The 72089-nt window shown below is 40.5% G+C and overlaps 2 protein-coding genes across 2 annotated transcripts; both read left to right on the forward strand.

Annotated features, from left to right (window-relative positions):
• Window positions 1–9176: 9176 nt before the first annotated feature.
• DPPA4 (developmental pluripotency associated 4) lies at window positions 9177–16728 on the forward strand. Its single transcript, XM_047098681.1, is given in 7 exon segments — window positions 9177–9234; window positions 9237–9413; window positions 10736–10884; window positions 10971–11021; window positions 11301–11613; window positions 13864–14059; window positions 16698–16728. Coding segments are annotated over 7 exon segments (975 nt in total).
• A 17447-nt stretch (window positions 16729–34175) lies between these two features.
• On the forward strand, window positions 34176–44616 carry DPPA2 (developmental pluripotency associated 2). The gene is made up of 7 exons (XM_047100443.1): window positions 34176–34208; window positions 36576–36723; window positions 38599–38762; window positions 38851–38904; window positions 39834–40095; window positions 41646–41841; window positions 44508–44616. Exons 1-7 carry the CDS (start codon window positions 34176–34178, stop codon window positions 44614–44616), a joined length of 966 nt encoding a protein of 321 aa, XP_046956399.1.
• The last annotated feature ends 27473 nt before the right edge of the window (window positions 44617–72089 follow it).

Consider the following 72089-nt stretch of genomic DNA (forward strand, 5'->3'; position numbering starts at 1 on the left):
AAAAGCCACCCTATTTCAGAGTCGGGTAAAATTTAAAGCCACAAGAAAGTGAATTATATCTGACAAGAGTTAAGGCTTCTGAACAAAAATGCATACATGCTGCAGAATTAAATTAAGCCTGCTTTTATAAACTCTCACTCCTAAATTCCCCGGGATGGTTATCTATGTAAAAAAGCCTCATGTACTCAAGGCTGCTGTTCCGAGTCATTGGGATGTAAGAGCTGAGAGAACTCCGGAAGGTGGAACTTGCATCATCCCCATGTCCCCTGGAGGCCATCTGCACAGCCTTCCATGCAGCCCTCCATGTGCAGGCGGGCTTGGGGGGTGGGGGGTGGGGGTGGAGACTTAAGAGAACATCAGTAAGGAGGTTATGGCAGGGGTGTGGGTGAGAAGGAATAAAATCCTGAATGCAGATGGTAGGTGTGAGGATGAAGATGAGGAATCAGTGCTGCTAAACCACTAGGAGGTAAGAATCAGTAATACTATGTGGGTGATAAGGAGAAGATAGGATTCCATCCTCACACTGTGAACTGAAGGAATAGTCTCAGTCACCACAACTTGTCAAAATCTTTGTGTTCTCCTTCCCTCATTTGGAAGTAAGTCGTCATATCCGGGTGAGTTCTTATCACAAACATTAGCACAGAGCCAGCTATTCCCCCATTTTCTTTTTCTTTTTCTTTTTTTTAAATACAATTTATTATCAAACTGGCTAACATACAGTGTGTAAAGTGTGCTCTTGGTTTTTTTATTTCTCTATTTTCAAATGCAGTGGGTTTATTAAGGCCTGCAGGCTCACAGCTGCCTCTTTCCCAGGCACTTACCAGCGAATGACTTGGGTAATCAACACTAGTCAATCTTTGGGCACCATCAGTTGGCTTGTTGAAGAACCAACTTTAAGAAACTTACCAATATCCTCTATGGTGGTGGTGCATCTCCTGGAATACTAATAGATATAATTTATCTTGGCTTCAAAAAGCATTTGAATATGTCCTCGGTAACACATTTGAGATAAACAAGGGACACAGAGCTGCCATGGTAATTGTACACGTTGTGGTCTCTATGCATAGGCTCCAGAGAAAGAACATGAACTGAGGCTGATATAAAGGTCAGGGGTCTCGTACCAAGCCTTGTGGCCTCACTCAAAGCTATATCAGCCTGGAGATAGTAGCAACCTTTTCCTAATCAGGCCACTCAAGTGGATGCTTTTTTGAAAATTGTCAGCTCCAAGGTATGTTCTTTTTCAAATGTATACTTAATTTTAGATGTGCTAGTGATGGCCTTTGGACACTCAATTCTTTGGCACTTAGCACATACAGGAGGCACAGAAGCTGGAAACCTAAGAGTAGTGGTTCTCCTGGACCACAGTTAACTGGGAAGAAGGTGTGGGAGCAGGTAGGGGGAAGCAAAAGGAGAGCAGATTAAGTGAGATTTTCAAGGAATGTTACTGTTTTATACAAACATTTTGGTATTCATGTAGCATCATTAGGGCCCAAAGCTTATGTAACTCTGAGGTCCCTCTTTAACATAAAAAGAAGGCTCCACAACCATCATGGGGCTTGAACTCACCACCCCAAGATCAAGAGTCCCAAGCTCCACTGACTGAGTCAGCCAGGCACCCCTATATAAGATTTTAGTTTTCAGATGAACATTTCTGAAATGTCTGATATTTTCTACAACTTTTTTTTTTTTTTTTTTAAAGTAAGCTCTAGGCCCAACATGGGGCTTGAATTCATCACCCTGAAATCAAGAGTCAAATGCTCTACTGACTGAGCCAGCTAGGAGCCCCATGTCCTGTTCTTTAAAGAACCAGAACCAGTTTTCATCATCAGTGCCTGACACAGGGTGGAAGGAAGAAATGGAGGGAGGGAGACAGTTTGTAAACAAAAATAATGGATTTTTCCCCCATGATATCAGCTCTACCATCTATCTCCAACTTTTCCTTTTTTGAACCCAAATTATTAACTAACCTGATAGCCTACCTTACTCTCCAGATTTACTTCTAAATGACTTATCAGTTTCTTAAAAAAAATAACTCCATAAAGGGCGCTGATTTCCCACTACGGGAGATACTTAAAAAGGAGAATATAATAAATTAGGGGTGTCAAGTTCAAGTGTACTTATTACAATACCAGACTCTTGCATATGGAGAAAGGTATTCTTATACACTGTTATGAATTGGTAGAAATCATTCTGGATATGAACTCAAATATATATATTTTGAATAAACCTAGCTTTTGACCCAGCACTTCTCAGAATACATAGCACAGACAGATTTATACAAGTCCTCCAACCAGCCTCCACAGTTACCTCCTCTCAAATCTCTCCATTCCATCAAATATAAAATGGTGGTTGTATGTGATACAATCCTGTTTTGTCTTCTGTAAATGCAGATTAATGATTCTGGAAGATTCATTGCCTCCAGGTAAACAAGTAAAGGCCTCATTAATTCAGATCATTTTATTCAATTAAAACTTTTTTTTTTTTTTTTTTGGAAGAGAAATACACAGAGAAACAAAAAAGAAAACCTGGCAGGAATACTCCATATCTCTCAAATAGTTATTCGTCTCCCACACTCTATTAATAGAAACCTCTGTGAAATAAAGGTACCCTCCTTTACAATGGAGTGGGAAAGCTCTGAAAAAGGAGCACCCATGCTTGTATCCCTCATTGCAGCCCACATAACCAGCAGTTAGAAGGAAGAATGCTTTCAACAAGGGAGGGCAACATGGTGCCTTTGAGAAACCACAACCTCAAACTGTTGTTCTTCTCCAATAAACTTCAGTTCAAACCAGCCCTCCCTAGGGGCTCCTGGGTGGCTTAGTCGGTTAAGCGTCCAACTTTGGCCTGGGTCATGATTTTATGGCTTGTGAGTTCAAGCCCCGCATCAGGCTTTGAGGGCCTGCCTTAGATTCTGTGTCTCCTTCTCTCTCTGCCCCTCCCCAACTTGTGCCCCATCTCTCTCTGTCTCTCAAAAATAAGTAAATTTAAGAAAAAGTTTAAAACAACCCTCCCCAAATTTCCTCCTAAAACCTAATAAAAGCTGTCTTTCCTTTTGTCGCTTTGAATTTGCCTATGGGTCATAGCCAATCTATCTTAAATTGCAATTCCTCTGCTATTCCCAAATAAAAAAAAAAAATTTTTTTTAACTTAGATAAAATTACCATGTGTTCTACTCAACACATCTAGCATTGATCCAACCTGTGCTGCATTAGACATTGTTTATTCGGGACATGTGAGAGCCAATTTAACCATCCCCACAACCCTCTGAGTAAGGGCTATTATATTCGACATTCCCATTTTACAGGTGAGGAAAGGGAAAGACTTTAAGGTGTTAGATAACTTGCCCAAGGTCACACAGCTAGGTAAAGGGTGTCAAGGTTTAAGTGCAGTCTGGCTCTGAAGTCTGTACTCTTAACCACAATTCTCCATTACCACCTAAGCTGCTACACTAGCCTCCCAACTCACCTTCCGGTGTCTACACGGATCCCCCTCCAACTCTTTCTCCTAATTTTAGTTGAAAGATTTTTACAGAATAGTCATTACTGTCCACCCACCCCCACCCCACCTTGAATTGTTCAATAGCTTTCCACTGCTCTTTGCCTAAAAAAGATTCAAAGGTCAACCTATCTGGACTCAGCTAACATTTTTCTCCTCCCCCTCTGAGCTCCACCCTCACAGCCTGGGTTCAGTTCTGGAAACAGGTTGAGCTGATCCCTGCCCTCCCTCTATTCAGTTAATTCGGTTCTTCTGGTTCTTCAGATCTGACTTTCCTGACTTCCTTGATGAGATCAAAACCCTGATTGCAGCCCACCAAATGTAGGGAGCTTTTCTGCCTTTTAGGGGTCATAACTGAGTAGTTTTCATTGTTTTGGTAATATGTATAAACAAATTTAATGCATTTTAAAATCCTGTAAAGATTATTTTATTAGGGGTGCCTGTCTGGCTTGGTCAGTAGTTGTGAGTTCGAGCCCCATATTGGGTGTATATGTTGCAGGATTTTTTACCTCAATACCTAGGATTTGTTGTCTCGCCACTTCGAAGAATGAAGAGGTGGATGTAAAATGAGCAGCAGGCAAAATTTATTAAATAAGATTAGAAAATAAGAATAGTAGGAAAGCTGTCTTTATAGAGGAGAGGGGACATTTCAAAAGTCCCCAACAATAGGCAAAGGTTCTTGTTTTATAAGGTTCGGGTCAGTGCCTTTTTCCCTCCACACCTCAGACCTTCTCAGGTCCCACCCTTATTGGCTGGATAACTCTGGGTGCTGGGTTGACCATTCCTGATGAGGGGTGGTCTAGGGCCATACCAGTTCCTTGTGGTTCATAGGTTTTACAGTCTACTTACTTTTAGTCAGGTCTTTTGTCAGATTCCGGAAGGAAACCTGAGAGGGAGTCGCCTGAGGGGGTTTGCTGTGGTCAGACACTCCCAGCATTGTTCGAAAATCTGTGTTTTTTCCCCACCCAAGGACCTCAGGTCCTATCCTTTCCCTCTCTTTTCCTATCATATAGAGATTATTTAAAAATACAATTTAAGAAAAGAAATAAGATTATATTATTAATTAATAATTGTGTTACTTAATGTCTATCCTTCCTTGTCTGCTTTTGTTCACCACTGTATCTCCTGTATTAAGCACATAGTACCTATCCATTTATTGAATACTGTTGTTCAATAAATGAATGTGAGATTCAGTTATGTATATTTCTTCGACTAAGGATGAATAGAACTTTAGGCATTGACATAAAAACATTTTAAAAAGCAGTAAACAGTTTTTCTTTTGACTACTAAATGTTCTTAAGAAATTTTACACATAAATGTATGTGTAAAAAAACTAAAAAATACAATGAACTTACATATATTAGTATTTTACTTTTGAGAAACCAAAACACAAACACATTGTATTTGCTCAAGATTGCTTATAAATTACCATCACTCCAAGCCCAACAAAAGTATTTGGCTTCATTTAAGAACTCAATATTATTTCCATTTATGCTCAAATATTTTAAATTGTGCCAATCCTCTTTAAATATAGAACATCAGCTAACCTTTATTTATTTGTTTATTTTGAGAGAGAGAGAGGCAGAAAGAGAGGGAGAAGGAGAAAATCCCAGTTAGCTCGAGCCTGATGTGGGGCTCAAACTCATGAACCCTAAGATTATGAGCCTAAATTGGACACTTAACTGATTGAGCCACGCAGGTGGCCCCTAACTTGCTTTTGGTTGTTGTTGTTGTTGTTTTTGTTTTTTAATGGTCGGTGCTATTCTTTAAGAAATTGTATTCCCCCAAATCACGATAGGTCTAAGAATTTCTAATCATAATCTCAATACATACTCCATCTACAAATACAGAGATTATAGATTGTACCTTGCCCAGGATGAGATGTTTCAGTATCTGGGTTTGTACTTAATTTAGAATTTAGCAATGTTGCCTCCACTTACACTGGAAAAGAAAGATGATTCATTCAAATACTTTATATATATTATATATTAAGTAAACCTTAACTAGTAAGTATCTACTGGTTGTTGTCTATGAGTCAGAATAAAATATTTATCAATCAAAACCTCCATATGACCTCCCAGATGATCTAGATTCTAAATACTTGCTTTCTTCTTTGGCGCTTTGGTGATTGCTCAGTCCTCAGCTACACTTCTTCTGTACTCCTGGTTCCATTTATTTACATCCTACATCCAGGTATTTCTATCCTGTGAGCAAAGTGTCACCTTCATTCTGGGTAAGGATCATTTCTTCTTCATCATTTTGGGGAACACAATGATATATAGGAAAACAAAACAAAGGCACAAAGCTGACTTTGTAACCTGACAGAGGAAGGTCTGAATCTCACAATCACTCGTTTTTTTTTTTTTTTATGCTTATTTCTTTTTAAGAGAGAGAGAGCGAGAGCGAGAGAGAGAAAGAGAGAGAGAGAGAGAGAGAGAGAGAGAGCGCGAGCCCGCGCGTGCCCGCGCAAGTGGAGGAGGGGCAGAGAGACAAGGAGTCACAGAAGCTGAAGCGGGCTTCAGGCTCTAAGCTGAAACTCACGACCTGAACAGCCTTCCGACACTTAACCAAGTGAGCCACCCAGGCGCCACCCACAATCACTCGACGGTTTTTTGTTTGTTTTAAATTTTTTAAATATTTATTTACTTTTGAGAGAGAGAGAGAGAGAGAGAGAGAGAGAGTGGGGGAGGGGCAGAGAGCTAGGGAGACACAGAATCTGAAGCCAACTCCAGGCTCTGAGCTGTCAGCACAGAGCCCGACTCCGGGCTCGAACTCACAAACCACGAGATCATGACCTGAGGGGAAGTCGGACACTCAACCGACTGAGCCACCCAGGCGCTCCCACAATCACTCGTTCTTAACTTAGGAAATTCCCCTTCGCTTCACATTTCTGATCCTCCACAGTTTGACAGGGAGAAGCAACCTGAGCAGGAGGCATTTTCACACTGTTTTTAAAGAGAGAATCTTGACCTTGCTTAGGAGTTAGGGTCTTGAGGGGTAGAATAAAGCTCACCTAGACTTGATTTCTGGGTCTCTCACTTACTGCATCATTCAGCAAGTTACCGGTATAATTTTATACATACTTGTGTCATCCATAAATTAGAGGACAATAAAATAATGGCTGTGAACTTTTAAACCTAAAATTTGGTACATAACAAACACTCAATAGGCTTTAAAAACTACTTTTCTTAATTGTTGGTAGACAGGAAGGTGCTGGTTATTGTAAGTACAGATGGAAAGCTGGAGCTGTGATTGGTTGAGTAGCTTGCTTAAGAAACAAAATGTGTGTGGAACCCGAGGATGGTTTTGCTTTCTTCAAACCACCAGTCTGGCCCTGGAATTCTATTGTTTCCACAAGTTGCATCATTAAATGCCTTCACACATCCCATTCAGAAGTCTCTAGCAACTTTTGTTTCTGCCTTGGAATTTTTCTGAAGGAGTTGTCAGTTTCCTAAAGTCTCTTGAACTACTCTGTAATTGATTATGTTAAAAAGCTCACAGAAAATGGATAGGAATGGTATTATTAATTCATACAAGAGTGAACTCATGAATATCGGCATTCACAAATTATGGGGGAGGGGGAGGGGAGGAGAAAAAGAAGACCGCCCTTGGGTGACAGTGAGTGGGAGGAGACTTTTAAAAGAGTCTTGGGCCCAGGGCCATTTCAGAAGTAAGGGTTTATTTTTGTCAACCTTGACTTCTCTTTGGATATGGAGAAAGCAAAAGGCAAAAAGGTAAGTACAATTTTACTGGGTTTGTTTCTATCTGTCTTTGAGAGTCTCCTCATATATTTCTCTCTCCTGCTGAGCATATTTGATCCTAATTATGAGGAGAAAAGAATGTGCCTTAGAATGTTCTCCTCTTGTTAAAAAACGAAAAAACACGGTAAAGTTCTAAATGATGATCGCAGCCTGGTATATTGGGGAGAGGAGACAGTAAGAAATGGGGTTTCCTGTTTGGGTTTGAAAAGGTGCTTAGTCCTGTCCAAAAGAATTAAGTAGCAGGGCTGGAGGGAAGTGGTAGCAGGAGGAAAGGGGAGGTGAGGGGAAAACTTTAGGAAGAGGTCATTGAGCTGAGGTTGGGAGAGAACTAGATCGTTTAATTTGCCTTCAACAGACATCAGTCTCCAACCAAAAGTGCTGGGTCTGAAGTTGTCTTTTCCCAGGGTCACTGGGGCTAGCAGATAATCAGAAGCCAGATATATTGACAAGCCCCACAGACGGAAATTAGAGGTAGAGAGGTTTAAGACTTCCAGAAGCATCGAACTTGCGTGCCAGGGGAACCTGAGCACTCTCTAGAGTCTCTTTCTTTGGAACCATCATTTTTGCCCTTGCCATTTTGAGAGGTTTGCGAGGCCCCAAAAAGTGAGTAGTTTGTGTAAGGCTGTGCCAAAGTGAAATTTGAATAAGAATGTGTAGTTGCTATACAGATGTAAAATAGCATACAAATGTTAATTTGTCCTGTACTCCCTCCTTGGGGATGCTGGAAAAGATTGAGATTTAGGAGCTAATCCAGGCTTTCTTGTCTATGTGAAGTGCCTTCCTGCATGTCCTAAACTACGCGGCCTCTGAGCCTCAACTTCTGTGTCCAAAAAACAAAGTAATAAATTGTCACCAGCTTGTTGTGAGGAGTAAATGAAGATAAGAAACATGTCAACACCCTAAGTAAGGTAGAGGCTCAACAAGTGTTAGTTTCTCTCTCAAATCACTAACATTCCTACTGTTGTTTCTTTTGGTTCAATTAACCAATATTTATTGAGTGCCTATGATGAAAGGGAAAGAAATTCTACCCTTATAGAGCTTATAATCAGATGGAGTAACAAGCATTGACCAGATCACACAAGCAAGCGTAAAACTACAACTGGTAAGTGGGAGGAATGAGGCAATATGTAGGAGATTTGACTTGGTCTGAAAGGTTAGAAAGGGTTTCCAGAGGAATACTCAAAGTGAGATTCTGAAAGAGAGAAAGATTTAAGAATGTGATTAGAAGACGGGTGGAGGGGCTCCTGGGTGCCTCAGTTGTTGAGCCTCAGACTTCGGTGCAGGTGATGATCTTGTGGTTCAGGAGTTCAAGCCCCTGTCGGTCTCCGTGCTGGCAGCTCAGAGCCTGGAGTCTGCTTTGTATTCTGTGTCTCCCTGTCTCTCTGCACCTCCCCTGCTCATACTTTGTCTCTCTTTCTCTCTCTCTCTCAAAAATAAATAAAACTTAAAAAAAAAAGACTGAGGTGGAGTGAGTGATAACCCATCAGGCCAACAGAAACAGACTGGAAAGGAATTCTCTGGCCCTTGGGGCAATGGAGAGGCTGATATGCTGAATTAAAGACATTTGTATATCTTCAGGCTAAACACAGAAACCGCTGAATGAGTATATAGAATCCTTCTGGCAATAGTAGGGGAAACTTTCTTCGGAAGAGGCCGAGAATAGAGGAATGGGGGAAGAATATCTTCAGGTGAGAGATAATGGATAGGGTGGGTAATACAAGGGCTGCCCCCACCCCCAGTAAAGAGCCTAGCTTCTTCTACTTTTGTTTGTATCCGTATTTTCTGTCTTTTCTTATATTTTCAAATTAGCCCCCCCGTTTCCCCATCATTGCTTCCCCATCTTATAAGTAAACCTGGATATTAAGATTTGCCACAGGAGAATCCATACTGCCAGTGGTGTGCAATGAATGCCTTGGTGCCATGGATGTGAGCAATCTCGAGGCAGGTAGTGTATGTGGTGGGTCGGGCACCCGAGGGAAAACTGGCTCCTCTCTCAGCAGAATTCCACAAAGAAGTCAGGGGAAGACTATTTCGCTTGCAAATCCCAGCCTGTATCAAGAGAAGCCACAGAGAAACAGCAAGCTTCTGGTGAACCAAAGTTACCAAGACCCTCAGTGAAGGGGACCAAACAAAAAAGATCTATGAAAGAAGACAAAGGTAAGAACGCTACAAGTCCTCAAATCTCATTATCTTGGGTTTAAGAAGACTGAGGAACTTTTCTGAAAGAGTAGAAAAGTAGGAAAGAAAATTGGCCCTGTATTCTGAAAACCCTCCTCTTCCTTTGAGACCTAGCTTAAGTGTCATCTCCCTGAAGCCTTCTTTCAGGCACCTGTATTAAAACTGGTGTCTTCAGGTCTCCAAACTCCAACAACATTACTGGTTCTGATCATCATTTTGCCCTCACTGGCTACTTGGTTAAGGATCTCAATGTGCAGTGATTTAGGGACAGACTGCTATAAATTTAAATCCACTTGAAACTCTACTTTCTTTTCTTCCTTCCTTCCTTCCTTCCTTCCTTCTTTCCTTCCTTCTTTCCTTCCTTCCTTCCTTCCTTCCTTCCTTCCTTCCTTCCTTCCTTTTTTAGATTTATTTATTTATTTATTTAAGTTATCTCTACACCCAACGTGGGCTCAAACTCACGATCCTGACGTTAAGAGTCTACCAACTGAGACAGCCAGGCACCCCTCGGCTCCCTTTTCTAAGAATTGAGGACAAGATTTTGCTGGCTCAGGTTGGGTGGGGTGAAGGCTTGTTTATAGTTTCCATGGAATAATTAGAACTCACTTTTGTGTAGCCCTCTAGTTGACTGTTCTGGGAGTGTCTTGTGGAAGTCTTTCCTGAACAGTGGGAGTCTGTGAGGAACCTGTGTGCAGTGAGACCAGAGCCCTGCCCTGATGGGTGGGCTGACATAATTATGGGAATGGGTGGCTTATTTTGTTCTTTGGTGAGAGGACAAGGTACCACTGATGATTGACGATGTGAGTCATTAACCTGGACCGGAAATGTGATTTCTAGTACAATCTCCTTGGAGTCTGTGGGTTAAGGCTCACAGAAAGGAGCAAGTGGGGGGTTTCAGGAAGTAAAAACTGGATATTCATAAGAGTCAAATCAGTCCTAAGTTTGAGGTTCTGTCCCTGGAAGGTTAGGGGGTCTTCTTTTGTTAAGTCATTGAACTATACAATGGGGATTGGGCTGTGAGAACTAAGTTGTACTCTGACATTTTATTTGTTTTGCGAGAGACAGAATGTGAGTGGGGGAGGAGCAGAGAAAGATGGAGACAGAGAATCCCAAGCAGGCTCCACACTGTCAGCACAGAGCCCCACTCTGGGCTCAAACCCACAAACCGTGAGATTATGACCAGGGTTGGACACTTAACCAACTGAGCCACCCACGCATCCCTGTACTTTGACACTTTAGAAGGCTACACAAAAGTGAGTTCTTACTGATTTTATCCCATTCTCCTTCAACTTCCTGTTCAGAAAAGACAGCACAAGACAATGCAAGAGTAAGAATTCGGAAGAAAATCCCTATTCCTCCATTACCTTCCACGCTGCCACCAGTCAACTTGCTTCATAGAGACGTGGTGCGGGCCTGGTGCCAACAACTGAAGCTGAGCACCAAAGGCCAGGTGAGGGCCTGGGGTGGGAGGCATTGCTCCCGGGAGGAGGGGTAGGAACCTTACTAGACGGTTAACTCATTTTTCTCTTGTCTTAGAAATTAGATGCATATAGGCGGCTGTGTGAATTTGCTTACCCGAATCAAATGGTAAGTGATTTGTGTGGAAGGTTTAGTTCTCATTCTAATTACCTGTTTTAGCATCAAAAAGTGGAGGGATTGTCTTAGCTCCTCCTTCCGGCCCCACTCCTCCCCTGTGGGGAGGAACAGCACCCCCTCCCCACCTTCTCACCAACTATGCACAGAGTAATAAAAATGAGGCTGAACTTTTATTTTTTAAAGAAAAAATGTTATTTTATTTTTAAAATTAATTTATTGTCAACTTAGCCAACTTTGACAGCACCTTAACCTTACCAACCGTCTTTGTAGAAGAACATTCCCCTCACTGCAAAGGAGGCCAAGATTCTCACACCATCACAAAAAAGGTCAAAGATGGACAAGGGAGAAATGTTTCTGGAAAATTCTAAGAAAAAGAGCTCTTCTCATGGAACCCACCCTCCTGAAGTGGCTGCTCCCCCTGAGGGTGGGATGCAGGCCCTCGTTGGGTCTGATCCTCTTCCGGAAGGAGTCGAAACGGTGGTTGTGACAACTTCAGCCCCGGATGCTGTGTTTGCCTCCTGGTCCAGAATTGCATCCACGGCTGGGAAGATGGAGACAGTGGAATCAACACAAGATGCCTATGGTAAGCCCAATATTGAGATCTGCCTCTGGTCCAGTTGAGGAAAAAATGCTATTGATAACTAACCTCCAATCAATTTTAGGGTATTGGGGTATGTCAAAATCACCTGAAGGACTGGTGGATTCCTGACCCCTACCCACAAAGTGTCTGATTCAGGTCTGTGATAGGGCCTGAGAATTTTACATTTTTTTTGTCTTTTTAAGTAATTTTTTTTTTTAATTTTTAAAAAAATGTTTATTCTTTAAAAAAAATTTTTTTTAATGTTTATTGTTGAGAGACAGAGCGAGAGCAGGGGAGGGGAAGTGAGAGGGAGAGACAAAGACTCTGAAGCAGGCTCCAGGCTCTGAGCTGTCAGCACAGAGCCCTATGCAGGGCTCGAACTCACAAACCGGAAGATCATGACCTCAGCTGAAGTCGGACACTTAACCGACTGAGCCACCCAGGCGCCCCAAATGTTTATTTATTCTTAAGAGAGAGACAGAGAACGAGCGGGGCAGGGGCAGAAAGAGAGAAGGAGACACAGAATCCAAAACAAGCTCCAGGCTCCAAGCTCTCAGCACAGAGCCCATCACAGAGCTTGAACTCAGGACTCGAAAGATCAGGACATGAGCTGAAGTCAGATGCTTAATTGACTGGGCCACCCAGGCACCCCTAAAAAATTTTTTTTTAATGTTTATTCATTTTTGAGAGACACACAGGGCGCAAGCGGGGGAGGGACAGAGAGGGACAGAGGGAGATATAAAATCAAAAGCAGGCTCCAGGCTCTGAGCTGTCAGCACCATGAACCTCAAGATCATGATCTGGGCCAAGGTCATATGTTTAACTGATCCACTCAGGCACCCTGGGAATTTTCATTTCTAATAATCTTTTAGCCAGTGTTGATTTTGGTAGTCTGGGGCCCGCACTTTGAGAACCACTACTGTAAATTATTGATGTCATCAGAAGGAAGTGGCAATCTGTTGCGCTATATTTCTTTCCCCTTTTTTTATGGAATTAAAAATAAGGTATCCTCTAAAATCAGTTGCCTGAGCTTAAGCCCTGGATCTTCTAGCATCTGTTAAAGTGAATGACATTAACTAGTTGTCTAATATAGTTCCCAGTTTCCTCATTGTAAAATAGGTTAATAATTATACCTGCCTCATAATGTTGTAAGAATTACAGGACATAAAATTAAGGGAGACTATAAACTGGTTAGTACAATACAATGCCTGTTGAGACCACTAAGTCTATTTCATGAAGGCCAGACTGTTCTGGTTTAGTCTTTCTGTTAAAGGAAACCAGAATATATCATACCAAATTATACCTATTCTAAATTGTTTTAAAATTTATAATAAAAACTGTTTTGAGCTGATGGCAATTAAGGAGCAGCAAACCCAGAAAAACATCCTTTTTTACTACCTAAAGGCAGATTTTAATTTCTCTTTTGGCTGCAGACAATAAACTGAGAGCACTAAAGACACCTGCAAACAAAACTTACTGCTTAGTTCCTTCCTGTAGATTTATCTTCCCACCGCCTGCCCTCCTTCCTCCCCCAGCCTTAAACTGCTTTCTTTTGTCCTATCATTTTTTTTTTTAATGTTTATTTATTTTTGGGAGAGAGAGACAGAGCATGAGCAGGGGAGGGGCAGAGAGGGAGACACAGAATCTGAAGCAGTTTCCAGGCTCTGAGCTGTCAGCACAGAGCCCGATGTGGGGCTCAAACCCATGAACCGTGAGATCATGACCTGAGCTGAAGTCGGAAACTTAACCGACTGAGCCACCCAGGTGCCCCTGTCCTGTCATTTCTTTAGAAATTCATTGTTCTTTGTAAAAGATGTTACATAAACTGGAATTAAAAGCCGCCATTTTGAGTTCATTTTTGTTGGTTTCTTCCAAGTGATAAGTGCCATACATGTTAATAAACTGATCTTCTTTGGTGGATCTTTTTGTTAAGGAGGTCTCCCCCTCCCCCAAAAAAGGAGTCCCTATTGCAAACCTAGGATGGAGACAGGGAAAGTACCCCTTCCAACTATACTTTTAGGTTTTTTTGTTTTTTGGGGTTTTTTCTGGCTTTTTTTTTTAAGTTTTCATAGGAACTATTTTGAATTATTTTCTAAAAGGAAACAGGACAGAGTAGGTTAAGCTAGGATTCATATCCTGGGGCTGGCACTTGAGAAAAGCAGAAGAAACAAAAGACCTTGATACATTCTCGACCAAAAGAACATTAGACTTTGGTCATGCTGTGTTCATACTTCTCTCTCTTTCCTTCCCCAGGTGTCCGGTGGTGTGTGGTCCATGGGAAAAGTCTGCCTGCAGACACAGAGGGTTGGGTTCGCCTACAGTTTCATGCAGGGCAAGCCTGGGTGCCTGAAAAACAGGGGAGAGTGTGTGCCCTCTTTCTGCTACCTGCCTGTAATTTTCCACCCCCACACCTGGAAGACAATATGCTGTGCCCCAAATGTGTTCGGAGGTAATTACCCGGTGCTTTTCTACAAACTAAACCTGGACACGTGGTTTTTAGGGGGCGGGGAGAGGGAGGAGGAGACCCATGTTAATCTTAAATAGCCCTGTATTTCATGTACAAGTTGTCAGTAAAGAGTTCTAAGAAAATTATTACTTAGGTTAAATGTATTCCTAGGAAAAAGAGCATGTATAGGTCAGGGTTTAATGCTTCCACCTAGAGACCCACCCATAATAATGGAGAAACAAATACTGATTCATTACTATATGATAGGTATATGCACTTTACAGAAATAACTAGCAAAACGACAACACAACCCTTTAAGTAGACTGTAGTCTCATGTGGATGGACTGGTATATAAACACCTGTAAAAGCCATGGGATGACTTGTATCAAAGAGGTTTCTTTACTTAAAGGAAGAATTGCCTAGATGGAAAGAAGGAGAAAACTTATTTTTTAGTATAGGGACCAAAGCCAAGGCTGAAAGAAGTTAGGCCAAAGTAGAAACTGTAAGCATTTTAGTATGAAAGAATATGGTAAAAAATGAGTCTGCTTCCTCACCTTACAAAATGGGCATAATAATGCCTGTCTGAAGTATTGTGGAGATTAGATGAGTTGATAAATATAAAGTGCTTAGCACCATGTCTGACATATGTAAGTATTCAACCAATTGTGGGTATTAATTAGGCCAGCAAGCTGAATTCCTTTCAGCAAAGTCATAAAGATGGAAACATACAATGTATGAAAAAAAACCAGTTTGGGCTCAAATTGAGCATTATAGATTTTAAGAAATATCATTAAGTTGGAGTCTAATTATATCGTACGTTTTGAATTTTAGAATTTATCCAGTAGCCAATGGTGTTCTTTTAAAAGATATCATTTAGTTATGTGATGTGATCAATGAAATATCTTTGTAATCACCAAACAACCAACTTTAGAAGCACAGTTATGAAGAGAACAGAAGGAAGGCTACAAAAGGACTTTCTCTGTAATTTAAATTCTAAGACAATTGATGTCAACATATTGAATGGCTGATGAGGAATAGCTCTAGGGGGGGAAGGGGCCTGGTATTTTGGTTTTTTCTGTGTAAACTAGACTAGCTAATTCATTAAGATTGCTGTTTCTAAATAAGGGTGGGAAATATTTTTATTAAAATAAGCCGCTGCAATTGACAAATGGGGGTGGCGTGAAGTGCATTAAGTACTGTTTTACTGTCTCCAAGCACGAGCTGAAGCATTGACTCAGGGAGGGGGCAGTCCTCCACTGAAGTCCTCCATTTCCATACCTTTACACACGAGGCTTTCACTTTCTGGCCTCAGGTTCCACATCTCTTGTATGAGGAGCCAATGGGACAGGAAGGTGTGCAAAAATCACCTAAGGAATTAAAATTGAAAAGCCATAAAGAAGTTTACATGTCAGTAAAGAAACTTTTATTCCAGAAGACCATTGTATTTAGTTTTATAGAGAACCCTGCACTTTTAAGTGCAGTTTTAAAGAAAAGGGTACATATGCAAACTTTTGCAAACAATATCAAGGGTTAGAGTGAGGGATGAGGAATCTGGAGGGGCACAGCTCTTTCTTGCGAAATGGGCCACTGAAGGGTTTGAAGCAAGTACCGAGGCTTACATTGCCAAGGAGAGAAGGGAGTGAGATCGGTTAGAAAAATCTTGTGGGAAAGTTATTTTTGATATGTTTTAAGGGCCTAGCATCTTTGAGAGGTGTCAAAACAGAATCTGGCTTTTAAGTAATATCAAATGAAGCTGAGGAAGGTACAAATGATATACTTGCTTGGATAATATAAGATTCAAAGCAGTCAAGGATACAGGTGGTTTGGTGATGCTTGACTATGAGGAGCAGAGACAGAGAGAGCACGATTGGAGGGATCTGAAAGCACAAATGGAGAGGTGCAGCAATGAGATGCTTAAAGGGATTTTCCATTTGTGCTGTGTTGCAAGGGCGAGCGTAGGTGTTCTTCTGGGCTTAGTCTGGGAGAGGGTTGAACGGAGAGGGAGGGTGGAAAGAAGATGATCCCTCTGAACAGAGGGACTTGGTATTGCCCAGACTTGCCTCACAGAGATCCCTCTCCCCAGCCCACTATGGTCCTGGAACAATCCTGCCATCCTCTGTTGGTCTGCACAGGGGCCATCCTTGGTGTCAAGACTAGTGAACACCAGAGGTCTTGGACAGCTAGCTAGGCACAGAAGCCTGAAGGGGGTGGGAGCCCTGGGGCCCTGGCATGGTTACTGTCTCCCACAGGAGGAAGTATGTGAGCATGAACTTGTCTTTTCTCTCTTCTGCCTGTCCTGCTTCCTGCCACAGTTGCCGCTGCCAAGCAAGTTGAATAAAATTGAGGTCACTTTGCAGAGTCCTTTCATGATCTACTGAGGCTGCTGGGCAAATAATAAAAGATCCACTCTGGGGCCTCTCCTGCCCATGGGCTGCACAGGGCAGGAACATATTACAGACACAACTTGGCTAATTATCACACCTTGATGATATGGTCACATGCTCTCCACCCACTATCCTACACTTTAAGAGCAATTTTACTGGCAGTCCACCAGTGGGTTTCCTGGCTGTTTTCAAGGGTATAACTTAATATGTCTTGGATCTCATCCTTATAAAAAACAAGCATTTTGTTTGCTTTCTAGGAATAAGGTGTTAATGAAAAGCCTCCAATGAGATCACGATACCAGAAAAAGGGGTACGACTGTGATTATAATTGATGGTAGGAAGGAAACTACCATCAACTCAGTGGTGCCACTGACAGCTGGACTGGAAACCACTCCACCCTCCACGCTTCCTGCTGACAGGACACACAGCCTGGTGGGTTGCAGATCTTACCCTCAGACCCCAAACAGGGCCTGCCTTCCCATTGGTTTAAAGTACTTAACAGTTTGAAGTCAAGAGACTGAGAAGGTTAGCAGCCTCTAGAGGAGTCAGAGTCCAGAGAATGGAAATCCAGCACTGGAAACACTGTTCTCCACTCCACCCCTCCACGAGGCTCAGCTCAGTCTCCCACCTTAAAAGAACTGTTAAGGTCACTTCTATTTCAGAAGGGTAAGTAAACATTTGGTAGTGTGATTGACTTTTTCATCTTATTAATAAGAAGGAACTTGGGGTATGATCTTGATGTTTGGAGGAGCCAGGGGGAAAGAAAATTTCGCAAATTGCCAATTCCAAACAGAAGTAGCAGATCTGCCTGCCCATAAGTGCACAAGCATTGTGTGTGCAAGGTATGAGTTCCAGTGGAAATGACGATAGGAGAAATCCGGAGCCAGCCCTCCAAATTTCTCTTAGCTCCAAAGGGATATGGACACATAAAACTCCCAAGAGCTGGTGTTGGAGTAACTGAGCTTCGAAGTTAGAGGTTCTGCCAAGATGTTGCTGGCTGAGGCAAATGGATCTGCATGAAGGAAGTCTATGAGCTCCCTGCCAGGAAGCAAAATTGGAAGTGGCTACATCTCCGAGGATCCCAGCCCTAAGGAGAAGATGGGGAAAATTTTAAAATACTAATTCACTGAATTGGAATTAATGTACCTGATCAAGTGCCTCAAAATGTAGATTTTGCAAGGAAGGTCGGCTATGTCGTGTTCAGTTTATCACCAAGAATGACACAAACAAAAATGTGTTCTCTGATGGAATATAATCACTGATGCTATTCTTACCAAAAAGATTTAATATGCATCTACTCATCCAGAGGCAGGCAGTCCTGATTATACCTGTTGTCTCAGCCTTAAGTGAGCTTACCTTGCTTTGGATGGCAGTTATTTAGGCTTATCCTATGTAAAAACTCACCAAGCTGTGTACTTAACATGTATATATTTTACCATGTATAAGCCATATATCACTCTTTTTAAAAATTTTTTAATGTTCATTTTTGAGAGAGAGACAGAGTGTGAGCAGAGGAGGGGCAGAGAGAGGGGTAGACAGGGAATCTGAAGCAGGCTCCAGGCTCTGAGCTGTCAGTACAGAGCCCAACGTGGAGCTTGAACTCGAACTGTGAGATCATGACCTGAGCTGAAGTCAGGACACTTAACCGAATGAGTCACCCACGTGCCCCATCACTTTTTTTTTTTTAAACTGCCCTGGTTTGAATGGTAAATTATAGTTCCTCTAGTTAAAAGGGTATTGGTGGGAACAACAGGAAATTTGAATATAGAGTAGGGATTAGACGATATTACAGCAATGTTAATGTCTTGGTTGTCATAGCCACAGGATTTGCATTTAACACTTGGTTAATGAGAGAATACACAGGTGTTATAACAACTTTTATATCTGGAAACTTTTAAATAACTTAAAATACTTGGTTGCATATATGAAAAGATCCTTTTGAAATACAAGTCAGCTCATGATCCCCTGCTCAAAACTCTATGGGTCCTGTTTCATTCAGAAGAAAAACCTCAGTCCTCGTTAATTCCTCCAAAGCCTTACTTCAGTATTTCCTACTCCATGCCACTCACCTCTGACCCCATCTCCAGTACACTCTGCCTTTGCTGTTCCTTGACTTTGTCACTGACCGGAATGATCTTTCCTCAGAAGTCAATATGGTTAACTTTGTTTACTTTTAAGTCTTTCTTCAAATGTAACTTGGTCAAAAAAAAGCATGCTCTGAACCCCCTCATAAGCTGTTTTTCAACCCCTACCAGCACCATTTAGCCTCCTTACCCTGCTCGAGTTCGTTACTTTTCTATAATATTTATCTCCTCTAACATAAATATATATTTGTTATTGATGGTCTACCACTAATAGTATGAAGGAATTTCTGTCAGTTTTTTGCACTTAGTTATCACAGCTTCCTAAAACAACCTGACACAGTTGGTGCTCAATAAATGTTTGTTCAGTGAATGATATGTGGAAAGGTTTCAAGTGAACTGTAAAAGGAATGAATTACAAGTTACCTAGAAATCAGTATAAAAAAAAGTCTCTGTCCTCTATCTAAAAGTATTACTGCATACTCACTCTCTGATTGTACCCAGTATTCTCTGGGAAAATAATTTCTTGCTTTGACTCACTTCTTGGGAAGAAAAATGTTCTGCTGTGTTTAGCACCCAGAATTCTGTTTTGTATTCTGTTTAGAAGGTTTCTTAGAGGCACCTGGGTGGCTCAGTCAGTTAAGCATCTGACTTCGGCTCAGGTCATGATCTCACTGTTCCATGAGTTCGAGCCCCACATCGGGCTCTCTGCTGTCAGTACAGAGCCTGCTTTAGATCCTGTCCCCCTCTCTCTGCACCTCTCCCACTCACTCTATCAAAAGTAAGTGTTTAAGAAAAAAATATATCTCACTCACTACTATTTTAGAAGGTCTCTAGCAAGTTCTTTTAAAACTACTTAGCAGGAAGATTTGTCTTTTTTTCCAGCACGCCATCTTCCTGTTTTAGAATGTGAAGTCCAAAGGTGTTTAAAAACATCAGTAATCACCCAATATTTCAGTCATCATTTCCTGCATGATAAGAACATTGTTGAAATTACCATGTCTGGAAGGATAAGAAAGGAGAACTTCAGTACTGGAATGAAACAGAGTAGGGGGAGATACTGGCTTACAAAAAATGACATCACTCGGTCCAGAAGACACTTCTCAGAAGGATTTGCTTGGGTTATCTTTTTTCTGGCTATGGCACCACCTACGTTGGAAGCCCTGGAGGAAGTAAATTATTCCAAATGTTATTAATCTCTTCTAAGTCCATTACCTAAGGGAATATTTCCCTGAAAGTTTTGAGCTGACATCAGATTGAAGGGCAAATAAGCATTGAACTGGAAATGAGAAGAAAGGAATTCTGACCCTTGGGAAGGGCCTGTGAGGATCCTGAGATGAGTAGCAAAGAAACTGGAGGGTCAGTATGTTGGGAGTTCAGAACCTGAGAACACAGATCTAGGTTGAGACTAAAAAGGAATGTAGGCCAAGACAACAGAAGACCTTTCTTTTGCCCTAAAGAACACAAGCATTGGGGGCACCTGGCTGGCTAGTTGGTGGAGCATGTGATTCTTGATCCAGGGTTGTGAGTTCAAGCACCACTGTTGGGTGTAGAGAATAACATCTTTAAAAACAAAAAGCCAAGAGCCTTTTGTTAGAAGTTACTCAACACCCTGCTTAAATCTTACTTCTTTAATAACCTCCTCTGATATGTTCCATCTCTTACAACTTTTTATATACCAGGCGCCTGGGTGGCTCTGTGGGTTAAGCATCTGACTTCAGCTCAGGTTATGATCTCACGGTTAGTGAATTCCGAGCCCCTCCTCAGGCTCTCTGCTGTCAGCATAGAGCCCACTTCAGATTCTCTGACTCCCTATCTCTCTGCCCCTTCCCTGCTCACTCCTGTCTCTCAGAAATGAATAAACATTAAAAATAACCATTTTTTGCACATACTGATTGGAAGTCACATTTCTTATTAAGAACACAAGAGCCCTAAACTTATGGGGTAGCTAGATATAAGTTCAACTTCTCATCCTTGAAGCTCAGTTTACTAGGTTTTTTAAATGAAGATAGCAAACCACCCTTGCAGGGTGGCTAGATTAAAAAAAAACTTGCATGTAAAACAATTACGGTGTTAGGCAAGTGATAAATAGATACTCAGCCAAGAATAATTGCTGTAATTTGTATTATGTCCTATTATGTTTTGTTTCTATCTCTGTTTCCTGAACTGAGGTTATCTGTAATTACCAGACACTTATTAGCCATTTCAGTAACTGTGTGGCTTTGGGAATTTATTTAATCTCTTTAGCCTTCTCACGTTTATGGAAGCATAATTTATATGCTGTGAAATTTACTCATTTTAATGTATAGTCTTATAAGTTTTGCCAAATGCATGTAGTCATGTAACTACATACACAAGGTGTAGAACTCTAATCACTCCAGAAAATTTCTTCAAGTCAACTCCTACCCCCTCCCAGCTCTGGAAATCAGTGATCTATTTTCTGTTCTTACAATTTTGTCTTTTCCTGGATGTCTTATAAATAGAATAAATCTGGGTTCTTTAATTTAGCACAGTACATTACAGACTAACTCATGTTTTTGCATGTATCATTAGTTCCTTTTTATGATGAATAGTAGTAGTATTCCTTTGTGTGGATGTATCATAGTAGGTTTACCTGTTCACCAGTTGAAGGATATTTGGTTATTTCTAGGTTTTGGCAATTACCAATTAAGGCCACTATTAACTTTCTCATGTGGTTTTTATGTGAGCACTCAAGTTTCACTCTTGGGGTAAATATCCAAGCAGGGAGATTGCTTAGTCATATACTAAGTGTATGTTCAGCTCTATTAGAAACTGCCACAGTCTTCCAAAATAGTGGTCACATAATTGTATTCTCACCAGAAATGTATCATAGCCAGTTGCTTTCTTCATTGACACTTGATGTGATCAGTTTTTTAAATTTTAGCCATTGAAATAGGTGAATAATGGTATCTTATTGTGGTGTTAATTTACCTTCCATATAGCTTCTTGGTGGGGTGGCTGTTAAAGTCTTTGCCTATTTTTTATTGAATCATTTGTTTTCTTACTGAGTTTGGAGAACCCTCTCTACGTAAATTTAGAATCGGTATGTCACCTTGCCCAACAAAAATCCCATAAGGAATCTTTTTCCCTATAGGAATTTTGTTTTTAATTTTTTGTTAATGTTTGTTTTATTTAAAAAAAATTTTTAATGCTTATTCATTTTTGAGAGAGAGACAGTGTGAGTGGGTGAGGGGTAGAAAGAGAGGGAGACACAGTCTGGCTGTAGCAGGCTCCTTCCAGGCTCAAGGCTGTAAGCAGAGAGCCCGATGTGGGGCTTGAACTCATGAACTGCAAGATCATGACCTGAGCTGAGGTCAGATGTTTAACTGACCGAGCCACCCAGGAGCCCCTGTTAATGTTTGCTTTAGAGAGAGAGAGCAAGCATGAGTTGGGGCGGGGCAGAGAGGGAGACAAATGAATCTGAAGCAGCTCCAGGCTCAGAGCTGCCAGCACAGAGCCTGACATGGGCTTGAACTCACCAACCATGAGATCACGACCTGAGCCAAAGTCAGACCCTTAACTGACTGAGCCACGCAGGTGCCGCTCCCTACAGGAATTTTGATGGTTTTTCTGAGCCAAAAAATAATGGCCAGAGTGGCAGGCATATTATAGGCCCAAAAGAATGGAATAACTCGAGGAAAATGATATTTGGCATTGTGTTTTAATGTGTCAGTGACAGCTGTTTTTCTTGCATTTAAGCATGCTCTGTCAGAAAATACATAGACTTGGGTGCCTGGGTGGCTCAGTTGGTAGAGCATGTGACTCTTAGTCTCAGGGTTGTGAGTTCAAGCCCCATGTTAGGTGCGGAGCCTACTTTAAAAAGAAAAGAAAGGGAACCTGCCTGGGTGGCTCAGTCGCTAAGCACCTGACTTCCGCTCAAGTCATGATCTCATGGTTCCTGAGCTTGAGACCTGCTTCTCTCTCTCTCAAAAAAAAAAAAAAAATTAATAAAAAATTAATTAAAATAAAGCAAAGGTACCTAGACTTAAGTAGAATGCAGCTGTGTGTTGGGAGTTCTGCAAAGTGGAACAAGGCAGTAATGCAATGCAGTTGGGTGCATGTAGTATGGTAAGTGTTGTGAAATGAAGGCAATTGTTAACTGAGTATTTATGTGCCTTCATTGCCTGAGATAGTTGGTAATAACATGGCTACAACCTGATGTGCAATGACCTGACCTGAGGGTAGAGTCTCCAAAAACAAAACAAAACAATATGGCAGGCGTGTGTGTTGGGTAAACTGTTAATGACCTGCAAAGATTAAGGGAGTAAGGAGTGTATGACCTAGGTTTGATTACCAACTGTGCTATTTTAGTTGCTGGTTGATTTTGAGTACCTGTTACCTAAGTGACCATAATCGTATTTATCTCAAAGGATTGTAAAGATTTAATGAGAAATTATATGTAATATACTTCACAAATTGCAGGTCTATGCAAACATGATCTATGCCTGTTTTATTAAAATCTTTCTTAGCTTCTGTTCTTTAATATTAACTTGCCCCAAATAGAATAGAATAGACAGCCCTGGCTGACCAGTGTGCCCCCCAATGGATGGGCTATCTGGGGACACTTTATGTAGCTGGTGCCAAAAAAGAACTTGAGCACTGATAGCAGGGTTAGTAAATTGGGAATTTGTGCTGCTCAGGACAAAGATGGGAATGTGAGTCCTTTTATTAACTGAGACTCTGTAAAATGCATATTAAAAAAAGTCACTTGTTGGGAAGGCAGTAACCATGTAAAGTCATAATTCTGTTAATGAATTATTTTGCCTGATTTTGTATAAAGTGAGGCCAGAGAAAGCAGAAGGATGGGGAAGGAGGAGAGGACATTATTCTCAGTCTCAACTCCCATACATGGCTCTCTCCATGGCCCATCCTGCCTCCACCTGTGTTTTGAATTCTTGAGATAAATAACATTTAAAAAAAAAAAAAGTTTTATTTATTTAAGTAATCTCTACACCAACCATGAGGCTTGAACTCACAACCCTGAGATCAAAAGTAGCATGCTTTTCCATCTGAGGCAGCCAGGCACCCCAACATACATTTTTTAAGTGTATTACCTCATTTTTGGACACTGATCACAAGACCTACTTGCAGACAATGCTCACTTTAACAGAAGTTGTCATATTCAAGACGAGGCTTGATATTAGGCAGTTGCAGTGCCTCCTCCCAGACCTGAAAGGGATTGAAGACTCGAGTGGCCACAACTCTTGACTAAAGGATTGTGGCTAAAAGGATTGTGATAAATAACCCGGATCAAGAGGCTGCACAACGATTATATTTAAGAAAGAGATTAAGATCAGAGAACCTTATAGCAGTAGTCTTCACTGTTGTTGGTACCACTTCACAGTCCTGGATGGAAAAACTCTCTGGTAAAACTGATTGATAATAATAGTGCTTAGAGTGCCTGGCTGGTTCAGTCAGTAGATCACGCAACTCTTGATCTCAGGGTTGTAAGTTCGAACCCCACGTTGGGTGTAGAGACTGCTTAAAAATAAAATATTTTTTTATTTTTTATTTTTTTTAATGTTTATTTATTTTTGAGACAGACAGAGCATGACCACGGGAGGGGCAGAGAGAGGGAGACACAGAATCTGAAACAGGCTCCAGGCTCTGAGCTGTCAGCACAGAGCCTGATGCGGGGCTCGAACTCACGAACCGTGAGATCATGACCTGAGCCAAGTCGGAGGCTCGACCGACTGAGCCACCCAGGCGCCCCATAAAACTAAAATCTTAAAGAGGCACCCGTGTAGCTCAGTCAGCTAAGCCTCTGACTTCAGCTCAGGTCATGATCTTGCTGTTTGTGAGTTTAGTTTAAGCCCCACATTGGGCTCTCTGCTGTCAGCACAGAGCCTGCTTCAGATCTTCTGTCCCTCCTCAGCTCACACTCCCTCTGTATCTCAAAAAAGAAGTAAACTTTAAAATAAATAATAAAATAAAATCTCAAAAAAAGTGCTGATCGGGAAGAGGGAAGGAGTTCAAATTTACGCCTCAGATAGAAAGAAAGTGATGGATTAAGCCACTTATCATTTAACAGTCCATAGTTTGGAAAATAGTTTCCCATAAGGCATCTGTCCGTTTGCCATAGCTCTCTTTCTACTGGCAAATGTCAACACTTTTCCCAAATTGATTTCTGAGCCAAGTGATTTGGCCCTGTTCTTTACCCATCATTGAGTGTAATTATAATTTCAGAGGGAAGTATAAAGTGTTGATGTGCTCAGCAGAGGAATGTCTGAGTAAACCCTATTTTTCTTCCCTGTCTTCAGGACATTCAGGCAAAGAAAGAGTATCTCAACATGATTGGATCATGCAAATGTGCCTTCCAGCTCTGTACTGCAGGGAGAGTAATAGGTTAGTGGCCCCAACTTTAGTTTCTTCACCATGCAGTTTGTGCCTGTGCTAAAACTCTGCTATTCCCAGCCACTAACTGCAGCAGGGACTCTTAAGGGAAGGCAGTCTTGTAGCTTAGACTCGAGGACTCCTTGTCAACCTTGCAAAAACTTTCTTACAACTGCACTATAGTTCAAGAATCTTCCTCCCCAAACTCCCTTCCCTCTCCTTCACAGGGGTTAAAGCTTCATCATGCTCTGGTAGCTCTCCCAGCCTTCGGACTCCCTTCTCCTTTCCTTCATAGTTGTTTCCTATAGCATGTCTCTTGTGCACCTTATCTTGTCTTGGCATCTGCTTCTTGGAGGACATGAACAAATACATGTAGTGCCAGGAGCAGTCAGAAAATAGATAAAGTGGGATCCTGGAACTGGCTCATTCACCTGCTGGTGAACATAAAAGGACACAATTTTGAATGCCGTGTAAGGGATGGTTAGTCCCTTGCACACAGGTGGTTTAATTGCTGGAGATTTTAGTGGAGGTGATGGGAAAAAATGTCCTGGTAGGGAATATCTTTGCAAATGAAATAATACAAGCATTTGGGAAATATAGATGTTAAGGGATCTATAAATACAGTGGAATTAGCTGGTTATTGGTCAGCTGTAGTAATGTTCATTGATGGGATAATGAAGAACTGAGGACCATTAGCAAACATTGAAAGACTAAGGATGAGATATGAAAGCCAAGGAGCTTGTAGTTTACAGAGGCCCATGGATCTCATATTAGAAGAATGGACATAGCTGAGCCGCAAACAGAAGCTCTGATGGCTAAAATTGCAGAGCTACTGAGACTTAGTGTTTTAGCAAAGGCAGGTCTGTTGTGCTAAAGTCAGCAACCTGGTTGGGCAAATCTTGGACCCTGAAACATTGGATGGGGACATTGAAATGAATGCCACTGAGAGTGTCAACTCTGTAGTTTGCTAATAATTCTCAGAACTAACAGAGGTGGTCTGTGGTTCCCTACTAAGATGTAGCACCACCTCTGGGCTGGAGGATGATGCACAGATTTCCTTCCCCTCAAAGGTAACAGAGTAACAGGTGACCCCCTCAAAGATTCCTCCAAACCCCTCTCCCAGCTACTAGGCCAATAACTGAAAGTTAAATTCCAGCATAACCCAGCTAGGGAAGGGCCTCGCAAGGGAAGGAAGAGAACATACACTAAAGGATCTGCAGAAATTAGCCAGCATGTACTGGCAGAAGTTAGGGGATAATTGTCAGATTAGATTTTGAGAGCAACTGATCTAAAGGACCAGAGCTCAGCACTAGATAAGCAAGAATTTATTGTCTTGGGGGGCACTTTTTTTTAATTAAAAAAAAATTTTTTAATGATTATTTTTGAGAGAGGAAGAGACACAGAGTGCAAAAGGGGGAGGGGTAGAGAGAGAGGAAGACACAGAATCTGAAGCAGGCTCCAGGCTCTGAGCTATTAGCTGTCAGCACTGGATGCGGAACTTGAATTTAGGAACTGTAAGATCATGATTCAAGCCGAAGTCAGATGCTCAACCAACTGAGCCACCCAGCCGCCCCTGGGGGGTACTTTCTTCTTGCACAGAATTTAACATCCTAGTGAGGATTCTAGTAGGTGGGACAAATTTACTACTAGGATGATTCTTAGAGGCCCAGAGACAGTGACAGCTAGCACTGAGCAAAGTATGAATGCCCACACTGCCCTGGCAAAGGGTAGAGGAGGGAATATGAAGACAGGAATGTAGACATGCAGGGATGGATATGTTATGTGAGGCCAGGAACCCAGCAGAGGATGTTCCTCAGGAGGGCACAGAGGACCTAGCATTCACTAAGGCCATGAGAAACATGCTGGAGAGAGGGCACAAGCATTGCTGAGAAGGGCAATGGTCCTTTGCAAAGAGGGCTGATGGTAGGTAAGGCAGTCACAGAACTGGGCTTGCTAATGTCATTCTGGGCATAGTGGGCTCTGAAGTAAATGAGTTAGATCGTGTCACTTAGCCAGCAGAAACCAGGAGGCCACAATTACCAGGAAGGTTGGAGGGCAGCTAAGGGGACTTGACTCTGGGGGATCGGTGGAGATGGTTAACAGAGCCTGGCATCCCTAGGGCAAAGGAGATGGGCAGCCAACAAGAATGCTTCTGCTGCTGCTGCTTTTCTTTAACAACCTTCTCCCCTCCCCCTCCTCTTCCACCTCTCCCTTCCCAACTTGGTAGTAGTCATTCATGTAGTCAACATAGTCGTCATTGTCATTGTCGTTGTTGTCTTCTTCTTCTTCTTCTTCTTCTTCTTCTTCTTCTTCTATGTGGAAGTCAACTACTTGTATTTTTAAATTTTTCCCCAGTTTTATTGAGATATAATTGACATATGACATTCTACAAGTTTAAAGTATACAGTATAGTAATTTGATATATGTATATATTGTAAAAAGGATGATTCTTAATATTTACAATCAAAAGTCAAGAATAGAGGAGCAGAAAGCTGAGTGCAGCCACCCTAGTAAAAAGTAACCATGTCTGCTTAGCTCCCAGACCTGAACTGATTTTCAGATCCAGAACCTACTAGGTGATGAGATGGCTGGTTTCCTGGGAGGAAGGACCCTGTACTACCATAACAATTATTTCTCATAATGATTCCCTCGTCTTTTCTCCAAAGGGATGTATAGCCATTTAACCATGTTACACTGAAAAGAGAAATGAGACATTTTAAAAATTATTGGGCACAAGGACTAAATTGATATTTATACTCAAATTATCATCATGACCCCCTACCTTTGTTATATTGGGAAGGTTTAAAGGATGCAGGTAACAGCTGAAATCCTGGCTAAAGACTGACTGAGTCAGGGAGGATCACCTGGGTGGCTCAGTCAGTTAAGCATCTGACTTCGTCTCAGGTCATTATCTCACAGTTCTTGGGTTTGAGCCCCGCATCAGGCTCTGTGATGACAGCTCAAAGCCTGGAACCTGCTTGATTCTGTGTCTCTGTCTCTGTGTGTGTGTGTGTGTGTGTGTGTGTGTCTCTCTCTCTCTTTGCCCCTCCCCTGCTCATGCTCTGTCTCTCTCAAAAATAAATAAGCATTAAAAAAAAGTTAAAAAAAAAAAAGACTAACTCAAGGAGACTCACTGACTCACTCACTGGTTTTATGAACACAGCCAGGGATCATTTCACCAAGGCTCTGAGTGTATGATTAGAATTGATACACTTAACAGTCGAAGTAACCCATCACAAAGGGTCCTTGGCTTATGGGTTAAGAGCTATTATAGTGGGAAGGCCAATTCAGCACTTCTGAAACTGCTTCCTATTATGCCCTGATGTGCACAAATCCCAAATTCTCTAGTTATAAATTCCTCTTGAGGTAGCATATGTAGGGGCCCCGGGTATACTGAATATTTTTGTTTGTTTGTTTAATTTTTTTTAACGTTTATTTATTTTTGAGACAGAGACAGCATGAACGTGGGAGGGTCAGAGAGAGGGAGACACAGAATCTGAAACAGGCTCCAGGCTCTGAGCTGTCAGCACAGAGCCCGACGCGGGGCTCGAACTCACGGACCGCGAGATCATGACCTGAGCCCAAGTCGGCCGCTTAACTAACTGAGCCACCCAGGCGCCCCTATACTGAATATTTTGGATTGAAGGTACTTGGGAAACAACCACTGCAAGGACACTCAGATGCTCCTCTGCCCCTTGAAAGCAGGGAACAAGTCTCCCATATGGGAGATACTCTTCCTGTACTAAAAAGACATCCTTATCACCAAAGATGGAAACTTTACAGTTGAGAAAGCTGTAGACATAAACCTTATTACTTTTCTACTAATCTACCTCAGTCCAAATTCCAATTAGAATTCATTACTAATAAAAGTCTTGTTTTCTTTAACCTGTCAATTCTTCATGAGTTTATTGTCCTTTTTCTAAAATGTATAAAAATCACCTACCTTGATCATTTCTTTGGATCTCAATTTCAAGATTGGGCCTCTGTGTGCACATATTTTTTTTTTCCTCCTGTTAACCTGTCTCATGTAAATTTGATTCTTAGTCCAGCTGGAAGACCTTGAAGGGTAGAGGATGAATTTCTGCCTACCCTACACATATACTCAGTATTTTGTAGCATCCAGAATGGGTTGGTTGGGTGATAATATGACCAAGTAGAGATTTCAATAACTAGTTAGAGATGCTTTAGACAAGAAAAATGGCAGTAGAGTTAAAGAGAGATAAAAATCAAGCAAAACGTGTACGTGTTTGACTCCATAGGACTTTGAGAATTTGGAGTTTAAGGAGAAGGGGTGTTTTAAGGCATTTGTTATGTTTCTGCCTTTAAATCACTGAGTGGATGGTAATACATCTCAAAAGAGAAGAAATACAGTTGACCCTTCAACAACACAAGAATTGGGAGTGCAGACCCCTGTGCAATAAAAAAGCCACTTATAAATTTTGACTCCCCCCAAAACATAACTAATAGCCTACTGTTGACTGGAAGCCATACTGATAATAAACAGCCAATTAGCATATTTTGAATGTTATATGATTTATATACTATATTCTTACAATAAAGTAAGCTAGTGAAAAGACAATGATATTAAGAAAATCACAAGGAAGTGACACCTGCCTGGCTTAGTCAGTAGTGCATGCAACACTTGATCTCAGGGTCGTGAGTTCAAGCTCCTGGGGATAAAGATTACTTAATATTTTAAAAAGCTAAAAAAAAAAAAACTCATAAGAGAGAAAATATATTCACAGTAAGTACTGTACTGCATAAAAAAAGATCCATGTATAAGTGGGTCCATGCAGTTCATGATGTTCAAGGTCCTTGGAAGGAGGTTGAAAGTTGGGGAGGAAACAATGAGGTTATTTTTTTTAAGTGTGTTTGAAGTGCATAATATGATACACCAAGACTCGGGTTGGTAACACAGGCAAGAACATTGGGCTACAAATAGTATATGGAGGAGTCATTAGCATGTAAATGGTAGTTGAAATTAGAGAAATGAATGAGGCTGCTCCAGGAAAGTGTAAGGCATGGTCAAGAGCAGAGAAATAGGGGTGCCTGGGTGGCTCAGTTGGTTAAAGCACCCAACTTTGGGCTCAGGTTATGATCGCATGGTCCGTGAATTTGAGACCCACGTCAGGCTCTGCGCTGACAGCTCAGAGCCTGAAGCCAACTTCCAATTCTGTGTCTCCCTCTCTGTCTCTACCCCTCCCTTGCTTGTGCTCTGACTCTGTCTCTCTCTCTCTCAAAAATAAATAAATAAACATTAAAAAAAAGAGAGAGAAATGAACTGTATGGGACACCCATGTTTTAGGGGTTAGGTAGTGAGAAAAGAGGGAAAAAACCATTAAATGGATTGAGAGGAACTAGAGTAAGAAGATAAGTTCAAAAAAGTTGAATTGTGAAAGGGGGAGATAATAGTAGTTAAATGTGTCAGAGGATACAGGTGTGCACACAAGAGTCTTTCATTTAAGTGGGACAGGCTCAAAATGTTTATGTGCTGGTACCAAAGAATCTGTAAAGAAAGAGAGGTAGAAAACTCTGGAAGGAACAAGTAACTGATGACACAACAGAGGGAGGAGCCTAGGCTTACTTTACTTAGCTTTAAGTTCCCAGAGAGTAGGGCAACTGCTCAGTTCCTACACTTGCTGGTAGGGCTATACCTACATTTACAACTCTTACTGGAGCACCTACACCCAAATCAATTCCCTGTCCAGTCATGGACAGTTGCCCTCCCCACCTCATTTCCCCATGATGGTCATGCTCTGTTCTAACCACATCCACTGAATGACCCAGTACGGTGGAGGACAGACCTAACGAGTCTGGATTCTGAATTTAGATTCTCCTAATAGTGACTGTCATCCATGATACCAAAGAGATATTTAGAAAACAAACAAAACAAAAAACAAATTTATTCTCAATCAGAAGATCAGGATTGTAACTATTCTAAGGTAGAAATATATTCAGTAATCCTTTCAAATGAGAATTTCTTGAATGATGTGGCAAAGTTGGAAACATCTTTCAGTGTAATTTTCATTTTCTTCCTCAGAGCACAGAAGAACTCAGTACCTGTCCCTCCCACCTGGTAGTGATACTGAACCATACTTTCCAAACCGTTTCTCAGAACCTCAGTGTTCTGTGGGATGGCTGATGAGTTTTTATTTCCCTATCTGAGAAGCCTTATTTATTTATTTATTTTTAAATATGATCATCTAACTGGCTTTATTAAGAGAGTTGCTTCACTTTTATCTACTATGTATTGGTGCTCCATGAACATTTACACTTGCAGAGTTGTCATTCTGATTAAAAAAAAAAAAAAAGCAAACAAACAAATGAACGAAATAACAAACAAAAAAACAGAAGGGAGCCTGGATGGCTCATTCAGTTAAGCTTCCAACTTCCGCTCTGGTCATGATTTCACTGTTCCTGAGTTCGAGCTCCGAGTCTGGCTCTCTGCTATCAGCGTGGAGCCCGCTTCAAATCCTCAGTCTCCCTCTCTTAGCCCTCCTCTGCTTGCACTCTCTCTCTCTTTCAAAAATAAATCAACTTAAAAAAAGGGATTTTGAAAAGTACTACCTAAATAAGAAATACATACATTTATAAATATTTAACATATGATATAGTAAATAAAATACATTTGAAAATTTGAAATGGGTGATACATTTTACTTCAGAACTATAATCTTAGAATAAATGTTAGAACATAAATATCATAAACAATTTTTTTCTTTTTAAAAAAAAATCTATCCTACAGCCTAGGTCACAAAGAGGAACTTTGCTCAAAAGGGAATCAGGCAGGATGAAGGGGAAGGTGGAAACTAAAGCAATCTGAATAACTAGCATTGATTAAGCCTCTATTCTGAGCCAGAAACAGTACAAGGCTCTGTGTAGACCAAGGGTAACCCACACATAACTGGTCATTGCACTCTGGAGCCTGCTATCTAATTTGGGAGATGAAATTAAACAGTGAAATCCCAACTATACACAGAATAACACAGTCAAATGAATTCTATGAAGGAAAAGAGTGAGAAAACAGGAGCAAATTTTTAAGGATGACTCCAAGAAATTGGCATTTAAGTTTAAAGAATTTAATAGAGTTGCTAATGATCCCTACAATGGCAATATGAAAATGTATCAAATTAAATATTGTACACCTTAAATTTACACAATGTTATATGTCAAATATACTTCAATGAAAAAAGAAGTTTAAGGAGACAGAGTGAAAGGGAGGAAAAGTGTTGTTAAAAATAAATAAATAAATAAAGCCATCCCTAAATCTGACCAAACCAATTTACAATAAATACAGAAGATAGAAGAATAGGCTAAATGGAATAACAAATGAAATTAGCAAAATCCAGATAGGAGTCTACAGGAAATTCACATAATTCTTTAAACAATAGCAAGAACAACAACAAAAACTTGTAAGAAAAATTAAAGATAAGAGAATTTACAGATTGGTATGTCATTCAAAATAACCTAGGCGAGAGGGACTAGGTGGTGGTTTAGATAAAATCAAATCTGCTGGAAGTCAACAGTTGTTGAAACTGGATGATGGAAACATGAGGCTTCGTGGTAATGTTGTCTGCTTTTGCACATGTTGGGACTTTCCCATGATATAAAATTTTCAAAAAACGGGAGGGAAATCTAAGAAATAAATACATTGTAATAAATGCTAAATATGGTAATAAAATTGTCTTTCCCCTGGAAGTCCTGCCCTAGCCTAAGACACTGGTATCAGTTCAGGCTACTAAGTGCAATACCCTTCTAAACCAGCCAGAAAAAGCCTATCAGGTGGGGGTCACACCCGTGTGGGTAGATGAGTACTTTCTTGGCTAAATTTCCAAGGGCTGATTCACTCTCCATCCTGGAAGGGAGGAGCCAGGATTCCAACCATTATCTGCCTAATCCAAATGCATTTGGTCACACCCTCATCTAATGAAGGCTTCTAGACTTTAGGTGCAAATGAATTACCCTAAGGGCTTGTTGAATTCTGAGTCCTGCCCTCAAGGATCCAGTTCTGGAAGGCGTCAGTAAACTGAAGCTGAGACCTTGCAGACCGCACTTTAAATGTATAAATTGATCTGGGCTTAGTAAGACTGATGGACCGGACCATTTTACTAAGGAAGGAGAAAGCCCAAAGAGAGACCAATGGATGCCGGTACTGCCATACTGTTTGTGAATATTTTCCTTTAATAGCTCTGGCTTCTTAGAGTGACCTATGAAAACATCTGTGACTTTTCCAGCCTCATCTCTTATCCCATCCTGCCTTGTCACATCCTGCCTCCAGCACTATGCTCCAGCAATTTCCAAGTGCTTGCAGTTTTTTCTGCATTCATTTGTCCATCATTTGCCTTAGTGTTTTCTGTTTGTTTGTTTTGTTTTTATTTTTTGAGAGAAAGCGTGAACAGGGGAGGGGCAGAGAAAGAAGGGGATAGAGGATCCAAAGTGGGCTCCCCGCTGATAGCAGTGAGCCCCCTGTGGGACTCAAACTCATGAACAGTGAGATCATGACCTGAGCTGAAGTTGGTCACTTCACCGATAGAGCCACCCAGACGCCCCTTGCTGCTTGTGTTGTAAACAGCCAAATCCTTCCCTGTCCCCAGCTCACCAGTAATGCAGATTTAATATTTGTGTTTAGAACTTGATCCGGGAGAGATTGTTATCCACCCCCTACAATTTAAATCTAATCTCCCAGTGAACGACACACCCATGGGCATAAATCAGTTATAAAATACCTCTGATTCTATTTTTTTACTCCCTCCATAATAACATCATTCAATCCAACATCAATATTGTCCTAGAAATGTTTTAAAAATATATTTTTTGATTCAGTTGCAACTTGTTAGCAAGAATTTGTCACGTCTAGTTTCTCCCACATCTCACCTTAAAATAATAACAAAGATTTTATTCTATTTTTTTTTAAGTAAACTCTACGTCCAACATCTGGCTTGAACTCATGATCTCGAGATAAAGAGTCACAGGCTCTACCTATGGAGCCAAGCGGCTGCCCCTAAAAATCTTATTTAAAAAAAAAAAAAATCTTAGAGGAGTGATATTCATTACCCAACAGCTCAACTGTCACATAATGGACCAAAGGGGAGTGCAAAACTGATGAAATTATTACACTGTCAGATAATGAGGGAGGGGAAGAAGAGGAGGAAGGAAAACCCCCCTCTTCTGGGAAACAGGAAGTAGACAGAGACATTTGCTTATAAAAGGAGAAATCAGGCTGGAAGCCCCCAGGTGAAAAGGAGTGAAGGGCCGGTGAACCAATCTTGCAGGCTTCACCTTCCCCTAAGTATTCCTGGAAATGGCGTACTCAAGTTATGAAAACAGCGCTCAGGTAGGTTTCGTTCCCATAGAATGGATTTTCCTACAGATTCATTTTCCAAAGTCTTTCTAGAGCTTGCTTATGTTTACTTCATGCCACGGGACTTCGTTTCTGAGGGTAAGAAATCTCCATCTTGGAGTCCCTCCTCTTTGTAAGTGGATTATTACTTTTCTTACCCACGATTGTGGCTCTGTGTCTATTTGGGTCAGAGTGAAAAACACAAAATAAAGATTTCCGTTCCCAGGCCAACGTAAGGGATGTATTCTGTAGAAAGACATGTTGCAGCTGGGCAAATGGAAAACCTAAAGAAACAATAAAAAGAATAAAAAAGTGAGAAAGGGTATTGTGGATGGGGTCAGAAAGTGAAGTGACAATTTGGTTTCTTCCCTTGGGGAGTTTCTCCTACTCCCAAATATTAAGTATATGGATGACCGGCAAGTCATATCGCTGCTTTGAGCCTCTCAGACTCCACTCTCTGGAGTGGAGTAATATTCCCCTAATAACTTTTTTTTGAAGCTGACCAGTGAATGTGCATGGGAGTGCTTTGAAAAAGTGTTACACAGGGGTGTCTGTCTGGGTCAGCTGGTAGAGCAAGAGATCTTTGATCTTGGGGTTCTAAGTTTGAGCCCCACCTTAGGTGTAGATATTACTCAAAAATAAAATCTTGGGGAGCCACTGAGGTGGCTTAGTGGGTTAAGCATCTGACTCTGGCTCAGGTCATGATCTCGCGGTTCCTGGGCTCTGTGCTGACAGTTCAGAGTCTGGAGCCTGCTTTGGATTCTGTGTTTCCCTTTCTTTCTGCTCCTCCCCGGTGCGTGTGCTGTCTCTCTCAAAGATAAATAAACATTAAAACAAAAGCTTAACGGTGTTATACATATGCAGGATGAGAGTATGAGCAATGGGAAGCCATTGAATCGGAAATAGGGGGAAGGGCATGGCCCCTCAGATCTACTTGGCTGTTCTGAGAAGCAAGTATTGCAATGGGACTGGGATGGAGTTTATTCACCTTTGGATTTGAGAGGAAAAGCTCAGTTCAGAAACTTAAGCACATGTTACTCTGATATTGTTCATTTAATTTTTGAGACTCAGTTGCCTAATTTGTAAAGTGAGAATACTGATAAATTATTATACATGTGCTGTGAAGATTAAGTGAGAGAAATACAGAAAGCACGTAGTGCGGTGCACATGTACTGGACAAAACCGGTAAATGTCACTTCCTTCCTAACTGGGCGTTGGATGTGTTGCTGCGATTGCAGCAGACAGTAAACTCTCTGGTCGGGTTGAAATAAAGCCAGTATGCCTGGAACTTAGAAAGCTCAGGAGTCTTGAGCTAGAGTGGCAGGCAGGGGTCAGACTACAGAAATTTGTAGGTCATGCATGGCCGTTTTTGATAAGCCATTGAAGTGTTTGGCACTACTCTTGATTTCGGCTCAGGTCATCATTTCACAGTCTGTCCCTGCTTCTGGCTCCATGCTAAATGGATAACCTGCTTAAAAGTCTCTCTCTTCCTCTGCCCCTCCCCTGCTCTCTCTCTCTCTCTTTCTCTTAAAAAAAGAAAAAAGAGGGGCGCCTGGGTGGCGCAGTCGGTTAAGCGTCCGACTTCAGCCAGGTTACGATCTCGCGGTCCGGGAGTTCGAGCCCCGCATCAGGCTCTGGGCTGATGGCTCAGAGCCTGGAGCCTGTTTCCGATTCTGTGTCTCCCTCTCTCTCTGCCCCTCCCCCGTTCATGCTCTGTCTCTCTCTGTCCCAAAAATAAATAAACATTGAAAAAAAAAAATTTAAAAAAAAAAAGAAAAAAGAAAAAGGCAGGAGAGCAATCTGCAGAAAAAATGCAGCTTGGAGTAATAGGGAATTATTGCATCTATCAGTGAGAGTTGATGATAGCTGGAATTGGGAATCATCAGGAATCATGATAGAAGATGGGAAGGCAGGAACACATTCCATATAGTTTTAGCAGATAAAATAAAAGTGTTTTAGTGGAGGGAGAGGAAGGCCTTGAGGGAGATAGGCTCAAGACCTATCCTTTCATCTACACCCATCTGTACATCTACTTTTGTCCATTTTCTCATTGTTTGTCTGGCATTTATTTATTTATTTATTTATTTATTATTTTAAGTAATCTCTACACCCCATGTAGGACTTGAACTCACAACTCCAAGATCAAGAGCCACATGCACCATGGACTGAGCTAGCCAGGCACCCTTGTTTCTCTTATCTAATAAAGGGTCTGCTAATCAACATCAAATTCAGGGAATCACCATAAGTTTGCTCTCCAGCCACCTACTGGCTTCTGAGTTTCTTATTAATTGTGCTCTGAAAATAAGCAGTTTAGGTATATGGCATCCAATGAGACTCTGTGGTTGACCTTTCCCTTTCCAGAATTTCTCTGAGGAGGCATTAGAGGAAGAAACTGTGGTTCTCACATTGGTTCCAGTTAATGAAGAAACTAATGAAGAACATCAGGTGGAACCAAGTGTTTCCTCAACTTCAGAAGTTGGCCTGGAGATGCCTGGGACAAACGATAAAGGTATGAGGACAGTGATTGCTCAGTTTGCTGCTCCCCCAGCTCTGGGAAGCCCAGGGAAAAGATTTCTCCTTTTTTTCCTTAAATCTCACCTTGAGTATCTGTGGTAAAAGAGCTCTCAAACTCCTAGACTTCATTTATTAGGCACCATGACTTGCTCTTAAGACACAAAAATGGGTGTGTGAAGTGCCTTGGACAGAGCATGGTCTTCTAGTCAGCAGACTATGAATTCAAATTCCCAACCTATAGAGCTCAATCTTCTTTCATTTTGGTTAATGCATACTTTACATACCTCTCGTAAAGACTAAATTATTTTTTTCCAGCGTCGAGATACAATCAACATCTAACCTTGTATAATCTTAAGGTGTACAATGTGGTGATTGATACACATTTATATTGCAAAATGATTACCAAAATAAGGTTAACGAGCACATCTATCACCTCACACAGTTACCTCCCCCACCCCCACCTTGTGAAAACATTTAAAGATACTCTCAGCAATTTTATTTTGCTTTATTTAAGTTTTATCTTGAGAGGGAGAGAGAGAATCCCACCAGGCTCCGTGCTGTCAGTTTTGGGCTCTATCTCACGAACCATGAGATGACCCACGCCAAAACGAAGGTTAGGCACTGAACTGACCGTATCACCCAGGCACCTCTACTCTCAGCAACTTTAAAATATATAGCATATGGGACAGTTGGGTGGCTCAGGTCATGATCTCAAGGTTCGTGGGTCGAGCCCTGCATTGGGCTCTGTGCTGACAGCTCAGAGCCTGGAGCCTGCTTCAGATTCTTTGTCTCCCTCGCTCTCTGCCCCTCCCCTGCTCAGACTCTGTCTCTCTCTCAAAAATAAATATTAAAAACATTTTTTTAAAACATACAGAATAATATTGTTAACAATAGTCACTATGCTGGGCCCCTGGGTGGCTCAGTTGGTTGAGCATCTGACTCTTGATTTTTGTCTCAGGTCATAATCCCAGGGTTGTGGGATTGAGCCCCATGCAGGACTGTGCACTAGGGTGGAGCCTGCTGGAGAGTCTCTCTTTTTCTGTTTGTCTCTCTCCCCCTCTTGCCTCCTCCCCTTCTTGGGCTCTCTGTCTAAAAACAAAATAAATCTTAAAAAAAAAAAAGAATTAAAAAAACAATAGTCACTATGCTGTACATCAGATCCCCAGAACTTCTGAACATCTTGTAACTGAACATTTGTATCCTTTGATCAACATTTCCTCCAATTATTAGTATTTTGCTTGATAAGTACTTACTGACCAAATATCTAGCAGCTCTTAATGTCATGACCCTTTAAATCTGTTCTTAGTGTTTCACGTAAAAGCATCAAATAAGTATTTTCAGAATGATTTTATTTTCTGGACCAAGAATAAGGACTTCAATGCAAAGTAAACAGTGGCAGGTTACACCTAAGCAGAGTGAGGTGAGATGGGATGCTGACCAGGAAAATGAGGTGGGCAGACACAATGCAGGACCTTTGTTGGTTGGGTGATTTCTTTGATTTCTCTCAGGACAACTGGTATTTTTGTTCAAAATCTAGAAATTTTGGAGTGGCAATCCAATAAAATGTTCTGTCCAGGTGTTTGTTGATGGCAGTAAAAAGTTGTTGTATGTAATGTAAAAAAACCTAGGATTTGGAATTTCAAAATGTAGGTTTGAGTTCCAGGTCTGCCATTTAATGGAGATGTGACCTTGGGTAAGTCCTTTAATTACAGAATCTATTACTCTACTTGTAATAGAGGGAAGTACATATATATATATATATATATATATATATATGTAAATTGGGTTATGAGAAATTAGCAACAACTTTGTTAAATTATAATCTTAGAAATATTAAATTGTTACTGCTTTCGTTTCCTTCTTTTTTTAGTTTGTCATCTTCAAATGAATGAACAATTCAAGTCTTGTCCAAAACACAGTTGTTGTAATACACCGATCCTTCCCTTGCCAACCAGTTTGCCTCCAGTTAATAAAGTACGTTGGGACACTTTGCGAAACTGGTGCCAACAATTTAATTTGAGTACCGATGGCCGGGTGAGTACACTGTTGGGAGACTCTGCTGCACAAAGTGTGGAAAGCTTTATCAATTTATAATTTTTATTTCCCCTCTTAATTTCCTTAGAAAATAGATGTTTATTTGAGGCTCCAGAAACATGCTTACTCTGAAATAAATGAGGTGAGTAAGAGGTGTGGGGACAATGTTAAGGTGAGTTCTGACTGTGAATTGTATCTACTCTCCCACCATCTCTATATGTTGTATATGTAAGGCAAGATTTCTCAGCCAGGGTTATTGACATTTTGGATAAAGGAAATGTTATATATATGATACAAAGGAATATTATTCAGCCATAAAAAGTGAAATCTTGCCATTTGCGATAATATGGGTAGACCTAGAGGGTATTGAGTGAAATAAGTTAGACAGAAAGACAAAGGCCATATGATTTCACTTATATGTGGAATCTTAAAAAACAACCAATCAAAACAAAACAGAAACAGACTCGTAGATACAGGGAAAGATCTGGAGGTTGCCTGAAGGGAGGGGTGGGGGGGATGGGCAAAATAAGGGATAGGAATTGAAAGGTAGTAACTTCCAGTTATAAAGTAAATAAGACATGGGGATGCAACGTACAGCATAAGGAATATAATCAGTAATGGAGCAACTTTGTATGGTGACAAATGGTACCTAGACTTAATGGTGATTGCTTGGTAATGTATGTAAATGTTGAATCACTGTGTTGTACACCTGAAACTAATATATTATTGTATGTCAACTCTACTTCAATAATAAAAAAAGAAAGACTTGACATTTGGGGCCAAATAATTTATTTGGTGGGGGGGCTGTCTGCTGCATTTTAGGCTTAAACATCCCTGGCCTCTACCCCCTAAATGTCAGTGGCAAGCCCCTCTGCTTCCCCAACCCCTAGTTTTAACAGTCAAAAATTTCTCCTAGAAAACTGCTGCTCTAAGGGAACTAACAATCCTAAATCTTTCCCACACTTATATACATGGGCCAATGTATAAAGAATGATAAAATTAACACAAAACACAAAAGTCTTTAGGGCAGTAGCACTTCACTGAATACTCACCATGAATCACCATTTGCAGAATATTCCTAAAATATCAGCAGAGGCCCAATTGCAGTCATGTTCGACAAAATGCAAGATGGCAACCAAGAGAGCAAGGATTCGGAAACGTTGTAAGAAGAGTGAAAGAGAGGAAGGGATTAATATAGTTGAAGTGATAACTTCAGCACAAGAAGGCATGTTGGCAGCGTGGTCAAGAATTGCTGCAAGAGCCAGTCAATCCAAGTCTGTGAATTCACGCCCCATTCCTGTTTCCGTTGAGACTTTTCTGCTGCAAGCCTCTGGTAAGATCAACCTGAAAAAAGTGAGCACTGGAGCCCCCAGCTGGCTTAGTTAGTCAGTAGAGGATGCAACTCTTTGATCTCATGGTCATGAGTTCAAGCTCCATGTTGGGCATGGAGCCTACTTTAAAAAGAAAAAAAAAAAAAAAAAAGTGAGTACTATTCCCTAGAAAGAAGGTTAAATTTTAAGGGTGCCTGGGTGGCTCAGTCTGAGCCTGACTTTGGCTCAGGCCATAATCTCACTGTTCATGAGTTCGAGCCCCACATTGGGCTCTGTGCTGACAGCTTGGAGCCTGGAACCTACTTTGGATTCTGTCTCTCTCTCTCTCTCTATCTCTCTCTCTCTCTCTCTGTCTCTCAAAAATAAAAGAAAAATTTTTTTAAGTTAAATTTAAAAAGGTAGTAAAAAGGAAAGAGTTAAAATAATGTAGATTGATATTAGACTTATATATGGATTATCTTTTGGTTACTAGGTAGCCAAGTTTTACCTGGACCAGTGTCTGAGCTAGGTGATTGAGTGCTTACTTTTTTATCATAAGCCAAAGTCTGAGGTGGGAAGAAAGCATAATCTGATAATGTGGTCAGCCACAATCTGAGCCTTCCCCTGTCTTTCCCTACCTCAAGGCCTTTTTTTTTTCTTAAATTTTTTTTTCAATATTTGTTTTCTTTTTGAGAGAGAGAGAGAGAGAGAGAGAGAGAGTGCGAGCAGAAGGGGCAGAGAGAGAGGGAGACACAGAATCTGAAGCAGGCTCAAGGCTCTGAGCTGTCAGCACAGAGCCTGACCTGGGGCTCAAACCCACAGACCTCGAGATGATGACCTGAGCCGAAGTCAGATGCTCAACTAACTGATCTACCCAGGTGGCCCTGTTCCTTGGACTTTTAAACAAAGATCTTTTTGCCTGTTTTGTGTTGTTGAGGCAGTACAGTACAATAGTTGGGCAAATGGGCTTTGAATCAGAATATCTAGATCCAATGTCATGGTTCTGGGAAAACTGTAATATTTAACACGATAAGCTTCAGTTACCTCACCTGTAGATAAAAGCAAATAGAAGGTCAGTATTCATAATCTTCTTAAGAATAGATGTATTCGTACATGTAAACCACTTAGCAAAATCTTAGACACAAAGCAACCATTCGAAAATATTAATTGTCATCCAGGTGTGCCTGGGTGGCTTAGTTGGTTAAGCACCCAACTTTGGCTCAGGTCATGATCTTGCAGTTCATGAGTTGGGCTCTTGGCTGACAGCTTGTAGTCTGGAGCCTGCTTCAGATTCTGTGTCTCCCTCTCTCTCCCTCTCTCTGCCCCTCTCCCACTCGCACTCAGTCTCTCTCTTTCTCTCAAAAATAAAATAAAACATTAAATTTTTTTTTTAAGTTAATTGTCATCCCTTGTGCTACGTAATTTGTGAAGTTAGATTATAGTGTCTTTGGTGGACATTTTTTTCATGCTTTTCATTCAGTTGAGTCATCAACAGAATATAAGAGCAAAACCAAGAGTGATGTTCTGAGACCTTGGATTAGCTGTTTATATTTGCTTCTCTTTCCCTCCTCAGGTGTCAGGTGGTGTGTGGTCCATGGCAGACCTCTCTTGGCAGACACAAAAGGTTGGGTTCGCCTGCAGTTTCATGCAGGTCAGGCCTGGGTGCCTGACACCCCCAAGAGGATGATTTCTCTCTTCCTGTTGCCCGCCTGTACTTTCCCATCCCCGGGCCTTGAAGATAATATGTTATGCCCTGAATGTGCTAAGAGGTAACCCTTAAGTATTTTTCTAAGTCTGACACACAGAAAAGGAGATGTCTAGATGGGTTTCTGAATAATTTAGTAGGAGAAGGTGGAGGGCCAATATATTCTTTTCTTCATTTGCTATTAGGCAAAAATAGGAAGCAAAAAACATAGTAATGGATTAGAACTCAGATAAATATGGCTTCTTAGAAATCTTAACAAAGTATCCAAGTTGGGACCTTAACTGCCTCCATTTTAGAGATGTATTTTAAGGAAAAAAAAAAAAAAGACGTTAGAGTTCACCACATGTCAGATACCTCACTTGTGTATACACAAATATGTAAGACAAAATCCATGTAGCACGCTTGAATGAAAAAGAGTAAGGGAGACTGCAAATGTATGGGTAGTTATCAGGGAAATGCAAGTCAAAACTACAATGAGATATCACCTCACGCTGGTCAAAGTGGCTAAAATGAACAAATCAGGACACTATAGATGCTGGAGAGGATGTGGAGAAACGGAACCCTCTTGCACTGTTGGTAGGAATGCAAACTGGTGCAGCCGCTCTGGAAAACTGTGGAGGTTCCTCAAAAAATTAAAAATAGAACTACCCTATGACCCAGCAATAGCACTGCTAGGAACCTACCCAAAGGATACAGGAGTGCTGGTGCAGAGGGGCACATGTACCCCAATGTTTATAGCAGCACTTTCAACAATAGCCAAATTATGGAAAGAGCCTAAATGTCCATCAACTGACGAATGGATAAAGAAGATGTGGCTTATATATACAATAGAATACTACTTGGCAATGAGAAAGAATGAAATCTGGCCATTTGCAGCAACATGGATGGAACTGGAGGGTGTTATGCTAAGTGAAATAAGCCATACAGAGAAAGACAGATACCATATGTTTTTACTCATATGTGTATCTTGAGAAACTTAACAGAAGACCATGGGGGAGGGGGAGGGGGAAAAAGAGTTATAGAGAGGGAGGGAGGCAAACCATAAGAGACTCTTAAGGACTGAGAACAAACTAAGGGTAGATGGGGGGAGGGGGGAGGGTAAAGTGGGTGATGGGCAGGGAGGAAGGCACTTGTTGGAATGAGCACTGGGTGTTGTATTGAAACCAATTTGACAATAAATTATATTTAAAAAAAAGAAAAAGAAAATGTATGGGTAGTACCTACATTGGAGTAGCTTAGGGAAACTTCCCAAGGGATTACATGTACTGAGGAAGAGTTTACCAGTTGGAAAGTAATAATTAGGGCAAACCGCTCATCCAAATACATAGAACTGAAAGAATATGACATACTGAGAAATGGCAAAGAGGTCAATATGATTGAAGCTTATATTGACAAAAAAGTCTGGGAAGGGGAGGAGCAGATCATTGTAACTTTTATATCTATATATAAGGTTTCATGTTATCCTGTGGGTTGTAATTTCTTAGTCACTTCTATGACATAGACTCCTTTGGGAATATAACTACCTACTCACCACCCAGGGAAATATATATTGGGCATACACATAAGCTCTGCTTTAGATTTTATATAGACTGTAGAACTCCTAATGTTGATCTAGGAGTAAAAAATTCAGCTTTTGACAATGGAGTTGGATGGAGGTAATATGAGAAAAGAAAACTAAGGGTTTTTTTAGGAAGTGAATTGAAATCTTGCAACAGAAACTAAATTTGAAAGTAAGAGATTAGTATAATAATTCTGGAAAGATAGAATTTATGAGCCTGGCAAAGAATTTAAAGTGTAATGGAACAAATATAAGAAATGTAGGAGTAGAGGGAACAGTTGTTGTCTTACTAGATGGAAAGATAGAAAAGTCCAGTTCAGTGGCAAAGGATGGGATACATGGGTCATGCTGGCCATGGGTCTAGAGTTCTGGGAGACATGTAGGCTAGAAAGAAACACATTTGGGAGACTTTAGCATATAAATTGTGCATGGGAGTAGGTAGTGGAAAGAACCCAAAAGATAATCAGCATCTCAATGGCAGGTGAGCAATGGAGACTAAAGTACAGGTAGAGGCTGAAAGGTAAGTTAAAAGAAAGCAATGGGCAAAGAGTTTCAGAAGGAAATGGCCGGCAGAGAGATGGCCATTGTAAGACTATGGTTAATGCAGTGCTGTTGGGAATGTCAATTTAGGATACCATTGGTGGCCTTTTTGAGAGTATGTTGAGAGAGTCAGTAGAAACAGAATAGGGTAGTTACAAATTGGAGTAGAACATGTGAAGAACATAGGAACAGGACACATTAATAATCTGTTCTAGCTGAGCTGAGAATGAGATAGTAGTTGAGGCAGCAATATCAAGGGAGCTCGTTTGCTTCCTTTCTTCTTTCCTTCTTTCTTCCTTCCTCTCTTTTGCTTCTTTTTTATTTATAAATGGGAAAACCATGTGATCAAGTGTGAAGAGAAAAGGGGATGTGGGAAGAAGGTACAAGAGAAAAAGGGAACGTGTAAATGTAAAGAAGTGGAACGTGGAACATGGAACCGATTGTAGTGTATAGAATATGTGCCCTGATGTTAAGTGAACAATCCTTCCTTTCTTTACCACGTAAAATCTTAGGTGGTAGGGCAAACTACTAAGAAATGCCAGAAGTGGATTCCTGCTTTATTGTGGTTGGTATAGAATGGTCTATCTTATTGTAACAAATTTTCAAAATTCTTTTTCTAACTTTCCTTATAGGAATAAGAAGATAATGAAAAGATTAATTGCAATGGGGAAGGAGAGGCGACGTGGCTTGAATACATCAACATCTTTCCCTTTGAGTGGGCCATATCTTAATAAAGAATAAATGGTGGAGATCCTGTGGCTACTATTGATTTTCATCCCAGTGACTGTCGTGCTCTGTCCTGACCATCCTCAGTGTTGCCTGAGGCCTTGGGCACAGATGTGAGTGTCTAGATTCTGTGCTTGAGGTTTGCCAAGACGTGACTGCTACTGCTACCTCAAGTATTTAGTTATATAGAATATAACTTAGTTCTGTTTTAATTCATAGGTTTTTAAAGTAGTTTTAGGCTTTCAGAAAAGATTGAGCAGAAAGTACAGAGTGAAATACTGCCTCAACTCCTTCCCCTGCTACCAAAATCCTTCACCAGAGTGAGGCAGGTGTTGAACCTACATTGACTTATCATTATCATGCAAAGCCCATGGCTTACAAGAGGATTCACTTTTTGTGTTGTACAGTCTATGGGTTTTGACAAGTGTATAATGACCACCTACATCCACCATTATGGTGTCATCAAAATAGTTTCGCTACTCTAAAACTTTCATGTTCTATCTACTCAGCACTCTCTTACCATCAACCTCTGACCACTGATCTTTTTACTGTCTCCATGGCTTTGCCTTTTCTAGAATGTTATGTATTTGGAATCATAAGTAGCCTTTTCAAATTAACTTCTTTCACAGCAATGTGCATTTAAGTTTCCTCCTTTTCATGACTTGATAGCCTACTTCTTTTTGGTGCAGAATATTCCATTGCCTGCATGTACCTTAGTTTGGTTATTCATTCACATATTAAAAGTCATCTTGGCTGCTTCCAACTTTTGGAAATTATGAATAAAGCTGCTTTATTGTGTGCAGGTTTTTGTATGGGTATACCCTTTCTACTTATTTAGGTAAATACCAAAAAGCATGATTGCTGGATCATGTGGTAAAAGTATGTTTAGTTTTGTAAGAAACTGCCAAACTGTCTCCCAAAATGGCTGTGCCATTTTGCATTCCTACCAGGAACGATTGAGAGTTCTTGTCGCTCCACATCCTCACCAGCATTTGGTGGTGTCAGGGCTTTGGATTTTGGCCATTCTGATGGGTGCGTAGAAGCACCTCATTGCTTTAACCTGCAGTTTCCTAATGACCTGACATGTTCAGCACCATTTCATGTGCTTATTTGTCATCTATATATATATCTTCAGTGAGGTTATCTATTCAGAGGTTTTTGCCCATTGTTTTTCATCTGGTTCATTTTCTTATTGTTGGGTTTTAAGAATTCTTTTATATTTTGAATGGTAGCCTTTTATTGGATAAGTCTTTTGCAAATATTTTCCCAGACTGACTTGTTTTCTCATTCTCTTGATTAATTTGTATATTTAGATTATTGCTGTTGACATAGATGGATTAAAATCTGTGTTTGTTTTCATCTCCCTTTTTTATGTGTTATATAAGTAATGATCAACAAGCTCTTAAGGCTATATTGTTACTATTGCAATCTTTTTAATTTTTTTTTTTTAACGTTTATTTATTTTTGAGACAGAGAGAGACAGAGCATGAATGGGGGAGGGTCAGAGAGAGGGAGATACAGAATCTGAAACAGGCTCCAGGCTCTGAGCTGTCAGCACAGAGCCTGACGCGGGACTCGAACTCACGGACCGTGAGATCATGACCTGAGCCCAAGTCGGCCGCCTAACCGACTGAGCCACCCAGGCGCCCCACTATTGCAATCTTTTTAAATAGTGGGGTATACTTGACATAAAATGTTAGTTTCAGGTGTACAACATAATGATTTGGCAATTATATACATTACAAAATGCTCACTAGCGTGAGTGTAATCCCCATCTGTCACTATTCAAAGTTATTTCAATATTACTGACTGTATTCCCTATGCTGTACTTTCCTCCCCTGTGATTTTTTTTATATAAATGAAAGTTTGTACCTCTTAATACCCCTAATTCCTCTTATTTTGTCTATCCCCCCACCCTCACCCCTCTGACAACCACCAGTTTGTTCTCTATGTCTGTTTCTGTTTTTGTTTTTTAGACTCTATATATAAGAGAATTTTATGTGCCTTTCTTATTTCATTTAGTACAGATATTTTTTATGGCTGAGTAATATTCCATTGTGTGTGTGTGTGTGTACCTGTGTGTGTGTACCTGTGTGTGTATACATATATACACTATACCTTTATACATTCACCTTCCGATGGACACTTGGGTTACTTCCATATCTTGGCTATTGTAAATAATGTTTCAGTGAACATAGAGGTGCATATATTTATTTTTTTTAAGTTTATTTCTTGATCCAAGGTTTTTGGTTTTTTTACATTCATATATTTTGAGAGAGAGAGACACAGAACCAGCAGGGGAGGGGCAGAGTGAGAGGGGAGACAGGGGATCCAAAGTAAGCTCCCTGCTGATAGCAGAGCCTGATGCGGGGCTCAAACTCATGAACCATGAGATCATGACCTGAGCCAAAGTCAGATGCTTAACTGACTGAGCCACCCAGGCGCCCCACGCATAGATCTTTTCCAATTAGTGTTTCCATTTTCTTTGGGTGAGTACCAAAGTGGGATTGCCAGATATATGGTAATTTTATTTATTTAAAAAAATTTTTTTTTACATTTTAAATTTTTATTTTTGAGATACAGAGTGTGAGTGGGGGCAGGGCAGAGAGAGAGGGAGACAGAATCTGAAGCAGACTCCAGGCTCCTAACTGTCAGCACAGAACCTGATGTGGGGCTTGAACTCATGAACCGTGAGATCATGACCTGAGCTGAAGTCAGACACTCAACTGACTGAGCCACCCAGGCACCCCATGGTAATTTTATTTTTAATTTTTTGAGGAAACTTCATACTCTTCCATAGTGGCTGCATCAATTTACATTTCTACCAACAGTACACACTTAATTAGAAGAGTCAAAATCCAAAGCACTATATAATCCAGTATAACCTCAAACAAAATACTGACTTAACAAGCTGAACTCAACAGCATATTAAAAGGATTATACCCTATCAAGTGGGATTTATCCCTGCAATATAAGGGTGGCTCAACATGAAAATCAATGTAATATACCTATTAATAGAATAAAGAAAACACTAAGATGAAAAAGGCATTTAACAAAGTCTAACACCCCTTTACGACGAAAACATTCAATAAGGCAAGAAATAGAAGGGAACCTCCTCAATATAACAGGTCATATAGGAAAAGCCCATAATTAATATACTCAGTGATAGAGGGCTTAGGTTTTTCTTCTAAAGTTAGGAACAAGAATGCCCATTTTCACCAGTTTAATTCAATGTGGTACTGGAAGATTTAGCCAGAGAAATCAGACAAGAAAAAAAAAATCCTCTAAATAAATTTAGAATAAAGTCATATGCATTGGAAAGGCAGAGGTAAAACTATGCATAGGTGACATATTACATAGAAAACTCAACTTCCCTCAAAAAACTCCTAAAGCTAATTAAACAATTCAGCAAAATTTCAAAATATAAAAATCCTCATAAGGTATCAGTTGTATTCTTATATATCAGCAGTGCTGATCTGAAAATGAAGTTAAGAAAATGATTCCATTTACATTAGTATCAAAAATAGTACGAACTGGGGTGTCTGGCTGGGTCAGCCAGTAGAGCATGCGACTCAGTCTACGGGCTGTGAGTTCAAGCCCCATGTTGGGTGTGGAGATTACTTAAAAATAAAATCTTGGGGCGCCTGGGTGGCTCAGTTGGTTAAGCACCTGACTCAGGTCATGATCTCACGGTACGTGAGTTTAAGCCCCATGTCAGGCTCTGTGCTTATAGCACAGAGCCTGCTTGGGATTCTCTCCATCTCTGTCTGTCCCTCCCCTGCTTGCTCTCTCTTTCAAAATAAATAAATAAATAAACTTAAAAAATAAAATAAAATCTTTAAGAAAATAAATAGTACAAAGGGATAAACTTAAGAAAGTATAAGACTTGTACACTGAAGACTGCAAAACATTGCTAACATTAATTACTTTTCCCTCTTAGTTCATTAATGTGGTAAAATACACTGATCAATTTCAAATGTAGAAACACGTAGTTTTCTATTGCTAGCTTATAATGATACATTTTGTTATTACATTTTATATTTGCCCCTAAACATTTCAGCATGCAACTTCTAAAAATAAGGACATTCTTTTAATCACAGTACCATTATCAAACCTAAGAAACAGTCATTACATAATAACATAAAATATCTAGTTTGTATTCAAATATGCTTAGTTGTCCCCAAAATACGTTTTGTACTTGTCTTTTAAAAATCCAGGATTCAGGGGCACCTGAGTGGCTCAGTTGGTTAAGCAGCCAACTCTTGATTTCTGCTCAGATTTGTGCGTTTGAGCCCCACATCACGTTGCACGTTGATAGTGCAGAACCTGCCTGGAATTTTCTCTCTGCCCCTACCTGCTCATTCTCTCTCTCAAAATAAATCAATAAACTTAAAAAAAAAAAATCCAGGGTTCATGGGGCTCACCTGGCTGGCTCAGTCAGAAGAGCATGCAACTCTTGATCTCGAGGTTGTGAGTTCAAGCTCTACATGGGGTGTAGAGATTACTTAAATAAATAAAATTAAAAAAAAATAGAAATCCAGGATTCAATTGAGTTTCAAGTATTTAAAACAATTTTTTTAATGTTTTATTTATTTTTGAGACAGACACAGAGCATGAGCAGGGGAGGGGCAGAGAGAGAGGGAGACACAGAATCTGAAGCAGGCTCCAGGCTCCGAGCTGTCAGCACAGAGCCCGACGCGGGACTTGAACTCACAAACTGTGAGATCATGACCTGAGCCGAAGTCGGCCGCTTAACCGACTGAGCCACCCAGGCGCCCCTCAGGTATTTTTTGTTTTTTTAAATATAATTATTGTCAAGTTAGCTAACTTACAGTGTATACAAGGTGCTCGTGGCTTTGGGGGTAGATTCATCCCTTACATACAATATCCAGTGCTCATCCCAGCAAGTGCCCTTCTCAATGCCCATCACCCATGTTCTCTCCCTACTCCCCCCAACCCTCAGTTCGTTTTCTGTATTTAAGAGTCTCTTATGGTTTGCCTCCCTCTCTGTTTGAAACTATTTTTTTTCCCATTCCTTTCCCCCATGGTCTTCTGTTAAGTTTCTCAAGATGCACATATGAGTGAAAACATGATATCTGTCTTTCTCTGACTGACTTATTTCATTTAGCATAATACCCTCCAGTTCCATCCACATTGCCATTGGCAATAGCAGGATTTCATTCTTTCTCATTGCCAAGTAGTATTTCATTGTATATATAAACCACAGCTTCTTTATCCATTCATCAGTTGATAGACATTTGGGCTCTTTCCGTAATATGGCTATTGTCGAAAGCACTGCTATAAACATTGGGGTACATGTGCCCCTATGAATCAGCACTCCTATATCCTTTGAGTAGATTCCTAGCAGTGCTATTGCTGGGTCATAATTCTATTTTTTAGAGTTTTAGGCATTCTATTTGATTGTAATATCTATTTCCTTTTAATCAAGAAAGATTTATTTTTTTTTAAATACTAATGTTTTTTAATTTAATTTTTTTTAATTTACATTCAAATTAGTGTATAGTGCAAAAATGATTTCAGGAGTAGATTCCTTAATGCCCCTTACCCATTTAGCCCATCCCCCCTCCCACATCCCCTCCAGTAACCTTCTGTTTGTTCTCCATATTTATGAGTCTCTTATGCTTTGTCCCCCTCCCTGTTTTTATATTATTTTTGTTTCCCTTCCCTTATGTTCATCTGTTTTGTCTCTTAAAGTCCTCATATGAGTGAAGTCATATGATTTTTGTCTTTCTCTGACTAATTTCACTTAGCATAATACCCTCCAGTTGCATCCATGTAGTTGCAAATGGCAAGATTTCATTCTTTTTGATTGCTGAGTAATACTCCATTGTACATATATACCACATCTTCTTTATCCATTCATCAATCGATGGACATTTGGGCTCTTTCCATACTTTGGCTATTGTTGATAGTGCTGCTATAAACATTGGGGTGCATGTGTCCCTTCAAAACAGCATACCTGTATCCCTTGGATAAATGCCTAGTAGTGCAGTTGCTGGGTCATAGGGTAGTTTTATTTTTAGTTTTTTGAGGAACCTCTATACTGTTTTCCACAGTGGCTGCACCAGCTTGTATTCCCATAAAAATATTAACTTTTTGAAGAGAAAAGGTCAGTTTTCTTGTACAATATACCACATTCTGGATTGTTTGTTTCCTCACGGTGTTCTTTGACTAATTCTCTGTATTTCCTATAAACTCAAAATTAAAACTAGAGGTTTGATTTGATTCAGATAAAACATTTTGGCAAGAATACTTCATAAGATTGAGGATTTCAGACCACATTGCATGAGAAGGTACGTAATTCAGATTATTTCATCATTAAAAATGTTATCACATTATAAAAATGATGACAACCAGGGGTGCCTGGGTCTGTTAAGTGTCCATCTATGGCTCAGGTCATGATCTCATCATTGGTGGGTATAAAAGTGATGACCACCAGATTTCTCTAAGGTCTAGGGGCAGTTTTCACTTTGGAATTTGTAACTATTCTGTAGGGTGATACCCTGATACCATGTGACTATCTTGCCCTTTCTTGGAAACTCTACCCAATGAATTTCAGCATCCAAATGTCACTGGTGGGTACCTTTCCTGCCTTTGTGCTGACCTCTGTTCTTAAGTTCAATCAATAAAGAATTTATTTTGTTTTATTTTTCTTAAGTTTATTTTTATATATTTTGAGAGAGAAAGGAGCGCTCAAGTGCGTGCACACACCAGTGGAGGAGGGGCAGAGAGAGAAAGAGAATTCCAGGCAGGCTCTGCAATGTCTGTGCAGCACCTGCAGAGCCCCATGTGGAGCTCAAACTCACAACTGGGAGATGATGACTGCAAGATCATGACCTGAGCTGAAGTTGGAAGCTTAACCAACTGAAACACCCAGGTGCCCCCAGTCAAGAAAGAATTTAGAGCCAAGCTCTCAAGTAAGCAAGAATTTACTAGCAATGAAAGGGAAAGTACACTCTCAAGATGGGAGAGTGGGCAGGTCCGTGGCAGCCGCACCAGGGTTAGGGGCATCTTTTCTTTTTGTGTTTGCATAGGTTATGGGTCATAGCTAGAGTTGTCTCTGACTGACGTTGTTTCCAATCATCTAAGGGACTCTCCTACCAGTGAGGGTGGCAGGATTTGGCCACATAGGGTTCTTGCTGGAACTCTCCTTACAGTGAGAATAAGAAGGTGTGGAAACTGCAATGTAAATGTATTATAATGAAGCTATAGTGTGGAAACTGCAATGTATATGTATTATTGTAGGGCAGTGGTTATAGGGAAGGGCATATTCATGCTCCCTAGTGCTTTTTCTAGTTGTTTGTATTCTAGGGAATGGTTGGCGGTTTCTCAATTTTTATCTTTTTAATGGTCGGAAAGTCCCTTTCCCTGCTCATTATCTAGCTAATTGTCAACTCTTATCAGAATAGTCATTCATATCTGAATCAATTATTACTTTGATGGTTGCAAAATCTTTTCAGTCTTTATTCATTTTTTAGCTGACATTTGATTGTAAAGAGAAGTTTCATTTTCTTCTTTGAGTGTATTTAAATTTATTTTTTTATTTTAAAAATCATTTTTAAATTTAACTTCTAGTTATGTGCCATGACCAAAGAACTTTGTTTCTTCCAAGTTTTAAAGTTATTGCCATATTTTTTTGTTCACTGTATCAATAGTTAACTACTCTTTCAGATTCTACTTTTTATTTTATTTTTCTCATTTTCTTATTCACTCTTGTTAGAGATTCATTCTTCTTATGAATCTTTCCAAAGGAAAATGTCTAGGTGGGATTCTTCAGAAAGCAGACTCTGAGACAGAGTGCAGGATACAGAATGTTGGGGAGCACCTTAGGGATGGACATTTATAGAAGGGAAAGGGAGAAAGTGGGGCTGGAAAGAGGGAGAATCAGACTGTGATGCAAGCCAGAATCAAAACCTTGGCCAACCTCTAGGGGAAGTTCTGGAGCTAAAATGTCAAGGTTGGCTTACTGTGGGTCAATTGTTTATGCACTACACCCTAGCCAAGTTAATCACTGGTTGTGGGCTGCTCAGGAAAGGGCATGATCTTGGGCAAAGGTACTCATCTGCAAATGAGAAGCTCTCCCAGGGGCTGATAGCTGGAGGCTGTCTCCACAACACTCTCCTTCATGGAAGTGAAACCTGGACAACTCATGTCCAAGTTTACTACAGTTGATATCTGATTTCAATCATCCTCTGCCTTGTTTTTGTTGTTGTTTATACCTTGCTGTTTTGTTTTTCACTTCCTTAATTTCTGTTCTTATCTTAATTTTTTTCCTTCCTCCATGGTTCTTTGAATTTATCAGTCGTTTTCCTAGCTTGAGTTGTAATTTTCCTTGAGTTAAGTTATTGGCTCATTTATATTCAATCCTTATCTTCAATCAATTTTAACAGATCAATAGTCTAATTAATTAATTTTATTTATTTATTTTTAAATATATGAAATTTATTGTCAAATTGGTTTCCATACAACACCCAGTGCTCATCCCAAAAGATGCCCTCTTCAATACCCATCACCCACCCTTCCCTCCCTCCCACCCCCCATCAGCCCTCAGTTTGTTCTCAGTTTTTAAGAGTCTCTTATGCTTTGGCTCTCTCCCACTCTAACCTCTCTCTTTTTTTTTTTTTTTTCCTTCCCTTCCCCCATGGGTTCCTGTTAAGTTTCTCAGTATCCACTTAATTTATTTATTTTAAAATTAACTCTTTTTTTTTAATGTTTATTTTTTGGAAGAGAGAGAAAGCATGAGCTAGGGAGGACAGAGAGAGAGAGAGACAGACAGAGACAGAGACAGAGACAGAGACAGAGACAGAGGATCCAAAGATGAGAGGCTCAAATTCACTAATGGTGAGATCATGACCTGAACTGAAGTTGGAAACTTAACTGACTGAGCCACCCAGGCACTCCTGATAAATATTTTTAAACCTAGAAGTTCCTCTTAAGAAATGCTTCTCTAATTCTGGGAAGTTCTCAATTATTACTTTTTTTTTTTTTTTAAGTTTTGTTGTTGTTGAGAGAGAGAAAAAGCATGAGTGGGGAAGGGACAGAGAGAGGAGAGAGCAAGAATGCCAAGCAGACTCCACACTGTCAGCTCAGAGCCCAATGTGGGGCTGGAATTCACGAACCATGAGATCAGATCATGACCTGGGCCAAAGTCGGACTGACTGAACCGCCCAGGTGCCCCAGCTCTTAACTTTTTTTCGTAATTTTATCTTGAGTTTGCATCTGAAACAACAGGACTGGAAAGCATTTGTCAGATGGAAGGAGTCCTGAACAAGGAGTTCCTAGATTCCTCTCTCTCTCTTCTGACAGATGAGCCATGTAAATGCCAAGAATAAATTTATGTACCATGAAAGGCACTAGCTCTGGTCCTCAGCAAGCCAGTGGGATTCCCACCACCTCTAGGATCACCCAGAAGCAAAGAGGAGATAGCACATGTTATTATTACTTCTCACTCAACTGGGTCTCCAGACTGCTTTTGCTCTTCTTTTCCATTCACATTTGTATCCAATCATCCAACAGAACAAATGGCTTCTAGCTTTTGGACTCTTTCCAAATGCTTCTTTTTCAGAGCTATGTTTTTAAGCTTAGCTGTCTGCAATTTCTCATACTTATTTTAGCTCTGGGCAGGGGAGGGGAGGAGGGCAGAGAAGAGAGATCTTATGGCCCCAAATAAGCACTTAATCTCACCCTTTACACTTCTACTGCTTGCATTTAGAACTCTACAAGCTTGGGAATATGCATGTTTGTGACCTGCCATGTATTTTGTAGAATTAAACTTCAGAAGCTACTCTGAACTCAGGCTGTTGATGGTTAATGGCACAGTTATCCAATAGTCAGTCTATTTTAGAGAGAATCCAAACCGGCAGAGAGACTAGAACAGGAAGATCAAATGTCACAGTCTTCCCAGTAGAGGGCTTAGTTGGGCATTCAGGGCAAACCGGACTTAGGGCAAAGTGCTAGGAGGTCTGTCTGCCAAAATTTATGTCACAAATGAAGTGTCTTCTAGTGTAAACATTACTTGCCTAAAGACCAGTACAGAATTAAAACAAAACAACATGATACCATCAGTCTTTGAAATAACTAGGAAGGAGTCTAACTCAATAACCCAGAGAAAACCAACTCTGGCTATATGCTATTTATTGTTTACTATTCCAGCGTGTCATTCTTTCTTCATTAAAAGTTCTGTTTTTCCTATTTTTTCTTATTGTTGTGCACAAAAGAGTCTATCTTTCTTGACCTCAAAATCAATGCACACAGCCAGAAGCTACTCTTCATTTGTATTTACAATTTCAGGTTTGCCTCTAGGTTCTAGAGAAAGAAGGATGTACTTTCAGATCTTGTAACTTAAGATGAAGGAATAGGAGATCATTTTTTTTTAAATGTATTTTAAATGTTTTATTTATTTTTGAGAGAGAGACAGAGTGTGAGCAGGGGAGGGGCAGAGAGAGAGGGAGACACAGAAACTGAAGCAGATTCCAGGTTCTGAGCTATCAGCATGGAGCCTGATGTGGGGCTCGAACCTATGAACTGTGAGATCATGACCTGAGCTGAAGTCGGATGCTTAACCGACTGAGCTACCCAGGTGCCCCGAAGAGGAGATCATTTTAATGAATCTTTGTGATTTACAACACGGAATCATAGTGATTAGGATTCCATAATGGAGATGGTTGCCTGAGTGACACAACCTTATCCAAAGAGATCTTTTTTAAGGACTGAAAAGCCACTAGCATAAAGTTGCTGCAATTAGAGTTTTATTTGTTCATTACATATGTCTTTTTTTTTTTTTAATGTTTATTTAATTTTGAGAGAGACAGAGATAGAATGCTAGTGGGTTAGGGGCAGAGAGAGAGGGAGACACAGAACCCAAAGCAAGCTCCAGGCTCTGAGCTGTCAGCACAGAGCCCGACGCGGGGCTTGAACTCATGAGCTGTGAGATCATGACCTGAGCCAAAGTCGAACGCTCAACCGACTGAGCCACCCAGAGTTCATTCCATGTGTCTTAATGACCCTTCAGAGAACCAGTCTTTGTTCATCTCTGATGGTACAAACTGATTAGAAATACTGCCCGTGCTGACATTGTGGTGGGGGGCACAGACAAAGAAAGACAACAGTTCAGATGGGACAAGATAAGGGAGAGGTGCCTGACTCAAGCAAGGAGGGGACAGAGTGAATGGGTCTGCTCAAGCTTAATCTTGGAGACCAGAGTAAAGAGAATAAAATGGCTTATACCTATTAGTGACCTCCGTGCCAGGGGTTGTGTTAGGAGCTGAGTGGACCCTGGTGAAAAAAATAGACATGGTCCCTGACCCTATATAGCTCGGAGTATGGTAGAGAAGACATATCACGTACATATAAGGTACAAATGGAGAGCCAACTTTTGTGAAAAAAGAGAACAGGGGCCAAGAGGAGTCATTACTAAAGGGGATCTTCTTTCATTATGTAGTTAGGGAAGGACTTTTTAATAAGTCATGTTTGGACTCAAATGAAGAAAGGGAGCCATTCAGAAAACTGAGGCCTAAAATGGCTTATAACTTGCCCAAGGAAACAGAACCAATACTTTCAAAATCCAGAATCCAAATCAAGTTGGCCTAATGCCAAAGTCACAATTGCTACTTAATGATTCAATGTTCCCTGAGAAAGTAAACTTCTCAAGGGCAGAGGCTGTATTTTTATTACCCTGTTTTAAATCTAGCATATAGTAGGTACTTAATAAATTATCAAATTAATGCATTTGAACTATTGAGCCTTTCATAGGTAAAAGAATGGAACATTAAAAACACTGTAACCATCATGTTCCAGAAAGAGGGAGGACTGCTTTCAAACCTTTTTTTTTTCCTTAAGTTTATTTATTTATTTTGAGAGATGTCTCTCAAAGAGACAGCATGAGTAGAGGAGGGGTGGAGAGAGAGGGAGAGCGAGAATCCCAAGCAGGCTCCGCACTGCCAGTGCAGAGCCCCACGCAGGCCTCCAACCAACGAAGATATGAGATCATGGCCTGAGCTGAAACCTAGAGTCTGACGCTAAACTGACTGAGTCACCCAGGCGCCTCAACGGAATGCTTTAAAATCAAGCAGTTGTCTCCATGCTCAGCGTGAAGCCCGATGCAGGGCTTGATTCCATAACCCTGGGATCAAAACCTCAGCCGAAATCAAGATTTGATTGCTCAACTGACTGATCTACCCAGGCACTCCGGACTCAACTATTTTTTAAAAATTCTAAGATGGCTGGGGCGCCTAGGTGGCTCAGTCAGTTAAGTCAGTTCCGACTTAAGCTCAGGTCATGATCTCACAGGTCATGCATGGGGTTGAACCCCCACATCAGGCTCTGTGCTGACAGCTTGGAGCCTGGAGACTACTTCGGATTCTGTGTCTCCCTCTCTCTCTCTGCCCCTCCCCCATTCGTGCTCTGTCTCTATCTCTCAAAAATAAATTAAAAATTAAAAAAAAATTTTTTTTAATTCTAAGATGGTTTCCCAATTTTACCAATACAGTTTTAAATAATCCACCTTTGCCCTCTAAATTGAAATGCTACCTTTTAATTTTTTTCTTTTTTTATCTTATATTTTTCTTTTTTGTCTTATATCTTAAGATTTTACTTTTTTGAGTAATCTCCACAACCAATGTGGGGCTTGAACTCATGGTCCTGAGATCAAGAGTCATATGTTCTACCAACTGAATGAGACATGCCCTGAAATGGTACCTTTATCATATCCTAAATGCACCTGTGTGTTTTGGTGTATATTTGGGCTTTCAGTTCTATTCTATTGATTTCTATGGATAGTCTTAGGTTTGCTTTTTTATTATTACTATTTAACAAAAAAAATTTTTTTAATGTTTATTTATTTTTGAAGGAGAGAGAGACAGAGAGTGAGCCAGGGAGGAGCAGAGAGAGAGGGAGACACAGAATCTGAAGCAGGCTCCAGGCTCTGAGCTGTCAGCACAGAGCCAGATGTGGGACCCGAACTCACAAACTGTGAGATCATGACCTGAGCTGAAGTCGGATGCTTAACTGACTGAGCCACCCAGGCACCCCATGCTTTTTTATTATTACTACTAATAATATTATTAGTATGACAATTACTATAGGTTAGCATTCTCTAAATGCTTTCTACCTTTCTCTACCTTTCTCTACCTGAGTTCTTGGCTGAGGCCCCTATAATAAAAGACAGATTAACAAGAGAGAAACAAGTTTACTTCATGAGATACCCAAGGAAAAACAAGCAACTCAAAGAAGCAGTTTTGAATTCAGGCTTAAATGTCATCTTAATAGAGAAAGGGGAGGGGAAATGTTAGCCTGTTAGAGGAGAGTAAATGATTTTTAGGAAAGATGAATGGTCCCATAAAGAATAACTGGGCAGTATATTCATTTGTGACAAAGTTTGTCTGCATGTGGTGCTGGCTTCTAGTTTCCTTCCTTCTAGTTTCTTCTCCTGTGATGTGGATGTGTCAGTCCTCCCTGGTTGATGAAGCTCCCTGGGGAGGGGATTTATGACAACTGAGTTTCTTTTGTTTTTAGGCAGATAAGGGGAGTTCATAGAAAGCTTCTTCCTGCATTTCTTGCTTTTCAATAACAATGTAGAAACTAAAAATAATCAATATGACAAAGCAGCATATTTTGGGACAGCATATTATGCTACTTTTTTTTTTAATTTTTCCCCAGCTATCACTTACTTTATTTTTACATATTAACTTTAAAATTATTTGGCTCCCAGAAGAAAGACATATTTTAGTGCTCTTATTGGAATAAGAGCAAGTTTATAGATAATTCAAAAGAGATTTGACATTTTTAGCTCTCAGAGTTTTCCTTCCAAGAATATGTTCTACCTTTCCATTTTGTAAAATTTTCCTTTATGACTTTCAGGACTCTTCTACAAATTTATTCATACAAATTATTCACATTTTAAATAAAGTTTCTTTTTCTGTATTTTATAGATACATATGTATTTAAATATATATGCACACACACATATATATATATATAACTTGTTTATTTTTTCTTCCATTATATGTTATGATTTTTTTATCAGGTTTTTGAGTAAAATACACTTGGAAATAGTGGTTAATAGATTTGTAATAAAAAGTTGTTTTATTTATTTATTTATTTTTAATGTTTATTGTTGAGAGAGAGAGATAGCATGAGCAGGTGAGGGACAGAGAGAGAGAGAGAGAGAGAGAGAGAGAGAGAGAGAATCCAAGCAGGCTCCATGCTGTCAGTACAAATCTTACGTGGAGCCTGAACTCACGAACCATGAGATTATGACCTGGGCCAAAGTTGGATGCTCAACAAACTGAGCCACCCAGGTGCCCCAGTAATAAAAAAGTTTTTTAAAAAATTTCTTGGAAAATTTGTAGCAACTAATTCAAGGACTATCAGAAATATAATACATCAATTACTAAATCTATTGGTTAGAACACATGGGATAAGATGATAAATCAGAAACTAAATAACATATGTGGATCTTTAAAGAATGAGGTGGTAGTGTAAATATCAATTTATTGTAACATGTGGTGATTTCTCCTTTTCTTCCAAAAATAATTTTGGCACTTCTTAGGTGCACTATTATAGCCACCATCTGCATTTGCCCTTAGAACTGAATGGATGTAGGGGCGCCTGGGTGGCTCAGTCGGTTAAGCGTCTGACTTCAGCTCAGGTCACGATCTCATGGTCCATGAGTTCGAGCCCCGTGTTGGGCTCTGGGCTGATGGCTCAGAGCCTGGAGCCTGCTTCCGATTCTGTGTCTCCCTCTCTCTCTGCCCCTCCCCCGTTCATGCTCTGTCTCTCTCTGTCTCAAAAATAAATAAACGTTAAAAAAATTTTTTTAAATAAAAAAAAAAGAATTAAATGGATGTAATCTTTGATGTAAATAGGATTTCCCTTTAGAGAATGCTAATAAAATGGTTTTAGATCTTTACTGATAGGAATTCATGGGTGTGATGATGGAGAATTTCTATAATTGTTTTTCTTTTTACTAAGCTCATCTTATTTAATTAAAAAAGTTGTGTGGAAAACAAAGAAAGCCCTCTGATCTCCTCCTTTCAATATGCATCTGCCCTAATCCAATACCTGAATACTTATAGCCAGAGACCTCTTCTCAAAAGTCAAATCTGGTTTGTGATGCTCTGTCCCCACCCATCCCTTGCTCCTCTTTCAGTGTTTTTCCATTGCTTTTAACCAAGGGGGACCCCCTTCCAAGGCTCTGCAGGATTTTCTTTTTCCGTATCTTCCATACCTCATTCCTTCTCTTTCTTGCTCTCTAGTCTTCAGCTAAACAGATTTTTTTTTTTCATTCCTTCATACTTATCAGCCTTTTTCTCACTTTCAATGACTGAATACCCTTACTAAACTTTTGCCTGATTAAAAGTTACTCGGAATTCAAGTCTTCACCCAACATTATTTCCTTAGAGAAAGGGCCACAGCACACCACTTTTCTTAGTTAATACATCCTTCATGTTGTCCTACCTCCTTCAAAGGAGTCAAGAGGGTTAAGATAGATTTTTATTAATTAAGCAAAAATAGACAAGAAAGAGTGTTTAATATTAATCAGTTACGTGGCTACTTAGTTTAGGCCCAAAGTGAGTAACCAACATGGTCAGGTTACTCAACTTTAGTGAGAAATTCTTCCAGGAAAATGTTGTTCACTTATTCTAAACTCAGTACTCTACTAGGATCTAGAATACCAGAATTACCAAGTGTACTAGTTTCTTTTTGCTTCTGTAATAAGTTAGTACAAATTTAGCAGCTTGAAACAAATTACCTTACAGTTACAGAGCTCAAAAGTCTTAAAATCAAGGTGTCAGAAGGGCCACATTCCTTCTTGAGGCCCTAAGGGAGTACCTGCTCCCTTGCCTTGTTAACCTTCTAGACACTGTCTTGCATTCTATGGTGTGTGGCCCTTCTTTCAACACTTACTTCAACCTCTGCCACCATTGTCACATCTACTTTTCTGACACTCCTCCCTTTCTCCAATAAGGCCCTTGTGAATACATTTGGTCCATTAGGGCAATCCAGGATAACTTTCTCATGTCAAAATTCTCAATTTAATCACATTTGCAAAGTCTCTTTTGCCATGCAAGGAAACGTATTCACAGGTCCTAGGTAAAAGGATGGGGAGCTTCTTTGAGAGGCTATTATTCTTTTTTTTTTTAATCTTTTTAAAAAAAGTTTATTTATTGTGAGAGTTGGGGGAAAGGTATAGAGAGAGGGAGAGAGAGAATTCCAAGCAGGCTCTACACTGTCAGTGCAGAGCCTGACATAGGACTCAAACTCACCAACCATGGGATTATGACCTGAGCTGAAAATAAGAATTAGAGGCTTAACCAACTGAGCCACCCAGGCACCCCTGGGAGGCTATTATACTATGTATGAGCCAAGATAAAATCCCTTTTTCAAGAAACTACAGTCTCAGAAGACAGATAAAATATGTATATGTAAATATCAAATATAAAATATGTATACATAAATATATATGTAAATATAAAATAGGACAGCTGCAGGTACTATGAGTATACAAAAAAGTATCTAACTGTACTTCACGTACCAGAGTGAGAAAGGAAATATTGCAGAGGGAAGGTCCTAGAACCAAGTAGCGTTTTCAATGGAAAGAGAAATGGAGGGTATTTTAATACAGGGAATAATGCACACAAAGCGTGACACTGAGAGCAGTGTGATTCATTTTAGCAGCTCTAAACACCGGAACCTGGGGCACCTGGGTGGCTCAGTTGGTTGAGCATCTGGCTCTTAATTTTGGCTCAGATCATGATAACAGGGTCATGAGATCAAGCCCTATGTGTAGCTCTGTGCTGAGCATGCAGCCTGCTTAATATTCTCAATCTCTCTCTCTCTCTCTCTCTCTCTCTCTCTCTCTCTCTCTCTCTCTCTCTCTCTCCTTCCCCCTCTGCCCCTCTCCTCGGCTCTCCCTCTCTTAAAAAAAAAAGAGCATAAAAAAAAAAAAAGATTGGAACCTGATATATAGTGGTAGTGGAAGAGATTAGAAAATCATAAGTTTGTCCTATGGGCCAATTTTTAAATCATTTCTGGGATCTAAACCTCTTTTTGATCATGTGATGGAATATATACACCCTCTTTCCAGAAAAATGTGAATACACACTTTTGTATAAACTTTCAGCTCCTAAAGAACTTCTCAGCAGCCCTGGTTATGCTACTCAGCTACAGGTGCTGAAGGGTTAGGTGATTGCAAGGAAGTGAATGGATTTGACATGTGTGCTAGAGAAAACTAGAAGAGGATAAAAGAAAGTCAATTAGGGGGAATCTATTACTAAGGAATTAGGAATCCAAATGAGGAATAATTTAGGGCCTAAAAGTGGGCCTGAAAAAGTGGCAGAAGGGGTAAAAATGTGACAAACTCAGTGGACCTATTGGTTGTGTGAGGGCTGGATTGCCTCATTGTAGGCTTCCTGCCTTAAGTAGTGTGGGTGGTTGGTGTTACCATTTATGAAATAGGAATTAGAGGCATAAAATCAGATTTAGTAAGAAAGGCACTGAGTTCAGGTTTGGATCTATTTGAGGTAATTTGGTCTGCAACTCAGGAGAGAAGCTTCTGTTGGAGAACTTTCTGCAAAGCACTGGCCGGTACTGGTAGCTGATGCCTGTAGATGAGGTTGATTAGAAAGAATGCAGGGAGAGGTTTTGTCTTCAGGAAAAAGTCCTAAAAATTCCTGAAAGTTAGCATAGGTGAGCAAAGAAGACTGAAAATGGTCAGTTGGAGATCAGACAAGAACTTGACATTATGATCAATTTAAGCATAGGTTTGTTTTAGTTTATTCGGGCTGCCCTAACAAAGTACCATAGACTGGGTGGCTCACAAACAAACAGAAATTTACTTCTCACAGTTCGGGAGGCTGGAAGTTCAGATCAGGATGTCAACATCGTCTGGTTCTGATGAGAACTCTCCTGCAGTTAGCAGACAATGGACATGTCCTTGTATCTTCACATGGTGGAGAGTAGTCTAGTTCTCCGGCCTTTTATAAAGGGCACTAATCCCATTTATGAAGACTTATGACCTAATTACCTCTGATAGGCCCCACTTCTAAATACCCCACATGGGGGATTGGATTTCAACAAATGAATTTTAGGGGAACACAAATATTCAGTCTGACAGTTGATGAAGATGTAGGAGAGGACATCATCAATAGAGTGGTACAGCATGAGAGGCTGAAGTGAAGATTAAGAGGAATTCCTTCTTTTATTACATTCACCTCTTCCTTCACCACCACTCTCACTTGTTGCTTCGGATGTCAAGGCTCTCAGGATTGTGTTCTTTATGTAACTGGCCACTTTCAAGAAAGAGGCCTGTGTAAGATGGTCTGACTCTATTCTTGTTTAGCAAACTCATGTCATTTACTTCATAGGCCTCTGAGGTTAATGAAAAGCCCATGGTCAATAAAGATGAGCAAGAGAGAAAATTGGTATAGACGGCCAAAAGAATTCCCTGGTGTAGAACCTTTGACTAAATAAACTCTAGGTCTGTTGACCACAATTTGGCCCCAATCACGGCTGTGTCTTGTCTTCACATGCTCATATTAAGAAGAACTTCTAAAATAGCTCTGAGATTTACTTGACTGTATTTTCTAAATGAATCTTGATGCATATTGTAGACTTTATCTGTTAGCTTTTTGCTGCTTAAAAACTCACCCTAACAGCATAGCAATGGAAAATGATCCCTGGGGAGTTCTTTGGTTTGGGCTGTTTACGCTGAGCTGGGTGGTCCAGGATGCTTTACTCACATGCTGGAGAGGACGGGCTAGTTGGTCTAGGGGGACCCTTGTTTATCAGTTTGGAGGTTGGTTCCATGTCAGCTGGACGATGGCAGCATAAGTCTCATCATTTAGCAGTCTTGGCCAAGCTCCCTCCCATGGCGGCCGAAGGTTCCCTGTAGCAAGGGAAGGCAAGTCTCAACGTATAAACACCTTTTAATTCTCTGTGTAAGTCACATTTTCCATCATTCAAGTGGCCAAAGCTAGTCACACAGCCAAGCACAAAAGTTAGAGAGGGAGGGGATTAACCAAGGGAGAGATGTAGAGAGATGTGAACAAATTAAGGCCATTTTCATTATAATATACCATAAAGAACTCATGTGCACTAATACATGTGCACCTATTACAGAGTTGAAATACCCATTTCTTTGTTTCCACTGATTAAACATTATGCATTTTTTTTGAGAGACTTCACTTTTGTGAACTGCAATTCTTCATTTGTATAATTAAAATAAGACTCTTTGAATCCAGAGGAAAGAAGTTTAGTGCTACTGAAGTCCAAAGTCAAAGGCTATTTTAACAGGATCCCAATCTGGCAGTGAGACTAGGTAGAACAAATGTGAAATATTTATCCTTGTTTTTATTTTTTTGAATAGAAAATTCATTCAGACAGTTCAAAATGCAAGTACCAAAGAGTGAAAAGCCTCTGTTCTCTGTCCACTGGGTTCTCCCCCCAGAGAAAATCAATGTTAGGACTCTCAAGAGGCCTTCTGGAGATGTTTTGTGCATATGCGTGTGAACATTTATATGCATTCCCTTTCAGATATGATTTAGAAACCTCCTCAGTTTAGTTCCCAGTAAGGCTCTCAGGAAATCAGGAGAAATAAGGCAAAGTGCCAAGTGGTCTATCTTTTAAAAAGTGTCACTTATGAATTAACAGGTAATTGAAAACGAGTGTGGCATCAGAGTTGCAGTATTATTAATCTAGAATACTAAACATGCACTAGTCAGGGAAGGAGATTAACAACTCAGTGAAAACACACCTGACCTTCTGCTATTTATCATATATTTTATGAAAGCAAATTAGTGGATATATGGCCAAAATGGTAAATAATCTAACATTACTTGAAAGTGATTTTAGATTTAGAAAAGAAAAAGAGAGGGGCGCCTGGATGGCGCAGTCGGTTAAGCGTCCGACTTCAGCCAGGTCACGATCTCGCGGTCCGTGAGTTCGAGCCCCGCGTCGGGCTCTGGGCTGATGGCTCAGAGCCTGGAGCCTGTTTCCGATTCTGTGTCTCCCTCTCTCTCTGCCCCTCCCCCGTTCATGCTCTGTCTCTCTCTGTCCCAAAAATAAATAAACTTTGAAAAAAAAAAAAATTAAAAAAAAAATAAAAAAAAAAAAGAAAAGAAAAAGAGGCTTTCAAAAAAGCCATAGACATTTTCCTGTTAGCAAAATGTACTTTCTGAAACTCTAAGAAGTAAATGTTTCATATATTTAAGGCTTATATCTATTTTTAAAAAATTAATCTTGTCCTTCAGGTTAGACAATGGTATATGAGGTAATGAAATGAACAGTTGACTAGTGGTTGCATATAAATGTGTCTTATTAGACTGTCTTCTCTATTGGATTAGGATCTCCTATACTTAGCATATAGTAGATATTCAATAAGTATATATATATATATATATATATTTTTTTTTTTTTTTTTTTTTTTTTTTTTTAGAAAGAGAGAGACGGGCAAAGGGAGAGAGAAAGAATCTTAAGCAGGCTCCACACTCAGAATGGGACATGGGGCTCCAACTCACAACCCTGGGATCATGACCTGAGCTGAAATGAAGAGTCAGACCCTCAACCAATTGAACCATCCAGGCGTCCCTTCAATAAGTATTTCTTTAATGAGTGAAGAAATAGCTAATACATAAAAGATCAAAAGAGGTGATGAATATGGTGACCCCAAGCTCTTTCTTCCCCAGAGATTGGCAGTGTTTTCAGGGCAGGGGTGTGGACTGCTGTCTGACCTTGCCCTCCTGCCTCATGGTGCAGGGGTGGGGAGTGCTGGTGCAGCAGACATTAGCTCTGGCCTGTTGCCTGTGTCTCCCCAGTGATGGGGAGGGCTGTGCAGCTGGTGCTGCTCACTGCCTGGGCTCTCACCGTCTCAACTCTAGCTCCGTGTTCCTGGGCAACGCTCCAGGGGGCGCCTCAGGTGCCAGAGCCCAGCGCTGGCGACATTTCCCCTTCTAGCGACTCCTCCCCCCGCCCGCCCCGGCCCGTCACCGCTGCAGCCAGAGTACAGAGAAGCCGGGTGTCTGGTGGTAAGGGAAGCACACCTGGCCCCTGTCCGGGGCGGGTGATTCTAGTCCTACTGTGTGTGTGTTGCGGGGGTGAGGTTGTGGGGCACTGTCTTTGCGGGGCACACGCCATGTGTTATCTTTGTTGGGCTGTAAGGGCGTGTGAGCGATGCTGGCTGCCTTGCCAGCGACTGGGCACTTGGCCATCTGAAACCTACCATTTTGCGAAACGAATGTGTGCCTTGAATCCCTTACTTGCTCTTACCTGAAAGGCGAGCTTTTCCAAGCAACACAAGCGTGCTCTGTAAGACTCTCAGGAGCCCAGTGAGGCAAAGAGGAGCCTGTGGCATCACAGGCCCATGGCCCCACCAACACTCGGGATGCCCAGTGCTTGCCCACGTGGCAGACCTTTGAAATGCCTTTGCAGGCTGATGGGGGGCAATTGGTGGGGGAAAAGGAAAAAAAGAGAAAATAATCAAAGGAGACTAGATTTCTCAGCTTTTATTTTTTCCCACCATATATGACCACCAGTATCATGAAGATGTTAGCCATGAAATGTAGCCATTCATAGAATCCCCACGGGTTGCTAAATTTCAGAAAGACAAAGCACTATCCTTTGTCTTCTTTAGCGTCCCTGAATTTTAAAGGCATAGTGAAAATAACATTGATGTTGGTATTAGAACAGTGGTTGGGGCACCTGGGTGGCTCAGTAGGTTAAACATCTAACTCTTGATTCAGCTCAGGTGGTAATCTCAGGTTTTGTGAGTTTACCCTGTGTGGGGCTCTGCTTTGATAGTGTGGAGCCTGCTTGGGATTCTTTCTCCTTTTCTCTGTGCTCTCCCCTCCCCCCCCCCCCCCCATCCAGCCGCACACACACTTTCTCTCAAAATAAATAAATAAACTTAAAAAAAAAAAAAAAAGAACAGTGGTCAGATTCTGGTTTTACCACTTAACAGCCATGAGAAAGTAGAGTGCTCCTTACCCTTTCTCATCAGGAAAAGGATAATGATGTTTTTTTATTAAGGCTAGGTTGTTGATTGGGGCAGAAAGTCCTTGCAGAAACAGATCCTTAATAAATGGTGGCTATTATTATTCTTAGTAGACAGAAGAAAGTGTGGAAAAGGAAGGAGAATGTACAGCAGTCTCAGGCAGGAACCTTGGAAAATTATGAAGGGCTTCTAGCAGGAACTGAGATAGCACTTTATCTAGTACCTCCAATAGCAATTTCCTTCAAAATGTCCTGACCATCAAATAAATAATCTTCAGCTTTTTTCCTCATTTACACTCCTACTTGAAGTCTTTTTATCTCCCTCAGCCAATGTCTTCATAGGAAGTTCATTTCTGTTCAAAGCTTTATTATTTTTTTTCTCCAAATTTTGCAGTACAAAATCTCTACTCCTGCTGACTGGCTTCTAGAAACTCTCTTTCTTTTCCACTTCTAGGTTTTTGGTCCAGCTGTCCTCCCACCTTGCCCTGTGACTTTCACTCACCTTTTCCTGCCCCCACCCCCTCCAATAAAAAGACCAAACAGCAGTGCCCTCCCCACCTAAGAGTTGAGAACTGTCTCTTGTTTTCTGGATTCTTATTGGCATACTGCCTTTTGTTGTAATTTACTTTTTGCATTAGGAAGAGCACTTGTCTTTTTGGGGCACCTGGGTGGCTCAATTGGTTAAGCGTCTGACTTTGGCTCAGGTCATGATCTCACCATTTGTGAGTTTGAGCCCCACTGCGGGCTCTGTGCTGACAGCTCAAAGCCTGGAGCCTGCTTTGGATTCTCTATCTCCCTCTCTCTGTTCCTCCCCTGCTCGCACTCTCTCAAAAATAAATAAACATTAAAAAAATAATAAAAAGAGCAGAAAAGTTCAATAATAAAGGGGGTAGTATCACTTGTCTTTTCAGTAAGTTTTTCCTGAAGGCAGTGATTGTATTGCTATACTTCCTGGTGTCCAACCAAGATGCTAATATCTGTAATTTTGTTCCTTAGAGAATTCTACAAAAGGAGTCTGCAGGTCCAATTACCTCTTCGCTGATAATTTTGATAATGCATCTAAGGAATTGGGACTTTCTTATCTAAAAACCACATGAGTCTGTGATTCCCTCAGCTATTGCTGCCTACAGTACTATTTTCTTCACGTGATTATTCCACTGTAAGTCATTCTATTTCAGGAGCGCCCCCTATTGGGCAAGCAGCAATTAGGTTACATTTGCTACCTGAAATTTAGGGAGAGCCTAATATCTCTACACCACAGTTTCAGTCTACAAGCAAAATCAGGATGCTTAAAGCAATGATGCAGCCCCAATATAAATGATAGTGCTTCTTTTCCCCACTTAATCCCACTATGCCCCGATGGCTCTTGATGAGTTTTTAAAAAGAACCCTATTCAAATAATGTCCTTGAAGCACATGGATTCCTATCCTTGTTTAATTTTCTTGGCTTCAAAAGTTGACTCAAGTAAAGCCAGGATTCCATTCTTATACTGCACTTTTAGTCCCCTAGGACTATGTAGTCAATTAAGCTATCCTTTCAAGAATGCTAAACACTCATTAACATTATTAATCATTTTTAAAGTAGCAGTGGTCTGATTTCCTCTGGGAAATACTGTGTACTGCTTTCAAGTGATTCTCCTATCAGGTCTACTGCAGAAACCTTTCCTAGCACCGTAGCCCTCTGCTCCACTGTCAGATGTGCCCAAACTCACACTTTCCTGTTGATGGAATGATGACTTTGGATTTTAGGGATAGTTTTGTGGCTTCATAAATCTCCTGAGACTCAACATTGGGATATGGTTCTTTTTTAAATAAAATTATTTAAATCATAACTGAGCAAAAAAATGTTCTGTAACTAGAACTAGATTAAATTGGAAAATAAGATACGCCATTGCTAATAGCAGCAGTCATATAGTTCTTCCCATCCCCCCATTTTACTGATAAGGAAGAAACTGAACCTCTGAGAAGTTAAGTTTACCCTGGGTCACCCAATTATAAATGTCAGAGACACAATTCAAACCCCAAGGTGGGGGACCTTGCCTGGGTCAGTTGGTAGAATATGTGACTCTTAATCTCAGGGTTGTAAATTCAAACCCCATGTTGGGCATAGAGATTAAAACAAAACAAAACAAAAAATGCCACAGCACTGTGGACTCAGAGTTATGTTTCTTAACAAGTGTGCTGGAAAGGGCATATCTGTGAGATAAGTGACCAAAATTAAGATACCTCTGCAATTTAGCATGTACTTTACCAAGGTAATATTGATGCCATCAGCACTTATGCAGCTTTTTTTTTTTAAGTTTATTTATTTATTTTGAGAGAGAAAGAGACAGCATGAGCAGAGGAGTGGCAGAGAGGGAGGGAGAGAGGGAGAGAATCCCCGGCAGGCTCCACACTGTCAGCGCAGAACCCCACGTGGGGCTCAAACTCACAAAACCCTGAGATCGTGACCTTAGCCAAAAACCAGAGTCGGACACTCAACTCACTGAGTCACCTGGGCACCCCATTTTGAGAGACTTTCAGTAGTTACCTCTCTAATAGAACTGATTTAATGAAAGCATCTCTTTTGTTCATGACACTGCCTGTGAAATATCTGCAAATAAGCATGTTTGGAGATGCCAGTTAACTGTGGCAGGTGTGTCCCTGGTACTTACACTTGAGGCAAGGTTGAATAATTATGTGACCCCATTTTGTTCGCACTCAACATCACGTTAGCCCAAGTGTTCCCAGTTCTCACTCTAACTCGGATCTTAGGGTATGCAGAATTTTATAATTTTTTAAACATTTATTTATTATTTTTTTTTTAATTTTTTTTTCCACGTTTATTTATTTTTGGGACAGAGAGAGACAGAGCATGAACGGGGGAGGGGCAGAGAGAGAGGGAGACACAGAATCGGAAACAGGCTCCAGGCTCTGAGCCATCAGCCCAGAGCCCGACGCGGGGCTCGAACTCCCGGACCGCGAGATCGTGACCTGGCTGAAGTCGGACGCTTAACCGACTGCGCCACCCAGGCGCCCCTTATTTATTATTATTTTTAAAATATTCATTTACTTTTGAGAGAGAGTGTGAGTGGGGGAGAGGCACATGAGCTATATGGGAGAGGAAAACCTAGTAGAAGATGAGGGTTATTTTAGTAGGCTTTTCGATGGTCAGTTCCCCGGTTCTCTGGTGATAAGAGCCTCCTGGTACAGAGAGGGCTCCTTTCCTGTAGGAAATTGTATGGCCTGTTTTTAGGTAGAAGACGGTAGATCAGAAGCCCTTCCTGCATCAGCTGTTTCTCAAGTGCCTTCAGCTCAAAATAATCAATATGCCAAAGTAGCGTATTTTGGGGTAGCATGTTCTAAACTCCTTCAAGGACAAGGAGAGCACTGGAAGAAAATTCCTCTCTTCCCTTAAGATTTATTACTTCATGTGTTTTTGTTTTTTGTGGGGTTTTTTGCAATTTTAATTTATTTTAGGTTTTTTAAAGTTTATTTATTTATTTTGAGAGAGACAGAGAGAAAGAGAGCGAGCTTGAGCAGGGCAGGGACAGAGATAGAGAGAGAGACATTCCTAAGCAGGCTCCATGCTGTCAGCCCAGAGCCCCACCTCAGAAACTGGGAGAACGTGACCTGAGCTGAAATCAAGCTAAGTCTGATGCTTAAAGGCTTAACTGACTGAGCTACCCAGGCACTCCTGCAATTTTAATTTAAATTGCACATCTATATAGTTTAAATGCACACATAGTTTAATTTCATATATGTACTTTAAAGAATCAACCAGTTCCAAAAAAGTTGCTAAGATAAACTGAAGTGTCTAGTCTTTTTACTTTGTTTTCCTTCCCTAGAGACCAACACTTTCAAATACTTTGACCTTGATTTTAGCCTCCATATTGCTAATTAACACGCTTGTATTTTTCACATTAGACTTTTATTGTCCTTCTACTATGAAAGATGAGGATTTAGCTCTCCTCTCTCTCCCTGTGTCCTGCATGAGCACCGCCTAAATCTCCCAATATTTTAAATATCACTATGATAATATCAGTTAGATTAATATTTAATATTCATATCATTAGGACTATAAAAATGTCATTCACAACACAATCATGTAGAAAATTATAATTACTTTTCCTTCCTTACGCTATTTTCTATTTTTCCTGAAGTTGATTTTGTTTTTCTTAATTGGTGGCATTTCTGTGCCCTTAGGGAGTCAGTATGGAATTATGGTTAAAGAAAGCCTCTGGAATCAGATGGCCTGGGTTTCAGCCCCAGTACTGCTTCTTACTAGCTGTGTGACCTTGAGCTAGCCACTTAATTCCGCTTTGCCTCTTTCTTATATGTAAAATAGGAACAATATTACATTCATTGCCTAAAGTTCATGGACAAAGTATTAGATGAGTGTCTGCCTACATAGTAAACACACCATAAGTGTTATCTATTATTAATCACTAATTGAACCCCAAACACTGTCAATGTGCTTGAGTCTCTTAATCTGATCTCTCACATCAGGATGGCTGTCAATCTGATCTTTGTGGAAGTGCCTTCCAGATTTTTTCAACCTGCCCCACAGGAGTGTTCTCCCTCTCCACCTAGGGTGGACAGGGCAAACTCTTTATTTTTTTTTTTTAATTTTTTTTTTCAACGTTTATTTATTTTTGGGACAGAGAGAGACAGAGCATGAACGGGGGAGGGGCAGAGAGAGAGGGAGACACAGAATCGGAAACAGGTTCCAGGCTCCGAGCCATCAGCCCAGAGCCCGTCGCAGGGCTCGAACTCACGGACCGCGAGATCGTGACCTGGCTGAAGTCGGACGCTTAACCGACTGCGCCACCCAGGCGCCCCTGGGGCAAACTCTTTATTCCGAGTCTCCTTTTATCTTCATCTTCCCTTGCTCCTAGTTTTGATCTTTGTCTTCTGGACTCCATACCTTCCTCTTTTTTCGGTTTATGCCTGCATTTTCATGAATCTTATCTATAAGCTTTCTGAGAAATAGCTTTTTGGGAAGTATCTCTTTTTTCAATTGCATGTCTCAAAATGTCTGTATTTTATCCTTTATGCTAATTGGTTGGATATAGAATTCTAAAATAAAAGTAATGTGTCTTCAGAATGGGAAAGGAATTTTTTCATTGTCTTCTTCTTCTCCTAGTATTGTTGTTGAGAGGTCTAAAATTATTCTAATGCCTGGTCCTTAAATATGATCCTTAAATATGACCTTCTCTAGAATATTGTAGGTCCTTCTCTTGGACTCCAGTATTGTGAAATTTCATGGAGATGTGTTTAAATTGAAAAAAAAGAAATTGTGGATTTCTTTCTTCCATAAAATACACTCACTTTATGCACTGTTCTGCTCCTTGTGTTTGTGTGTGTGTGTGTGTGTGTGTGTGTCTTTTGTTTTGTTTTGTTTTGTTTGGTTCTACCGAGTATATCCTCAGAAATCAGCATATCAGTGGTCCTTGCTGGAAGGTCTGTCTCACAAAGCACAGTATGCAGAGATGAAAACGT

This window comes from Lynx rufus, unplaced genomic scaffold, assembly GCF_022079265.1.
Source record: "Lynx rufus isolate CCGP_SWC_20201006 ecotype Redwood Valley unplaced genomic scaffold, mLynRuf1.p SCAF_5, whole genome shotgun sequence".
Classification (NCBI taxonomy): domain Eukaryota; kingdom Metazoa; phylum Chordata; class Mammalia; order Carnivora; family Felidae; genus Lynx; species Lynx rufus.

Coding starts and splice junctions, on each gene's coding strand:
- DPPA2 (XM_047100443.1), top strand. CDS start 34,176: ATGGCGTACTCAAGTTATGAAAACAGCGCTCAG. Junction 36,724..38,598: donor GCCTGGGACAAACGATAAAG/GTATGAGGACAG, acceptor TTCTTTTTTTAG/TTTGTCATCTTCAAATGAAT. Junction 40,096..41,645: donor TTTTCTGCTGCAAGCCTCTG/GTAAGATCAACC, acceptor TTCCCTCCTCAG/GTGTCAGGTGGTGTGTGGTC.